This window comes from Canis lupus, chromosome 8 (assembly GCF_003254725.2).
Source record: "Canis lupus dingo isolate Sandy chromosome 8, ASM325472v2, whole genome shotgun sequence".
Lineage (NCBI taxonomy): Eukaryota > Metazoa > Chordata > Mammalia > Carnivora > Canidae > Canis > Canis lupus.
Genome location: NC_064250.1, coordinates 175,576 through 245,642, shown reverse-complemented (window position 1 = coordinate 245,642; position 70,067 = coordinate 175,576). Strand labels below are relative to the sequence as shown.

The 70,067-nt window shown below is 51.9% G+C and overlaps 1 protein-coding gene, 2 long non-coding RNA genes and 1 other non-coding gene across 17 annotated transcripts; 2 read left to right on the top strand and 2 right to left on the bottom strand.

Moving 5' to 3' along the window:
* Positions 1-20,920: 20,920 nt before the first annotated feature.
* LOC112672728 (U6 spliceosomal RNA) lies at positions 20,921-21,027 on the bottom strand. Its single transcript, XR_003144449.1, has one exon. It is a non-coding gene; the product is annotated as a U6 spliceosomal RNA (small nuclear RNA).
* A 9,250-nt stretch (positions 21,028-30,277) lies between these two features.
* Positions 30,278-40,009, bottom strand: LOC112672707 (uncharacterized). Of its 13 annotated transcripts, none has more exons than XR_007412243.1 (8): positions 38,312-39,268; positions 37,860-37,938; positions 34,567-36,479; positions 34,034-34,239; positions 33,649-33,730; positions 32,377-33,288; positions 31,691-31,916; positions 30,278-30,692 (listed from the first exon to the last, which is right to left on the bottom strand). It is a non-coding gene; the product is annotated as an uncharacterized LOC112672707 (long non-coding RNA). The 13 variants fall into 13 exon arrangements; XR_003144435.3 differs by adding an exon at positions 39,392-40,009 and having other exon boundaries at positions 30,279-30,692; positions 32,377-33,730; positions 38,312-38,421; XR_007412237.1 differs by adding an exon at positions 39,392-40,009 and having other exon boundaries at positions 30,279-30,692; positions 32,377-33,730; positions 38,312-38,407.
* On the top strand, positions 34,596-37,850 carry LOC125755532 (uncharacterized). Its single transcript, XR_007412244.1, has 2 exons — positions 34,596-34,884; positions 37,734-37,850. It is a non-coding gene; the product is annotated as an uncharacterized LOC125755532 (long non-coding RNA).
* A 454-nt stretch (positions 40,010-40,463) lies between the features above and the next one.
* Positions 40,464-68,305, top strand: ZNF496 (zinc finger protein 496). Of its 2 annotated transcripts, none has more exons than XM_025467833.3 (10): positions 40,464-40,666; positions 40,904-41,080; positions 41,997-42,113; positions 42,434-42,860; positions 43,193-43,376; positions 45,640-45,713; positions 60,228-60,360; positions 60,628-60,735; positions 61,524-61,637; positions 65,316-68,305. In XM_025467833.3, the coding sequence occupies exons 4-10, from the start codon at positions 42,471-42,473 to the stop codon at positions 66,074-66,076; spliced, it is 1,764 nt and encodes a 587-aa protein (XP_025323618.1). In that variant the 5' UTR covers positions 40,464-40,666; positions 40,904-41,080; positions 41,997-42,113; positions 42,434-42,470; the 3' UTR covers positions 66,077-68,305. The 2 variants fall into 2 exon arrangements, with proteins under 2 accessions (XP_025323618.1, XP_025323619.1); XM_025467834.3 differs by having other exon boundaries at positions 41,895-42,113.
* The last annotated feature ends 1,762 nt before the right edge of the window (positions 68,306-70,067 follow it).

Genomic DNA, 70,067 nt, shown 5'->3' with positions numbered 1-70,067 from the left:
AAAGGATCTGTACTCAGAAAACTACAGAACACTCATGAAAAAAATTGAGGAAGACACAAAGAGATAGAAAAATGTTCCATGCTCATGGATTGGAAGAATAAATATTGTGAAAATGTCTATGCTACCCAGAGCAAGTTATACGTTCAATGCAATCTCTACTAAGACAACATCAACTTTTTTCACAGAGTTGGGACATGTCATCCTAAGATGTCCAGGTATGGAACCAGTAAAGATCTCAAATAGCCAAAGGATTGTTGAAGAAGGAAACCAAAACTGGTGGCACCAGAATTCCAGACTTCAAGCTGTATTACAAAGCTGTAATCATCAAGACAGTGTGGTACCACTGAATCCAGAAATGGGCCCGTAACTCTATGGTCAACTAATCTTCAACAAAGCAGGAAAGAAAATCCAATGGAAAAAGGACAATCTCTTCAATAAATGGTGTTGAAGCCACATCAGAAGAATGACCTCAGCTGCAGCCACTTCTTGCAAGACGTGTCTCCAAAGGCAAATGAAACAAAGGCAAAAATGAACTATTGGGATTTCATCAAGATAAAAAGCTTTTGCACAGCAAAGGAAAGAGTTGACAAAACCAACAGAAACATAACAAAATGCTCCACATCACTTGCCATCAGGGAAATACAAATCAAAACCACAATAAGTTACAACCTCACACCTGTCAGAATGTCTGAAATTAATAAGTCAGGAAACAACAAATGTTGGCAAGGATGTTGGAGAAGGGGGAACCTTCTTACACTGTTGGTGGGAATGAAAACTGGAGCAGCCACTCTGGAGAACAGTGTAACTCAAGAAGTTGAAAATAGAGCTATCCTATGACCCAGCAATTGTACTGCTGGGTACTTACCCCAAAGATACAGATGCAGTGAAACGCCGAGACACCCCAATGTTCACAGCAGCAGTGTCCACAATAGACAAACTGTGGGAGGAGCCATGATGTCCTTGGACAGATGAATGGATAAAGAAATTGTGGTGTGTGTATATACATACAGTAGAATATTAGTCACCAAAAAAAATAAATAAATCTTGCCATTTGCAATGACATAGATGGAGCTAGAGGATATTATGCTAAGGAAATAAGTCATCAGAGAAAGAAAATAATATGATTTCACTCATAGGTGTAATTTAAGAAACAAAACAGAAGATCATAGGAAAGGGAGGAAAAAAAGATGAAATCAGAGAAGGAAACAAACCATAAGACTCTTAACTCTAGGAAACAAACTGAAGGTTGCTGGAGAGGAGGTGAATGAGATGATGGGGTAACTGGGGGATGGGCATCAAGGAGGGCACATGATGGGATGAGCACTGGGTGTTATAGAAGACTGATGAATTACTGACCTCTACCTCTGAAACCAAGAATACATTATATGTTAATTCATTGGATTTAAATAAAATAAAGAATTTTTAAAACAGATAAATAAGTAAATAAGCTGATATGAATGCTAAATTTAAACAAAAAGGAATTTTGATACTGTTTGGTCCTTTACCAATAGAGGAGCTCATGTCCGGGCATGCAATGTTGCCTGGAACTGCTGAGGTCATTTTGTGGCTATGAGGGGGCGCAAAACACAAGGATGGCAGAGTCAGGAATGGACAGAATATGTCCACTGAGGCCACCAGCCCAATAATAAAATGCCTCGATGTTTAAGCCAATTTCATACGGGTTTTTTGTTTCTTAGATGGACACAGTAGATACCATTTTTGAGAATCTGACTATTCTTCTGAGTTTCCACTCCTGGCGTTGATTCCGAGCTAAGATTCGCTAGTACAGGCACAATATTGCTGACAATGTGCCTGTGCTAATGGGCAGGTGTCTGCACCCCAGGACTATGAAATATTTCTCCAGAGCTCTCCTGTTGGCTGCCACTCCCCTTCCTTTACTATTTGCTCATCTCACTGGGTGTTATTCTATATGTTGGCAAATTGAACACCAATAAAAAATAAATTTATATACTATTTGCTCATCATAGTTTTCTCTGCAGCAACATGGCCACAAAATAAGGAGTGTTCAGCCAGTTCTGAATTCCAAGTTAGAATGATGACCCATTAAGCTACCCATTAGCCTAAGCGTTTATGAAATCAGAAAATAAGTTTTATCTCAGACTATCGCACAAGGAAGACTGTGAGGTAATGTAAGAACAACTTCAAATAATATGAAAATTTTAACACTAGCCTGAATTGGTGAAGTGGCAAGTCCCTACAATGGACAATTTAACATGTCAACTTGTCCAGGCCATGGTATCCTGATGTTGGGTCAATCACCAGCCTGGATACTGCTGTGAAGGTATATTTTAGATGAGATCAAGTCATGTAACCAGGTGAAGGTCTTAGGAGAGACAACTGGGATACCCCAAGGGAGAAGGAGTTCTGCCTGTAAGGTAGAAACAAAACTGCAATGTCATTTCTTCCATCCTGCCCCACAGATTTTGGATTTGCCAGCTTCCACAATCACATGAGCCAATTCCTTAAAATCCTCTCAGATAGATAGAGGATAGATAGATAAATATAGATCAATATGTAAATATGGCATATGTACAGTATATATGTAAATATTGCATCTGTCCAGGCTACTATAAAAAAATATCAGACCATAAAATGGGTGACTGAAAAAAAAAAAAAAGCATTTATTTTTCACAGTCCTGGAGGCCATGTAGTCCAAGATGAAGGAGTCAACAGATTTAACACCTGATGAGGGCCTGCTTTTTGGTTCATAGGAGGCCATCTTTCACTGTGCCTTCACATGGCAGGAGGAGGGAGGGCTCTCCCTGAGATCTTATACAAGGGCTCTAAGTACATTCTAGTCACTTAAGACCTCCCAAAGGCCCACCTCCAAATGCCATCTCATCAGGAATTAGGTTTCAACATGTGAGTTTCAGGGAGACACACATTCAGTTTACTGTATTTAGGCATATATAAATGTACACATCCTACCAATGCTGTTTCTCTGCAGAACCCTGATTAATATAGTCCCTGAGTAAGGATCCAGAGCCCAAGCATATACCTGTGGTGTGATACCCAAAGGGCACTAGTAGGTAGATGGGATGTGAACAGAGAAGAAAGCATGCCTCACTATCCCAAATGTAGCTCAAAAAGAGCACACACCTCTCAGAGAAATCTCTCTTCAAAAATAACCAAGTGGTACATGAGATGCCAGGTGAGCAGGCCATGACATATACACAAAACTCTACATGGCCCAGAGCCAAGGATGGAGTGTGCATTCTGGGACTACCAGAAATCCCAGAGGACCCAAGGTCAATGAGGACATGGTGCCAGATGCAGCAGGGAGGGAGACTGGTGGCCCAGCTAACACAGAGAGCTGCCCAGGAGCAGGACGTCCTCCCTCCACCAGGAAGAAGGGAAGGGACAGGAGACAGGGTCCCAAGTCATCCAGGCTTTCCTTGAAAAAGACCACACCATGACCTATAGCTGATGAAGAAGTCACATGGCAGGAAGATGACATGGCCGGCAGGGGCAGTGCTGCATGAAAACCGTGCAGGCTTAAGAAAAATGGTTCTGATTTTGCATCACAGAGCCTGTGAGCTCTTGCAGGGAGAAGCCCGGTGCCAGCACCTTATGCTGCTACTGCGCCCTTCCTCTGTTTCTCTGTGGCCTGTACCGCCAAGGCCACCACCTCCCCAGCTGAGATGGCTTTCCAGTTTTGAGACCTCTACAGTGGACATAAGGATTAAAGATGTGGCTGGTGATCACGAAAAAAATTCTCAATTCCTGCTTTGTAATAGGGAAGTTGGCCATGCGAACTGCCTGAGCCTCATATTTACATAATTGTTTTGTTCACATTTAGCCTTTGCCCCTGTCCATAAGCCTTTGTGTAGAATAGCTCTAAGCGTGAACATCAGAGACCCTTGTCATGGGTCTCCAACTGTGCTTATTGCCCCATGAGTGCCCCCCAACACTTCTGGGTGATGGGACCCAGGGGAGGGGATGCAGGAGCTGTCGAGTGGGTCCAGGGGTCCAGTTTGAGATGCATGGTGGTAATGGTTGCACAATAACGTGAACATATACAACACTGCTGAGCTATACACTTATAATGGTCTGTGTGATAAATTCACGTGTTACATCTTGTCCACAATTAAGAAAAGAGGAAAACCCTACATAAATTGCTGATGGGTTGAACACATGACATTTGAACATAAGCACAGAGAAAAGACTGGAAAGTAGACAGCAGGTATCTTTTCACCCCGTGGGTCACCCCTAAGGGAGGTAGCTGCATGGGGGAAGACACCCCTGCATCACGTGGCATGGCACACGGCTGAGTGCTGCCTCTTTGTTCTAAAGAACTTCAGCAACTTTAAAAAGAGAGTAATGCCTGGGCATTGGGTGTTATGTCACTGACCTCCACTCTGAAGCCCATACTACATCATATGTTAATTCATTGAATTTAAATAAAATTAAAAAATAAAAAGATAGTAATGCCAAAAGCTGAAAAGACTTCCTATTGAGGAGGGCAGAACTTCCTGTTGTGTCATCTCTGAAACCAACCCGAGGACAATGAGAAAGAAACTGAGAAAAGACTTCTGCTTTATGAGGTCACCATGTATGAGCAGGTCCCTGGACATGTGGAGCTTAGGGCTGGGGTGCACAGGGACACAGGGAAATCAAGCAGATCCAGGGGTCTCCAGGGTGGAAGCAGCCACTCCAGGCCCACCATCCTCGGAAGGAGAAGGCCCGCTGTCCACTTTCCACCAAACATGTTCTAAGCCCCGTGTGCCGCAGGACCAGCAGGCTTTGGGGACCAGCTACTGGTGTCTGTTTCCAGTGCCAGAGAGACCATAAAGAACACGAACCCAACCCACACTGATGCTGCTCAGCTGAGAAGTCCAAGTGAAATCACCCAAAATCTGGGGCATGAAAGTGTGATGTGAGTTAAGAACACTTCTTAATACTCAAGCCAGCAGAGCGAGGCTGCAGCTTCTCTGAGTGCCAAATGCTGGCAACCTGTGGACGCTACTGGGCTGTGTGGCCTGCATTGGTTACAGAAAAGTGAGATTAAACTTTCTGACATCCAAATTCACAGAGCCAAAAATAAACAAACAAACAAATAAATAAATAAATCAGCAAACAAACAAATAAACAAATTCACAGAGCCACAGGATCATCAGGGATGTGTGCTAGCTAGGCCAGGAAAAATCCTGTCTTTAAAAAAAAAATTTTTGGGATCCCTAGGTGGCGCAGCGGTTTGGCGCCTGCCTTCGGCCTAGGGCGCGATCCTGGAGACCCGGGATCGAATCCCACATCGGGCTCCCAGTGCATGGAGCCTGCTTCTCCCTCTGCCTGTGTCTCTGCCTCTCTCTCTCTCTCTCTCTCTGTGACTATCATAAATAAAAAAAAAAAAAAAAAAAATTTTAAAAAAAAATTTTTTTTTAATTTTATTTTTAGGAAACCATCATGAAAACTGTGCAAACATTATTCAGGAGGAGGAAACAGAGCGAGGAAAGGCATCTGGCCAATGGAAGATAACGGAGAGCAACCCAATGCAATAGCGTAGAACAAAGCATGTGGAGAGAGGTGGCAGGCAAATGATGCCCCTCCCCATATTCACACGCCAATCCTCAGGGACCAGGAGTGTCACAGGTAAGGGCCATCAAGGCAGCAGATGGCATGACTTGTGTTTGTCAGTTGGCAGCCAGTTAGAGAGAGGACCCAAGACGGTTCAGGTGTGGAGGGAGGAGTTCAGATCCCATGTGAGGAGGACTCTGGAAGCTGAAACACACAGGGAAAGAACTCCCCGCTAGAGCCTCCAGGAAGGGGCACAGCCATTAAAAAGCTTTAGCGCAAAAATATGAAAGGCAACTTACAGAATGGGGAAGATATTTCCAAACCGTGCATCTAACAAGGGGTTAATATCTAAGCATATAAAGAGGTCGTAATTCAACATCAAAAGTAAAGAAAATAAAAAGAATCTGATCAAAAAGGGGGCACGGGACCTGAATGAACATTTTTCTTCAAGACACATGAAGAGATGCTCCACGTCCCTCATCATCAGAGGGACACAAATGAAAACCACAGGAAGATACCACCTCACACGGGTCAGAATCAACCACGCAAGATGCAAGTGCTGGTGAGGATGCGGAGAAAAAGGAGATCCAACATGTACATCAATCTTGTCCCCGAAGACAAGGGCAGATGCAATAGGAAAGAGGGAAAATAAAAGCAAAGACTTAAAGAAAACTTTCCTAAAATAAAGGAACGTTTGAATCTACGAAATGAAATGGCTCAGTGTGTCTCAAGGACGCACAACTTTTGCATGTATCTTTCAAAGACTGAGAATAATCCTCTGGGCAAAAGTAAACAGATGGAGGCATCTGTAGAGCATTGCAACCAAGCTGCCCACAGACATGACTGACATGTTGGCATCATTTAATCAGAATCTTAAAGTTTGGCTTAAGAATTGTCAATACAGTACCTTCATTGAGCAAATAGTCAAGGAAAACATTTTTACATAGATAAAAACCTGAAAAACACCGTCGCAGCACCTGCTTTTTGGAAAAAAAGGAAAGCAAACGAACAACCCTGCTAGAGTGCAAACTTCAGCCAATCCGTAACAGAAGGAGAAAACACTGCAAAACGACGTGCTAAGGACCTGAGCGTGTTTTCCTATTTTTTTCTGTTTTTATTTTTATTTTTTAATTTTTTTCTGAGCCTGTTTTCCTATTTTGAAATTAACTTCTGTAATGATTCACACACATGCTTTTAAAGTGGAAGCCTCCTATGGCTGGCAAACTCGCTAAGCCATTCTCTCCCCTCCACATGTGGGTATGCACATCCCTGGGGAGGCTGCTTGTGCTCAGCCTCCCTAAGGGACTGGACCAGCCGTGTGTCACGGCCTTGGCCCAATGACATCTTAGGAGACATGACCAAGTGGTCCTTTTTAGAAAGCTCTTAGCAAGTGCCACTTCCAGAGAAGTTCCTGCACTCAGGGCGTCGCTGGGCCTCACTGCGAGGGCCTCCTCATCTGGATGCTAACCTGTGACCTTTACAAGAAGCTAATTGATGACACTGGAGTTGGAAGAGCACTGGGAGTGTGCTCCCCGAGGAGCTGAGATGCTGCAGAAGGGCTGGCCTGTGAGGACGCCAGGCTCCTAGCCCCCATGCTGTTCGGCCTCCTGCACCACCCCCCAAGGAGGAGAGTGGCTGAGACTCCTGGTGCATTTCACGGTGACTCCTTCTGGCCAGGGTCTCAGCCCCGTGGGCTCACCTGCCCTGGCCACCTACCCTCACACAGCTGCATGTCTCCAGGTCAAGCTTGCACACTCACTTCTGCTGCATGGCTTTGTGTGATACTTGCTGGTAATCGAAGCCAGAAGCAGACATTCTTGCTTTACACTGAGACTTGATGTTTCAGTTTTGAGACTATGATTTAAAAATAAACGGCCTAATAAAGTATCATGAGTGCTACAAGGCAGGGAAGGTGTTCCATCTCTGGAATGGTAGCATGAGGGGCCCCACAGACCTATTCCCAAGCAAAACCACCACCAGGGGTGAAATGTGGAAAAATAACAACCATTTGAAAGTTTCTGGAGGGACGCCTGGCTGGCTCAGTCAGACCAGTGTGTGACTCCTGATCTCAGGGTCGTGGGCCCAAGCCCCCAGTGGGTGCAGAAATCAGTTTCTGGAAATTGTCCTAAAGTTAGACAGCAAATGAAGATGCGTTTACCCGAGAAAATCTACTACGCCTTCCAGAAACGGTGAAGAGCTGTGGCCCAGAGCAGGAGTGGCTGCTTCCTTCCCCTCCTATCTGCCCTGCCCCCTTCCTGGCAGGATGGAAGCTCCAGTCTGGGTGAATGAGGCCAAGAAAATACAGCCTCGTCTGCCTGCATGTCTCCATAGTGAGACGCATTGTCTCAGCAAGCCGGTACTTCTCACCCCCTCAAGTCCAAGTGGCAAAGGACAAGGTCCTGCCTCTGCCCTGGCCTGGCAAGCTGCGCCCGTGAGTCCCGCGCATCTGCGCCCAGCTCACCCAGGGCAGGACTTCCATGCTGGCAATTTCTACACGGATGTTCGCGGTATTCCTAACAGCCTAATGTGGAAGCAGCCCAACGTCCGTCGATGGCTGCATGGCTGAACACAACAAGTGGAATATTATTCAGTAATGAAAAGTAACCACTCAATGACAGGCATGATTCTTCAGCACAGAGGAAGAGAAAGAAGCTCCTCACAGCTGACCACAGTGATTCCAATTACACACACTGTCCCCAGGGGCCAAGTCGACAGAAATAGAAAGCGTGCTCATGGTTTCCCAGGATGAAGGATTCGGGAGGAAACGGGGACTGATTGTGAGTGCGGACAGGACGTTCCCCACAAGAACATCTATGGTGATGACAGTGTTCCGAAATTAGTTGTGGTGATGTTTGCACAACTGCACAAATATATTAAAAACTTCTGAACTGTGTCCTACAACTAGCTGAGTGGCATAGTATGTAGGTAACAGGATAGCGATAAAACTATTATTTTGCTTTAAATTCTTATTTTAACAAAAAGGAAGACAACTGGAGTGGGCCTCTTGGATTTTGTCCTTCCTCTTGTACCTGCCAGGAGTGCAGCTGAAGAATCCAAGGCCACGAGCGATGTCTTGAATCTATGAAACCAAAACCGGCAAGCTAAGGAACACTGCACACGAGTAGTTGAAAGACTCTAGGGCCTCAGCGACATCCTGACCTGATCACCTTCCTCTGAACAGAATGCAAACAACAACGACAATGAAGCCAGTGCGATTCAGACTTTTCATCATGTGCACCTGGGTGAAAACCCCATCCCATCCCACTCTCAGGGGCACCTTCTATTATTGATGTGGGCACTCCTTTCCCTTCATATCTTTGCTTTTAAATTTGCTTATACTGTGATATCTTGATCCTTCAATTTCAGATATTGTCCACTTCTCTTTATGACAGATGTACATGTCAATTTTTCACACCTATTTTTCCCTTCCCTCCTGTCTGCTCTCCCAAAATATTCCACCGTAGAGTAAGGCAAGCCACTCAATGTCTACAAACCCATGGCTTTGCTCACACTCTTCACTGCAAAGCCAGGGACTGGGCCAAGCTCATCTGCTTATACTTCTTATTTTTCATGATTGATAAGCACCTTCATTTTTTCATGATTTTGTTTTGTTTTGTTTGAAGTATCTGGACATTCTATTATATGTGCTATCAAACCATGAATCCTATGAGTGCTTCTCTCTCTTTCTCTCTCTGTCTGATTTTCCTAAAAACTGTCATCCAGGTCCTCGTTTCTTCTCATATAGCTTGGACAGGTTTCTCTCTAGGCCTACGACTCTTCCTTGAGTGACCGGACGCAGTGCCCTCATTCTCAGGGTCCCATAGCTTTCTCTTTCTTGATTCACTTCCTTGCAGAAGCTCCTGGAGAAAATGATCATCAGGTAAATATCCTGAGTCCTTCATGCTGGACAGTGTTTATGTTGATACTTTATCCAGGTTGAAAAATTTAAGTTGATAATCCTTACAGCATCCAATGTTGCTTTTGAGAAACACAATGATGTCTGAATCCTTGTCAGTTTAAATGTGACTTCTTTCTCTTTGCTCATTTCCTCCTCTTCTCTGCATGCTTATGGGATCATTTCTTTGCTGGTCCTGAAATTTCAAAACAATGTGCATTGCATCTTTTATGCATTGATACTCAATGAGCCCTCTTAAAGTGAAAATGAATGCCAGTCAGTATTGGAAACGCTCCTACGTAATTTCTTTTTTTTTTTAATTTTTTTTATTTATTTATGTATGTATGATAGTCACAGAGAGAGAGAGAGGCAGAGACACAGGCAGAGGGAGACGCAGGCTCCATGCACTGGGAGCCTGACGTTGGATTTGATCCTGGATCTCCAGGGTCGCGTCCTCGGCCAAAGGCAGGAACCAAACCGCTGCGCCACCAGGGATCCCCTCCTACGTAATTTCTTTGATGGTGCCGCCCTCCCCCAATCTCCTCTGCTTTGTTTTCCTAAAAATCTCAATGATTGACTCTGTAGTTGGCAAATTGAACACCAATAAAAAATAAATTTATAAAAAAAAAAAAAAGATTGACACTGTAGGCCTTTCTGGGTTGATCCACCCAGGCTCTTTCATCTGTTCATCATTTATATCTACCTTCTAATAGATTCTACTTACTTTAGCTTTTATCCCTTCCATTTTCTTATTAATTCTATGAGCATTTCAACTTGTAAAAGTTTTAGTTATCCAGTGATTCTTACTTCATAATATCCTGTTTCTTTTTAGCTATCTCTACACATGTATTGTTCACTGTTTTCCCTTAGTGTGATTTTGTCTCTCACTTTTTTCTTCTGTCATCTTGCAGGTTTTCTTCAAATGTCTCTAGATCCTTGATTGTCATTATATCCAACAGTGAGGCACTGAAATAATAGATTACAGCTCTGAGGGTATGGGTGAGCCTTATAAACTAGGGATGAGGAGCTTCTCTTGTGGAGCTGGGTGTGGAACTATGCATTTTATTGAAAATACTCCAAATTTAAGGATAAGTTATTTCACAGGGTGCCTGGGGGACTCAGTCAGTCAAGCAGCTGACACTTGGCTTCAGGGTCAAGAGTTCAAGCCCCACACTGGGGCTTAATTTAAATTTTTTTTAATAAGGGTAAGTTATTTCCTTTACTGGATGTATCCAGTTTCTCCAGAAAGCTATGGACAGATCTTCTTCAGGGCTGCTGACCTTAGGCAGCTGATGTTCTGTGGAGAAGTAAGGTTGACATCTAACCTCTTTTGTCCTGCTGTGCTCTTATTCCATCTCATTTTGTGCACACTAGGGGTAGTAGTTTCTTTCTTTTTCTTCTTATTATTTTTTTGACAGTGAAAGATTTTATTTTATTTTTTATACTATTATGCAAACACATTCTTTTTTTGGAAAAACATAAAAGCAGACACATTGATGGCATTCTAATAAAGAAAACCTAAGTAATAACTAAGTTGTAAATTGATAATAATAACACAAACAAAGGCTTAAATGATATGATGTGAAAAGATTTACAGGTAGATCCAGGGCTCTTAATTTTTTTTTTATTTTTTTTTATTTTTATTTTTTATTTATGTATGATAGTCACACAGAGAAAGAGAGAGGCAGAGACATAGGCAGAGGGAGAAGCAGGCTCCATGCACCGGGAGCTCGATGTGGGATTTGATCCCGGGTCTCCAGGATCACGCCCTGGGCCAAAGGCAGGCACCAAACCACTGCGCCACCCAGGGATCCCTTAATTTTTGAAAATAATAACTCAAGTCATATCAACACACGTTTAAAAGAAGCTTCTAATTTTCCAAGTATTTTGATAAAAAAAATTTTAAACAAATACTTCATAGAACTTTTGTGAAAATATACATATCATAAGAAACATGATGTTCAAAGTGATCTTTTGTAGTTCACTGAGATTTCTTAAAATCGGCTGTGATCGATATAATTCCAATGGTATTTCTTCTTAAAACTTAAAGTTAGAGCATATCCATGATATTCAATGTAAGTTACATAACTTACGCTCATGCTAATCTAATTAGAAAAGGTTCTAACTTTAGGATCGTTTAAAAAAAAAAAAAAAAAAGCATTAATAGGGGTGCCCGGCTGACTCAGTTGGAAGAGTGTGTGACTCTTGATCTCAGGGTATTAGGGTCAGAGATGACTTAAAAAAATAAGAAAGTTGTAAAAAAAAATTAATACAGACTATTAATACAGATTGATTTGAATTTCACTTTATAAGAAAGAGAAATTTACAATTTGAAACAAGAACACTTTCTAAAGTTTTATGTACACCCCTGTTCATAGTCGACCACTGGTATCCTGGGGAAGTGTGTGTACACAGTTGTGTGTACAGGTGCACACACTGATGTATGCAAACCAGTTCATAATACCCAGCTCGCATAGCTGCTGTCGGACATGGCCCACTGGGTCTGGGGAATCCGCCAAACCACATTTCCTTTATTTATTACTTTTATTTTGTTCCTCATGATTCAGTTTGTGAGTTGCATCTGGGGGCACTGATACTATTTTACAACAAAAATATTATCTTACGGTCACCTGTCTGGCTCCATTGGTGAAGCATCTGCCTTGGGCTCAGATAGTGATCTCAGGGTCCTGGAATCAACCCTAAGTTGGGCTCCCTGCTCAGCAAGGAGTCTACTTCTCCCTCTGCCTCACCTCTCCCTGCTTGTATTCTCTCACTCTCACTCTCTCTAATAAATAATAAATAATCTTTTAAAAATAAAAAGATAAAATAAAATTAGACATTTTTTCATAGCCATAAAAAAGACAAAATTAGAATATACTATCAGCAACAAAGAGTGACTTTTTACTTTTTTTTCTTTTTAAGTAGGCTTTACCCTCAATGTGGGGCTCGAACTCACAACCCTGAGATCCAGAGTTGACCACTCTACCAACTAAGCCAGCAGGTGCCCCAAGAGTCACTTTTTAAATACATAAAACGTTCTTTCAGTTCAACCCAATAAAGATTAACATTTCAATAGGAAATAAAGAATTTAAACATGCAGTGCATGTTTGAAAAGACAAATATATAAATGCCTTATAAAATTATTTTTAAATATGCAGATGTCTGTGTGGCTCAGTGGTTGAGCACCTGCCCTCTGCCCAGGGTGTGATCCTGTAGTCCCAGGATCGAGTCCCACATCGGGCTCCCTGTCTGGAGCCTGTTTCTCCCTCCGCCTGTCTCTGCCTCTCTATGTGTCTCACATGAATAAATAAATAAAATTTTTTAAGTATTTTTAAATATGCTTAAACAATTACAAATTGAAAAAAGAAATTGCCTTTTTACATTTCAGAAAAAATTATGACATTTTGTAAAACACGGTGTTGACAAGAATATGGACAAACAGCCTCCACGACCCTTTGGGAGTGTTAATGGTCATGAGTGTTGTCACACTTGGACCAATTGTTGTATCACTGAACCAGTATATCTATTTCTATGACTACCCTACAGCTCTATTTGTAATGTATACAAAAGGTGTGCCATGGGGATCCCTGGGTAGCTCAGCGGTTTAACCCCTGCCTTTGGCCCAGGGTGTGATCCTAGAGTCCCGGGATCAAGTCCCACATCAGGCTCCCTGCATGGAGCCTGCTTCTCCCTCTGCCTGTGTCTCTGCCTCTCTCACTCTATGTCTGTCATGAATAAATAAATAAAATCCTTAAAAAAAAAAAAGTGTGCCACGTATGCAAAAATGTTTGTTGAAATATTGCCTGTGCTTTTTTAAGGCTTGAGGCAACCTGAGATGAGGGTAGAGGTAGCACAGGTGAGGTTTGGGAATGATTCTGGGATGAGACGAGATGCTCTTGCCAGTATCCGTGTTAACCGCATGACTCTGCATACTGCAAGGCTGCCCCTGAGAAGAGGTAAGACGCTACTTGACATTTTGAAGAGCCTCCTTATTTCATGGGCTGGCTCAAGTCAGCCTTTGTATGACCAAAAAATACTCAGTCTTGAAAAAGAATGAGAAATTCTATTGAATTATTTTTACATTTACGAAAGAAATGTGACCCTGCGTGTGTCCAAGATTAATGGTTTTAGGTGTATTTGTGTAAAAACAAGGGAAGGTATATTTAATCACATCCACTTCTGGAAAGAGCTATAAGGACTGGGCAACAGTGTTTGTCTCTGGGGAAAAAGACCAGGGAAATTAGGGAACGAGAAATCCGAATGCTTCCCACTGTATTCCATTTATAGCATTTTAATTATTTGACCACGTGCATGCACACATAAGAGCAGAATATCTTAACACTTACATGTAGTAAACATTAGAAACACCAAAAAGAAAAAAGTTAGCCATTCTACCTCTAGAGGAAAATGGATGATATAAGTTTGGAGGTAATAGAAGACTTGTGGAAAATAATGAACTGGCTAAAAATAAATTACACATTTTAAATGTCTACATAATCCAGGACAAGAACATGGTGTGTCTGTGGATGTGGATACAGGCTCAGTCCTGCAGGAGGGAGTGCGCTTTCCTCCGCAGGCAGCAACCCAGCCACACTTCAAACTCCTGGTTTCCTCCAGTGCACCTTTAGCTCATTTACCGCTTCTCTCCCTAAAACAGCCTGACTTTCCTTTGTTCTCAGAAATGCCCAGTCCAGCAGCTTGTTTGGGCCACGTTGCAATTCTCTTTTATTCCCAAATAAACCCACCTTTTGCTGATAATAAATAAATAAATAAATAAATAAATAAATAAATAAATAAATCTGCAAAAAATATACATATAAGGCAAATGAAATTTTTCAGTTATATGAATCAGAAGCCTTTTTAATAATGTTAACCCCCCCAAAAAAATAATAATGTTAACCCCAAAACTGATAATGGAAACTTGAAAATTCATCAGTGCACATCTGCCGGGGTTTTTTGTTTTGTTTCATTTCTTTTGTTTGTTTGTTTTGGGGTTTTGTTGTTGTTGCTGTTGTTAACATATAGTGTAATAGTAGTTTCAGGAGTAGAATTCAGTGGTTTATCACTTAGAGCAACACGCAGTGCTCATCACAAGTGCCCTCTTTGATACCCATCCCCCATCTAGCCCATCTCCCACTCACCTGCCTGCATCAATCCTGTTTGTTCTCTATTATTAAGAGTCTCTTATGGTCTGTTTCCCTCTCTTATTCTCTTTTCTATGTTCATCTGTTTTGTTTCTTAAGTTCCACACGAGTGAAATCATGTGGTATTTGTTTTTCTCTCACTGACATACTTTGCTTAGCATAATACACTCTAGCTCCATCCACATCATTGGAATGACAAGATTTCACCCTTTCTGATGGCTGATGAATATTCCATTGTATATACACCACATCTTCTTTATCCATTCATCTGTCAAAGGATATCTGGGTTCTCTCCATAGTTTGGCTGTTGTTGATAATGTTGCTATGAACATCGGGGTGCATGTGCCCTTTAGATTCTGTATTAAGGATAAATACCTACTAGTGCAATTGCTGTGTCATAGGATAGCTCTATTTTTAACTCTTTGAGGAACCTCCACACAGTTTTCCAGAGTGGCTGTACCAGTTCACATTCCCTCCAACAGTGCAGGAGGGTTCCCCTTTCTCCGCATCCTGTCCAACATTTGTTGTTTCCTGCCTTGTTAATGTTCACCATTCTCACTGGTGTGAGGTGGTACCTCTTTGTGGTTTTGATTTGTATTTCCCTGATGGCAAGTGATGCAGAGTATTTTCTCATGTGCTTGTTGTCGGTGTATATGTCTTCTTTGCAGAAATGTCTGTTCATGTCTTCTGCCCATTTCTTAACTGGATTATTTGGTTTTCGGGTGTTGAGTTTCATAAATTCTTTATAGATCTTGGATACTAGCCCTTTATCTGATATGTAATTTGCAAATATCTTCTCCCATTCTGTAGGTTGTCTTTTAATTTTGTTGACTGCTTCCTTTGCTCTTCAGAAGCTTTTTATCTTAAGTCCTAATAGTTCATTTTTGCTTTTGTTTCCCTTGCCTTCATAGATGTATCTTGCAAGAAGTTGCTACAACCAAGATCAAAGAAGTTACTACCTGTGTTCTCTTCTAGGATTTGATGGATTCCTGTCCCACATTTAAGTCTGTCATCCATTTTTAACTTATTTTTGTAGATGGTGTAAGAGAATGGTCCAGTTTCATTCTTCTGCATGTGGCTGTCCAATTTTCTCAACACCATTTATTGAAGAGTCTTTTCTCCAGCAGATATTCTTTCCTGCTTTGTTGAAGATGAGTTGACCATTTCTGGGTTCTCTATTCTGTTCAATGTGTCTGATTTTGTGCCAGGACCATACTGTCTTGATGATCACAGCTTTGTAGTACAACTTGAAGTACAGAACTGTGAAGGCCAGTTTTTCTTTTCTTTTTTCTTTTTTAAAAGATTTTATTTATTTATTCATAAGAGATGCAAAGAGAGACAGAGACACAGGTAGAAGGAGACACAGGCTCCGCACCGGGACCCCAATGTGGGACTCGATCCCCAGGGTGGGGATCATGCTCTGAGTTGAAGACACTCAACTGCTGAGCCACCAGGCACCTCGCTTTTCTTTTTCAAGATTGCTTTGGCTATTCAGGGTCTTTTCTGGTTCCATACAAATTTTAGGATTATTTAGCTCTGTAAAAAATGGTGGTATTTTGGTAGGGATTACAGTGAATGTATAGATTGCTTTGGGACCTGTTGGTGTTCCTAAAGGAAAGTGAGTGATAGAAGTCCCACTGGAAGTTACAGAGTTTATTTTCAATAAAAAGCTATTCTACAATTTAAATAAAATCTGATACATACTATGGAATGCTGCACAGCTGCTAAAAAGAATGAAGTGGCTTATACTGTAATAAACAGGTTATTTTAAAACCTGAGGTGGGTCCTGTGGTTCAACCAAGATGAAGTAACTCCATCCCAAGTCTTCCTTTATACAATAAAGAATCCTAATTTAAAAAAAGCATAGGAAGTCTCTGGAAGTTCTACAGAAGGTGGACCCCCCTGAGATATCATGAGTACAGGACAGTGAGGGCCCTGGGTTTCTTCACTGCCTCCCTTCCATCCTGGATAGAGCATTAAAGAATCCTCTGTTGGAGTTCAGGACACCCTGCATCAAAATGTGGCATCTTAGCATAAATGTATATGTCAGCTGATGGAATTAAGAAACAGCAGGTGCACAAAGGACTTTCTGACCTTCCCCCAAAGCAAGTTATAAAACCCTCATGGGACAGGTGCATTCACTGTCCCCAGAGAAGAGGAGCATTCTCATCTTGGAGGAGAAAAGGCACATAGGGAAGAATTGATGAACTGGCCCTTGTGGAGTTTTACCCAATGTCTTGCTCTCGGCTGTGAACATTAATAAAGGGAAACATGAGAAAAACAGAGTCACAAGGTTCAGTGGGGTGGATACTCCTGTGCGGCCCAACAGGAGGAACAATCACTTCCCTCCCCCAACAGTGGCCCAACCAACCAGAGACTGTCTCAGCTCAGCCAAAAACAAGCCACTGTGCTTCAAAGTGCCAGTTAATCCAAAGCACAACCTCCCCTTTCTCCTGTGAATGAGGGCTTCTCTGCTCTGGCAGACGTCGCTGTGCTTTTGCTGTAGCTCATTTGTACCAGGTGCAATTCTCTGCTACTCCTGAACGAACCTATTTTTGCTAGAGAAATAACTGTCAGTCTCATCTTTAACGTTACCCAAGCTTATACCCTTTTGTTATCCTCTCACATCTTTCCATGACTTCCCACTCTGCATCAAACCTCTTATAAAAATGTTCAGATGTAACTTCTTCCTCAGACCTCAATTTCCTCGTGAAGGTTTCCAGGCCATGTAAAACTCATATTAAATAAATCTGTAATATTTTCTCTTGTTAATCCGTCTTTTGTTACAGGGGCCCCCAACTGAGAACTTTAAAAGGTAGAGGAAAAAGATTTCCCCACATCTGCAACTCAGAACCACCAACAGCAGACCAAAAAAAAAAAAAAAAAAGTTGCAAGAAAAGTCTCTTGCCCTTCCTCAAAGCACCAGGAAGAGAGTGACCGAAAAATGGAAATTTGGGAAGGCAATATCCATTCAAATAGCACTACAAGACACAGACACCCCTAGGTTCCAGTGGGGGCCACCCCACCTACCATCCTGTCGTACTCCAATTCCACGGCTGTCTACAACAAAGTAGTTCCAAATACACTGAGAGGTAGATTGAAAAACTAAAATAGGAAAAAAAAGATAGAGCATACAAAAATTAATACTTAAAAAAAAACCCTCCAAACAAGAAAATGCAAAAACTGATAGAACTGAAAGAAGAAAAAAAAGAAATATGTAGATGTACAATTGCAATTGGGACTTTGACTCTCAGGAGTCAATAGAATAGACAGCAATTCAGCAAGGTCATAAAAGAACTGAACACCAAAATTAACCATTAGATTGAATTGATAAATATAAAACACTCCACCCGAAAATAGCACATTTTTTTCAAGGATTCTTGGAACATTGGGATATTTATCAAAGTAGACCTTGCTCTGGACAATTAAAAAAAAAAAAACTCAGTAAATGTAAAAGAATTTAAATCACACGGATTTAAATTCAATAATGCACTGACACTAGAAAACAGTAACAGAAAGACAGCAGGAAAATCTGAGCCCTTTCCAGGATCTGAACCCAGGTGTAAACAAGCACTAGTTGAAAAAGAATGTGGCCTCCTGCAGGCAAGCCCTAGGCAGTCCTACAATTCATCCTAATAGGTAAACCCAAACACTGATTAATGCCCATTTAAGAAGAGCAAAACGTTTAATGCAATCCCTATCAAAATACCATGGACTTTCTTCAGAGAGTTACAACAAATTATTTTAAGATTTGTGTGGAATCAGAAAAGACCCCGAATAGCCAGGGGAATTTAAAAAAGAAAACCGTATCTGGGGGCATCACAATGCCAGATTTCAGGTTGTACTACAAAGCTGTGGTCATCAAGACAGTGTGGTACTGGCACAAAACCAGACACATAGATCAATGGAACAGAATAGAGAACCCAGAAGTGGACCCTGAACTTTATGGTCAACTAATATTCGATAAAGGAGGAAAGACTATCCACTGGAAGAAAGACAGTCTCTTCAATAAATGGTGCTTGGAAAATTGGACATCCACATGCAGAAGAATGAAACTAGACCACTCTCTTTCACCATACACAAAAATAAACTCAAAATGGAGGAAAGATCTAAATGTGAGACAAGATTCCATCAAAATCCTAGAGAAGAACACAGGCAACACCCTTTTTGAACTCGGCCACAGTAACTTCTTGCAAGATACATCCACGAAGGCAAAAGAAACAAAAGCAAAAATGAACTATTGGGACTTCATCAAGATAAGAAGCTTTTGCACAGCAAAGGATACAGTCAACAAAACTCAAAGACAACCTACAGAATGGGAGAAGATATTTGCAAAAGACGTATCAGATAAAGGGCTAGTTTCCAAGATCTATAAAGAACTTATTAAACTCAACACCAAAGAAACAAACAATCCAATCATGAAATGGGCAAAAGACATGAAGAGAAATCTCACAGAGGAAGACACAGACATGGCCAACATGCATATGAGAAAATGCTCTGCATCACTTGCCATCAGGGAAATACAAATCAAAACCACAATGAGATACCACCTCACACCAGTGAGAATGGGGCAAATTAACAAGGTAGGAAACCACAAATGTTGGAGAGGATGTGGAGAAAAGGGAACCCTCTTACACTGTTGGTGGGAATGTGAACTGGTGCAGCCACTCTGGAAAACTGTGTGGAGGTTTCTCAAAGAGTTAAAAATAGACCTGCCCTACGACCCAGCAATTGCACTGCTGGGGATTTACCCCAAAGATACAGATGCAATGAAATGCCGGGACACCTGCACCCCGATGTTTCTAGCAGCAATGGCCACGATAGCCAAACTGTGGAAGGAGCCTCGGTGTCCAACGAAAGATGAATGGATAAAGAAGATGTGGTTTATGTATACAATGGAGTATTACTCAGCTATTAGAAATGACAAATACCCACCATTTGCTTCAACGTGGATGGAACTGGAGGGTATTATGCTGAGTGGAGTAAGTCAGTCGGAGAAGGACAAACATTATATGTTCTCATTCATTTGGGGAATATAAATAATAGTGAAAGGGAATATAAGGGAAGGGAGAAGAAATGTGTGGGAAATATCAGAAAGGGAGACAGAACGTAAAGACTGCTAACTCTGGGAAACGAACTAGGGGTGGTAGAAGGGGAGGAGGGCAGGGGGTGGGAGTGAATGGGTGACGGGCACTGGGGGTTATTCTGTATGTTAGTAAATTGAACACCAATAAAAAATAAATTAAAAAAAAGAATAAAATAAATAAATAAATAAAAAATAAAAATGGGAAAAAAAAAAAAAGAAGAGCAAAACCCCAAGGAGAAGGGTCAAATAGGAACATATAGTGAGCCACATATTAAGTATTGAAAGGTGTGTTTCTTTATTAGTAACCTGAGAATAAAGCAGGTAATGTATTGAATATGTTTTTTTTTAATGATAAATTGCAGACAAATAGGAAATGCCATCGATTAGAAAAAATCACAAAAAGTGCTGAAACTATCCTAAAATCTGTGAAAGCTAAGTCTGAGTTATTCAATTTCAGGGCAAATGTGACCAAGCATTGGGCAAACTGGTGTCAGGTAAACGAACTCTGGGGCAAGTGGCCTGCTTCGGACAGCAGGGGAATTAGGGAGGGACTTTTGCCCTAAACTAGACTTCCCCAGCTTGCCAGTTAGTCTAGGATTGTCTTTTCAGACGAAAAATCCTTCTGTCCCATGTGAAGAACGCAAAGGCTCAAATCCACAGAACATAAACAGGTCCCACCTCTGAGGACAGGTGCTGGTAAGAAGCAGCACAGTTTGTATTTGGAAAAAGGATCAGGATGGATGGAGGGATGATAGAAGTGTGTGGTAGGAGGACCCCCATGACCCCATCATCATGTCACCCATGATTACCCTTCATGAAAGGGCTGGGAGTCCTCAGGGCTAGGGAGGATGTACAGGGATAATCCCAGGACAGATGGGGATGCCTGTCTATTCCCAGGGCAGCATGGAGTGTCCTCACCTCTGTGATGCTGGAGATTAGAAGCCTCACACCAGATCAAAGGTCACTCATTCTCCATTGGTGGACACTTGAGTTGTTTCCATATCTTGGCTAATGTGAAATGCTCCATGGAGGTGAAGATATTGCTTCGATAACATGTTTTCATGGATATATACCCAGAAGTGAGATAGCGAGATGATATGGTCATTTTATTTTACTTTTTTCATGCTTAAAAGATAGCCCTGATGTTTGATGTGGTGCTGGGACATGAGGCCACATGGACCAACGGAGTTTGACTTATCCCAACCCTGAAACATGTAAATGTCAAGTAATATATGAATTAACTGGAGTGAGAATTTCTCTAAAATTATGCACTACTTCACAAATTCGTGTGTCGTCTTTGCACAGGGACCATGCTAATCTTCTCTACATTATTCCAGTTTTAGTGTATGCACTGCTGAAGTGAGTGCGTGGTCATACTATTTTTAATTCTTTGAGAAACCTCCATTCTTTTTTCCAAGGTCATGAACAATTTATGTTTCCACCAACAGCACACAAGGATTATAGTCAGTAATACCATATTACATATTTGAAAGCTGCAAAAACAGTAGATCTTAACTATTCTCACCAGGAAAAGAAATGGTAATGCTGTGCTGTGACGGAGGTGTTAGCAAAGGCTGTGGTGGTGACCATTTTGTGACATGTAAATGTATCCAGGCAACAATTTGTACTCCTTAAATTTACATGACGTTACATTGTCATATGTGTTCTACACCTCAAGAAAGCTGGAAAAAATAATAGACATAAAAGTAAAATTAAAAGTGCACTTTTAATGCTCAGCAGTTGGCTGAGCAGTTGGCTCAGCGGTTAAGTGTCTGCCTTCAGCTCAGGGCATGATCCCAGGGTCCTGGGATCAAGTCCCCCATCGGACTCACCACAAGGAGCCTGCTTCTCCCTCTGCCTGTGTCTCAGCCTCTCTCTGTGTCTCTCATGAATAAATAAATAAAATCTTTAAAAAAAAATAAAAATAAAAGTGTGGATAGACATATATATATTTCACACCCATAAACACACATAATTTTAAGCACAGGCCTATTTCCAGGCCATATTACCTACAATACAGCATTCTATTTTTTTTTTTCATATTTCTGCAAATCTTTTGCTCAAAACACAATATATCATTGCAAGGTATTTCTAAGTATGGTAGGAGATTTTTTTAAAAGCAAAAACAAAAACACCAGCTTTTCAGGTAATGTTGACCAGTGACAAAGTGTCTCACCTTGACTAGACTTCACTTGGGTTCCTTTGAGCCCTGAAACCCTGAAATCTGGCTGCCTAGCCAGCAAGAATCCTAAGTCATCCTGGCTGGCTCTGTGGTCACCCTGGATCTGAATAGGTTTCTCAGCACCTCCTGGAAGGCTAAGCCCCTGGGGGTCTTCAGCTGGAATCCTGTTAGGTGGGTTTGGGGAGCTCACTCAGCCCAGCTGGGCCACCCTCCCTGCTCTCAGGGCTGGCCCCCAGCCCTCTCTGCTGTATCCAGAGTTGAGCAGGAGCTCTGCCTCCTACTGCCAGGCCCCGTGATGACAGTCCTGCCAATGCTTCCTTACCACTACAACAGGTATCAGAAGATTTTGCCTCATTAACACGGTGCCCAGTTCATCTGGACTCCAAAGTGAGATTACTGTGCTGGGAAACAGAACTGTACATTCTGCCCGGAGCAGAGAGCCCCATGGCTGTCTTCTTTTTGTGCATATAGAGATAAAATATTCCTGCCAAGGACCTTGAATAAACGTAAATTCGGGCCTATTCCAGGTAACCCGTTAAAACACCCCAGTTTTGTAACCCTGCTTTGTCATTTCTTCTCCTTTTTTTTAATGCACTGGGATTCTCAAATTACAAAAAAAAGTGGGGCGGGGGAGGACAAAAAAATAGAAGTGGCCTGACGCCGCTGTTGCAATACTTTTCCTGCCCACATTGCGGGCATTTCTCCTTTCCAGAACCTGAGTGCAGCCCCATCTCGCACGGGGGTCAAAGGCAGCAGGCTGAGCCGGTCCCTCGCGTCTGTCTCTGTCTCTGTCCCTGTCTCTGTCTCTGTAGGCCTCCCTCCCTCCCAGGACTCTAAGCAAAGCCAGCCGCGGCTGCCTGAGTCAGGTGCCCTCTGCGCCCCTGGTCCAGCAGGGGTGGACCAGATGCTCCCCACTGCCGCCTGTAGGGTTCCGGGCTGTCCGGCTGTCTGGGGCGTGCACCTCCCAGCCTCACCCCGAGGGAGAGACGGAGACAAAGAGAGAAACGGGAGATGGGGGGGTGAGGGGTGTTGGAGGAGGGAGGAGGGGCTGGCAGAGGCCTTACCGAGGAAAGAGCCCTCGTGGCCTGGAAGCCGCGGGGACGCAGGGCAGGAGCGAGATGCCCCAGGAAGGTGCTGGGTCTCGGGGGAGCTGCCCGCAGGGGGGGGTACAGGACTGCGGGGGCAGCACCAAGCGCGTCCTGCGCTGGGACCTCCGTGCGCCCCGACGAGCACCTGCGGGGCTCCTGACTTCTCCACACCGTCTCCAGGCTGCGACCTACCCCCGGCGGTGCCTTCCTGGGCTCCCCGTCCTCCTAGATCTGGATGGAGGTCGGCTGTGGGACACGCTGGCCCCCGCCCGGTTCCTCCTAACCGAGCGCAACAACAACCACAACAAACCATAACGCGCACGGGGAAGCCACAGCCTGCGGAGCGCGCACAGGGCTGGGGGCCTCCCTCCCGCAACCCACCTCCTCGTCGTGCCCACCGACACCCAGACACCGGGAGGCCACTGCAAGCCCGCAGGCCTAGGGAAGTCGCCTTCAAGCGCCCAGAAATACAGGGACGTTGGGAACCATCCAATCTAAGCCTCTCCCTGTAACCGCGACGCGGGAAGGATGGAGAGGTTGGCTCGCTTGGGGCAGCAGTTCTCAGCAGACTGGGACACAAGGCCCCTTTACACGCTCAGAAATGCGCACCCCGGGGGCTTTCGTGTGAGGATCTTGTCGATCAGGATTTCTGGTGCCATAAATTAGGAAGGAGAAAAATGTCACATAATCATTAATGTGTTCTAAAACAATAATACACATGTGAACCTAAGTAATGCAGTTTTCTTAAAAAGAAGTTTCCCAAAACAAACCAATGTCTCATAAGGGGAGTAACACTGTTTTGCATTTTGCATATCTGCTGAAGGTCTGACGGATGGGAAAACAGCTGAAGTTTCACAGCTCTCTCTGTATCCAGTGTCGCAACATCCTACATCATACAGCGACCCAAAATTCCCTGGCACCCTTCTGAGAGTGAAAAATACTATTATGAAAATAGGGTTTTTTAAAGTATTTTTTAAAGATTTTGTGTATCTATTTAAGAGAGAACAAGAGTGAGAAGGATGGAGAGAAAGAATCTGAAGCAGAGTCTGCACTGAACACAGACCCAAGCCTTAGGGCTCCATCCCACCACCCTAAGGTGAGCTCAAACCGAGAGTCAGGCGCTTCACCCACTAAGCCACACAGGCACCCGTACCATAAAAGAAGTTTTAACTATGCAGATCCCCCTACAGGCTGCCAGGACTCCCCAGGCTCTGGGCCACATTTAGGAACCAAAGATATACATCTGTAGTGCATGTCTCCCAAGTCATCGCCTGCTGCCTTCACCTCCTAACCACACTGTTACGCGTTACCCTGTTATCCCTGACCTATCTAAAAAAAAATCAAAATTTTTGTTGGAACTTTATAGAAAACTCTGGAGAATATATTAGGGAGGACCAGACGAAAAGGAGAAGTTGCCTGAGTCATCCCACAAAGATGGTCCATTTTCTGTTCAGATAAATGGACCTGGAATTCGGGAAAATGGGTTCAGATGTTGCTGTGGGTGTGAGAATAGTGGTCCCAGGGCATGGCACACACCAGCTATCTTTCACATGGAAACTCTACGGATGCACTCTAGGGATGAAAAATACGCCTGCTGGGTTTGTTTGGGTTGTCTTAATTCAATGGTGGTTAGGGGTTTAGGTCATGCAGTTCCGGTCAACCAGCAAGCAGAGGAGGTTTTGTCTCCAACCCATTATCAAGGAGGTTATTGCAGGGGCACAGCTGCAGCCCTGGGACCCACAGGACAAAGTGGGGTTTCTGCAAATCTGCATGCTTTGTGCCTCTGCATCTCCCTGCCTCTCCACTGTGTCAGTGCTGCTTAGCCCTGTGGCCTCCTGCTGAGCCCCGTGTCCTCTTCTCTCTGCTCCAGGACTCAAGGTCTTTTTGTTTGTTTTATTTTATTTTATTTTACATTTGTTTTTATTTCAATTCTATTTGCCAACATATAAACCCAGTGCTCATCCTGTCAAGTGCCCTCCCCAGAGCCCGTCACCCAGTTACCCCACCCCCGCCAACCTCCCCTTCCTCACCCTTTGTTTGTTTTCCAGAGTTAGGAGTCTCTCTTGGTTTGTCTCCCTTTCTAATTTTTCCCACTCAGTTCCCCTCGTTTCCCTTATAATCCCTTTCACTATTTTTTATTCTCCACATATGAGTGAAACCATATGATCGTCCTTCTCTGATTGACTCACTTCACTCAGCATAATACTCTCCAGTTCCATCCACGTTGATGCAAATGGTGGGTATTTGTCCTTTCTGAGGGCTGAGTACTATCCCATTGTATATACAGACCACATCTTCTTTATCCATTCATCTGTCGATGAACATTGAGGCTCTTTCCACAGTGTGGCTGTTGTGGACATTGCTACTGTGAACATTGTGGTATCACCGGGACTCAAGTTCTAAGGCAGATGAGAGGAATATTGATGCAAACGTCTTAAGTACCCACAAACCCACTAATCAGAAGACCACTAATAAGGGCACATGGCTGGCTGGCTCCATCGGTGATGCAACTGCCTGCAGCTCAGGTAGTGATCTCGGGGTCCTGGGATCAAGCCCTCCCCCCCAACTCCCTCACTCCCTTACCCCTGATTCTGGGGGAGTCGGCTTCCCTCTCTCCCTCTGTCCACCTCTCCCCATTCTCTCTTGTGCTCTGTCTCTCTCTCAAATAAAGAAATAAAATCTTTAACAGACTTTCCATTAAAAAAAAAAAGAAAGAAAGACTAAAAAAGGCAGAGGGAGTGGAGATTTTATGGTGTTAAGAAATTTGTAAAAAAAAAAAAAAAAAAAGAAATTTGTTGCCCTTGCACAGTGTGGTGGAAGTGGACATCAGTACATCCAGGAGGGAACACAGCAGGGAAGTTCCTCAGAAACTAAAAATAGAACTGGCATGTGACCTTGCAATTCCACTTTTGGATATATATCAAAAGGAAATGAAATTGATGGTGAACAGATGTCTGCACTCCCAGGTTCACTGCAGCCATGATGTGGCTACAAGCTGAGTGCCCATCCACAGGTAATGGATGGAGAAGATACGACATATATATCACTGCCTATACATCAAGATGTTTTTTAAGAAGGAAATCCTGGGATGCCTGGGTGGCTCAGCGGTTGAGCGTCTGCCTTCGGCTCAGGGTGTGATCCTGGGGTCCTGGGATCAAGTTCCACATCAGGCTCCCTGGAGGGAGCCTGCTTCTCCCTCTTCCCATGTCTCTGCTCTTTCTGTGTGTCTCTCATGAATAAGTAAATAAAATCCTTGAAAAAGAAAAAAAGGAAAGAATAAAGCAGAGACATTTGTCCGTCTGGATACTGAAGTGTTTTAGAAAGCAGAGCTAGCACACAGGCGGGATGAGAAAGCCTTCGTCCCCGGCAAACTGCATTTTGTGCACGCTTCTGCTGGGGGTGCCCCAGCTTGCATTTGTTCAGGTCCAGCTGTCCTGCTAGATGCTGATGTCACTGGCTCCAGGGCGTACTGGTCTGTGCCTGTCTGGTGCCCAGAGGTGCCCAGGGGAGCTTCATCTGCAGAGAGAACCCCAGGAGAGACTCGTCCTCTGCACACATAGCCTACTGCCCGGGCACCAGGGCCACAAGGGCGAGGGGAAGGCAGCCTCTGACACTGCTGTGCCTTTGCAGGAAGAGCCTTCCTGTGCCCCAACGTACCAGCGTCTCCTTCATGACCCTCTCAAACATTAAAGCACAGGGATCAGTTAGGTCGTCCACCGTCCACTCACACTGCAGGGACCTTGTGGCTCTTGGGAACATCACCACCCTCCTCTGCCAGCTCCCCTGCAGTCTTACCCAAGCCTAGCTGACCAACGGCACCCCCCAGCCACCTGATGGCCCTCGGAGTGCTGGGCGCCTGCCCCACACCCTTAGAACATACAGCACCCCCCACCCCTGCCTCCGAATCCTGAAAACCCCTGCCACCCACATACCTGCTGTGATGCCTACGAGGCTGTACACGGCCCTGGGTGCTGCTGAAAAATGCTCAGGCCTCTGGAAGGCCAGGAGGTCACTGACCATTAACAACTCATTCTGCTCCACCGCAGCAGTTCCTGAAATCAGTGGGGGGACCGCAACAGGCTAAGGCAGCACAGCCTACAGGGTGTGCTTGGGTTCAAAGTAGCTCATACACCGCAGTGCAGTGTCACATAGCCGGGAGGCACCCTGCTCCCTGCGATTTCTTTTCCTCCTGCGTGGAATGGAAAACAGACTAGAGAGGCTTCATCACCACCCCACCTCAGCTGTTTGAGCAGGCAACACTTCAGTACCATGTCCTCTGTGTTCTGGACCCAGTGCTGTCCCAAATTCCTGGGTTGAAGTCCTAATCCCCAGGACCTGGGCTGTGACCCTTTTTGGAGGTAGGGTCTTCGGAGAAGTAACTACAGTTAAATTAGGTCATTTGAACTGGCCCTGATCCGATAGGACTGATGACCTTATAAGAAGAGATTAGGACACACACACACACACACACACACCGCCATACACACACACAGAGGGATGGCCATCAACAAGCCGAGGACAGAGGCCCCAGGAGAAGCTAACCCTGCCCACACCGTGAGCTCGACCTCCAGCCTCCAGAACTGTGAAAACATGAGTTCCCATGGTTTAAGCCCCCCAGTCTACCGTATTCTGTTACGGCAGCCCTATTAAGTCATCACACGCTGCCACCCCCTGCCTTTTAGTGCATTGTGCCATGTCCAAAGTGAGGGCAGGGGTGTGGCTGGGAGGGGACAGTAGTGGCATTTTGAGAGGAATGGTATGTTTGGAGGCAGAGCCTGGACCTAGGGAGACTCCTCCGTCCTTGAGAACAGCTGGAAACACACACACACAGCCCAGCACTCACTTCGGGGTGCCCCCCTGGACATGTGCACATGGGACAGGCCAGGCTGGACTGACTAGGCTGGGAAAGACGCAGGAGCCATGCTGAGGTTCCCGTATCTGACCACCAATGTAGGACAAATAGAGCATCTGGCAGTGTGCACCCTACAGCTCTCATCCCACACCCTGCGAAGACAGACTCCCCAGAGGAGACCAGGGGTGGGTATAGCAGATGCATGCTCTGTGCCCACTCCCAGCAAAGCCAAAGCTTCCACCAGCCCAGGAAGTCCTGAGAAACTGCCATATGCTCAGGGAGGCAGAGTGGGGATGGCCTCACCCACAGGTCTTCAGGGGCTGCCTGTGGCCTCGTGGGAGATCAAGACCTGGATGAGCCGAGCCTCATGCCCATGACAGGAATGCTCGTGCCCGCCCCCCATGAACATGTGGATGCTCTCGGCATTGGTGGGAGCTGGGGTCTCTGGGGCACAGTGTTGGACAAGCCCCCGCATGGGGATGAGCGCCCCTGATGCACCCTGCTTGTGAGGTCCCAGGACATGAAGGACTCAACCACCAATCTCTGGTGCTGGAGGTCCATGTCCCCACTCTGGAGGCCTGGTCATGTGATCTGTTCTTCCACCCACCAGCCCCCAACCCAGGCCCCACCTAGAGTCACCTCATGAGCTTTAAACTCACCTATGGTTTTAAAGATTTTATTTATTTATTCACAAGAGACACAGAGAGAAGCAGAGACACAGGCAGAGGGAGAAGCAGGCTCTCTGCAGGGAACCCAATGTGGGACTTGATCTCAGGACCCTGGGGTCACACTCTGAGCCAAAGGCAGACAGACACTCAACCGCTGAGCCACCCAAGCATCCCTAAACTCACCTATGTTTAAAAGGTGCTCCTCTGACCATGTCACACTGTAAATTCCAAGCGTTTTAGAAATTCTGTGTGTGTGTGGTGGGGAGGGAGCCAGAGACAACGACCAACTGTGTATTTATCTCCACACTCGCACAGCTATCCTTTGTGGCATGTGCCATGAAGGCCCAACATGTCCATTCTGCCAGTGGGGACACCCAGGCCCAGGCCAAACATCCCAGCATGCACCACAATGCCTGCTGTGCGTAAGCAGGGGCCCTGGGCCTACGGGAGACCACATTCTGTTTTCTGGGGTGCCTGGGAGGCTCAGTGGTGCAGGTCTGCCTTCAGTCAGGTCATGATCCCAGGTCCTGGGACTGAATCCCTCATCAGGCTCCCTGCTCTATACCAACTCTACTGGAGTACACACACAGTCATACACACTGTACCAGGCACCATGCTGAGGTCTCCAAGATTGTGTGTTGTGTCATGCAGCACGCTTATTAACTGTGTCATTCCTACAATAGCTCTATTGGGTCAGAAGCACTAGTACTGTCACTTAACAAAGAAGCAGATGCTACTGCAGAGAAGGTCAACAGCACCTTCAAGATCACACCACAAGGTAGCGGCCCAGGTGCTAATCTCCCCCAAACCATCCCTCTCTAAGCCCCATGCTGCAGTAGGAGTTTGTCTCAGAGCTCATAGTCACTATACCTGCCAGCCCTTCAAAGGATCTTCAGTTATGTAATATGGTCTCCCTTTTTTGTCAAGGGGCCTGTATTTGAGGGCCCACAGCTAGGTGATCCCATGCACCCTAGGGGTGTGGGGTGGAGGGCTTGAGCACCCGGCCCAGACTCTGGAACTGGGGACACTGGAGCTTGGAGACCCTGGAGCTCATGGAACCTGGAGCTCAGGGACACTGGAGCTTGGAGACACTGGAGCTCAGGGACCCTGGAGCTCAGGGACACTGAAGCTCGGGGACTTCGGAGCTTGGGGACCCTGGGGCACCTGGCCTCTCAGATCTGAGGAATCATATGGGCACTGTGAAGGCAGCAGCCCCGGGTCCGCAGTGTGACATCTCCACATCATTCTCTAGCTGGTGGGCTGGGAAACAGCCTGTTTTGAAACCAAACACCCAGCTCCTCAGGTACTATCTCCACTCCCTGCTGGTCACAATGAAGTCATACACGGTGGACAGTGTTACCTCCACTAAACTCGGGCACAAGGGATGGACTTTTGTTTGAGTCCAGAGGTGTCACTAGGGAGATGCTTGACTCCACCATTTGTATGAGAAATACAATAAAACCTTCCCCAGCTCGTCACTCCATGCAGGTCCCATTCCACCACCACCACCACCACCCCCCAGCCCCGCTTGCCCCATCTGCACGGCCCGGAGACCACACACCTGACCCATGGGGCACAGTGGGTTGCGCCTGGGTCGGCCCGCAGCATCCTGGTGCCCTGACCTCTTCGGGGTACCCTCTGCCCAACACTCAGAGTACTCAGGCCCTGTCCATGACCCATGGACACAGGGGGTTGCGCCAGCTCCTCGGGGTCCCCTCTGCCCCCAACACTGCAGGGCAGTCAGACCTTGGTGACAGGCCAAGGTAGGCCCAGAGAGGCTCCAGAGGATCTCCCCTGGGGGGTGGTGCGCACAGAAAACTATTTTCTTCTCCTAAGTTTTTCAGTTGTCCAGCAAGCCAACTTTATTTTATTTTATTTTATTATTATAATTTTTTTTTGCCAACTTAATTTTAGAAGAGCACGTGGTGGAGGAGGAGCAGTAAGAGCTGCACCTCCTATGGAGCTGCTGAATTAACGCACTCCACCCCCCCGCCCCCCCGCAGGCACTGGGTAGGGCACAGACGTCGGCCTAGGCCTGGGAGCACATGAACCTGCATTTTGAGGCTTGCCTGGTGGTGGGTGGTAGAACGGAGACAGCCTCTCCCAGCACTGCCCGTCAGGAGGGTCTGAGGAGGGTCAGCAGTCCACTTCTTCAGGACACAGGATTGGGGGACACTCCGCGTAGACTGCTGGGGAGGAGCTCAGGGTTTCCTGTGGCTTCTGTCTTCCACACTTGCTTAAACTGAAAGCAATCGGAGAAGGACAAACATTATATGGTCTCATTCATTTGGGGAATATAAATAATAGCGAAAGGGAATATAAGGGAAGGGAGAAGAAATGGGTAGGAAATATCAGAAAGGGAGACAGAACATAAAGACTCCTAACTCTGGTCTGGGAAACGAACTAGGGGTGGTGGAAGGGGAGGAGGGCGGGGGGTGGGGGTGACTGGGTGGCGGGCACTGAGGGGGGCACTTGACGGGATGAGCACTGGGTGTTATTCTGTATGTTGGCAAATTGAACACCATAAAAAATAAATTTGTTATTAAAAACAAAAACAAAACAAAACAAAAAACATGGTGTTTGTCTGCAAGAGCATGCACACACAGCAGGAGAACGAATTCCAGGGACACCACCCCCCCACCCCCCCCCCACCCCCCGCACAGCAATGAGAGAAAGCAGTCCCTCCATCATCACGGCTATGTCCCTTGTTCCAGAAGCTGAAGGACACAACAAAATCCTTGACATAGTCCTCCCTCCAAGGCCCTGCTTGGGACCTGAACAAATCCCGGACTCCTCTAGCTCCCATATGAGGTATTTGGGTGGCTTTTTGGGTGTGGCGACGTTTCTGGAAGAGGGGCAGAGGGAAAGCCTCAGTGCCCCCACGTGAGCAGAACCAGGGAGCAATTGCAGTTAAAGCAGCCGGAAGTTCACACCTGTGGGCAATGGTCCCTGCGGCGATGGTTCTCTGCCTTGGACACCTGGGCGCCTTTGCCAACTAGGGGAACCTCCTGGGCGCAGCCACCAGGGCGCAGGATGACTGCGCACCTCTGTGCCTTTTGCTCTCCAGACTAATTGCCACCAATGGTGTGCGTCCAAACCATGGAGAGCCAGGGACATTCTAGCTGCCTCCTCCAAGGACAGTCCCTAGGAAAATTATTTGCGCAGAAAATCCTTCGAAACAGCTTTCCTCCCCAGCCATGGGGAGGGCAGGAAATTCGGTTTGATTGGTATCTCACACACCTGCCTGACGTTGTGGACATGAAGGTGCATCCCCGAAGCCTCTCCCACTCCTGTCTGGGGAGGGCCGGAGCTGCCTGGGACTCCTGAGGCCACCACTCTGAGGGTGCTGCTGGAGCCTGAGCCAGCCCTTCTCACTGCCAGGTGCCCAGACTAGACTCGGAGACTGGTGGTGACAGTGGGAGGTGCAGCAGTGCACAGCCATGTGCCTGAGTCCCCCTAGAACAGCCTGTGGGAGACCAGAAACAAGAGTGGCACCGGCTCCCCCGGCCCAGTGGGATGAGGCCTCCTTCCCAGGGTGACATGGAGGGGGGGTGGGGGGGTGGGGGGTAGCAGGCCCTCCCACCCCACCTCCCTGCCCAGCTGCCCTCTGAGGCCCTCCCACCCCACCTCCCTGCCCAGCTGCCCTCTGAGGTCAGAGAGGCACATGGCCTTGCGCACATGGCAGGGCCGCCCCCTGAAACTCCCAGAGCCCAGGCAGGGCCCAGCTGAAAGGGGGTGCAGGGAAGAGAAAGTGCATGAAGCCAGGCCTCCCGTGCAGAGGGGGGTGGGGAAGAAGGTCATGGGGGGTCCAGCTGCCCACACAGGGAAGGTTCTGGAATTCCAGAGACCAGCTGGCTGCAGTCCTGGAGAAATCAAGTCCATGGCGTGTCCCCAGAAATTCCTCGAATGCCCTGGGGCTCCTTAACTTTTCTGGGCCTTGGTTTCCACAATTCAGGATGTTGATACTTGGATAATCTGTGAGGATTTATCATGGCGTTCACTCTGTGTCAGTAGAAGCGGCAAATTAAAAAATACAACTTTTTAAGGAAATTAAAGCGTCATAGGTGTACGAAACTGACCCTGGGACATGCAGGGTGTGTGTGTGTGTGTGTGTGTGTGTGTGTGTGTGTGTGTGATGTGAAGGATACAAGTAAATCCTAACCTCCCGCAAGGAAAACAATAAGAATGCAAAGGAGCACTGCACCCCAGGGAACCATGGAAAAAGGCTGTGCCCCAAGCCAGTCCCTGACACTTGCTGCTGCTGTCCCTCCTGCTACAGCCTGGGAGTCCCCTTAGGGCCAGTGGTGTGGCCAGCGCAGGGACCTGGCCACCTTACAGGAGCAGAATTCTAGCTCTTAGTATTTTGGGTGAGCTGAGCCTGCAGTGCAGGCTTCACAGGAAGTTGCTACGACAGGCCTGCGAGGTCTTGCTTCCCTACACATTGCCCAGCGGTGAGTTTTCACCTGACGTGGCCTTTGCACAACCTGTTGGTGGCTGAGAAGTACGGGGACCCCCATGGGTGACTACTGGATTCGACGACAGTGGAGTGGCAGTTGTCTCCACAACCTGTTTCCTTGTCATGCCAGCAACGCCCCCCCTTCTTCTTCCTGGCTTTCCCGAAGTGCTAACTGAAGGATACTTGTCAGGATCCTCTCAGCCTTGCAAGAAGCCTTCATTGACACCCCACCTGGTTAAAAGATGCATGGCTGCTAAACTGAAGGAACTGAAGGCCGGAGGGAAGTTGTTAAAGTTGCTAAGCGCCCACCACCCATCGATGGGTCCTTGAACCAGGTGGAGGGAACCTCCTTCAGAGACCCAGCTGCCTCCATGTGGACACTCTGCTGAGGGCAACAGGCAATCTGAGCCCGACCCCAGGACCCTGTGAGTCTGCTCTAACATATAAACATTCCCTTGAAAACTTCCTTTATGTCTCAACCCCAACATCCATGTCATGATCGTCCCCCAAGCACATGGCCCACCAATACACAGCTGAAGGGACTCATGACTCGGGTTTTATTAGTGACCTTTCCCAACAGCAGCTGGCCCCTCAGGGTCCTGGAGACTGTGCTTCCAAATTCCTTAGAGACCCACACTCTCCCTGACCCCTCCTGACCTGAGAGTCTATAACCAGCCACTCCTCCTGACCCCAGTGCAGCTCTCTGCCCACAGGTCCTGTCCCCGGGCTTTAATAAAACCACCTTTTTGCAGCAAAGACGCCTCAAGAATTCATTCTTGGCTCTCGGCTCCAAACCCTGATGTCTTTTCCTACATCACATGCCACTATTAAAGAAAAAATTGAGGACACTTGTTAATACAAGTCTACTCATGGGACTATTAGGACAGGTGTAGGGACGAGGCAATGGGGTCTTGCAGTGGGGGTGAGGAGGGAGATTGGCCCGAGTCTGAATACAACAGAAAGCAGGAATTTATAGCCAAGGAGCCAGGTGAGAGGCAGTGCGTAGAAAGTCAGGCTGGCGGGGGATTCTTGCAGAAGGCAGAGGGGCATACCGTGACATCACCAAGGGGCAGCTCATTGGGTGCCTGGGGGCTGACCAGGCATGTCCAGTGGATTCCACACAGTACCTGCCAAAGTGGGACAGTGCGAAGATGACCCTGGATGCCCACCAGACCAGGTGTGCTTGAGAAGCTGCTCCCGGAGGCCTGAGAGGCGGTGCTGGTGGAGAGAATCCTGGCCTGCAGCAGGCTACCTTCTTCCCGCAGAGGAAGGGGAGGCGGGGGAGGCGCGGGGCTTGTCCAGGGGCAGGCAACAAGGCCCAGGAAACGCTGACCTGCACAGACAAGTCCATGCTCTTTACCCGCGTCCAAACAGCACGCGTGTTTGGGAGACCTCAGCTCTGTGTAAGCCTGCAAGTAGCCCCTCCCACCCCGTGAGCTCTTGAGCACCCCCATAAGGCGACTAATGCCGCGGGGTGGCCGGGGTGGGGGGGTGCGTGGGAGGAACCATTACTGCAGGCAGGTCGCAGAGGGACGCCTGAAGCTGGCCGAGGATGGCCTGAAGCTGCCGTGGGCCGGGGCACGAGCCATGGACTGCCCGGGAGGTCCCTTCAGGGTGCTCGGGGACCCTGCAGCAAATAGATCAGCCCCGGTCCGTTTACCTGCACGCTGTCCCTCATTGTCCCTCCGTCGACGGCCTTGTGGTTTGCATCGGAGGGTTTCAGGTCCCCGCCCCCCCGCGAGCTGACCCGCCCAACGGCTCGGAATCCCTGCACACGCGAGGGAGCAGCTCCGCGGCCGTGCCCTCAGCGGGCCAAGGATGGCTCTCCACGCAGGCGGACAGAGCGCAGGGTGGGGAGCCTGAGTCAGGTGCGGCCCTGGGAAGGAAGGCAGACAGCGGGAGAGAGCCCGCGGTGACCTCGGACAGGACTCTTCCGAGGGCCTTGTTTATGGAGAGCCTTGTTTACAGACAAGATGCGGTGAGCAGGGGCGCTGTGGGGGCTGCGCAGCCCCGCAGGGGACTTCTTGACCCCCACCGGGGCGGGGCGGGGCGGGGCTGTTAGGACTCTCCCTCTCCCTCTCCCTCTCCCTCTCCCTCTCCCCGTGCTCATCTCAAACTTTCTCAAATTTTCAGTGTCATTAAAAAATAAGACTGTGAATAGGACTCTGCATATAATCTTATCACACCGCAAGAGAATAGTGTGTGTATGGGGGGGTGGTCCTTCCAGGCTGGGTCAGTGTCCTGGGTGCTGTGGGCAGGGAGGTTCCTTCCAGGCTGGGTCAGTGTCCTGGGGGCTGGACTCTGTGGGTTACCTGCCAGCACAGAAGTCCCAGGCTCCAGAGTCAGAAACAGAGGCCACAGCAGGACTGGCCTCACATGGAGGCCGCAGGGACAGGTCCTTCCTCTTCATTTCCTAACCCCTGAGGATGACCAGCCATGCAGGGTTCCTCCCACCTCCACCTGTGTGTCTGTCTACACAGACTACTGACTTGTTTTCTAAGATGTTAGCTTGTAGGCGCCTGTGTGGCTGAGTTGGAAGAGCACCTATTCACATTGGGTAGTGAGTTGAAGCCTACACTGGGTGTAGAGATTAATAAAGAGATAAATGAACGTAAAATATTTTAGTTTAATATCTCTATTTCCAACGTGGGGCTGGAACCGTGACTCCAAGATGGAGGGGGAGGTCCCACCACCGAGCCCGCTGGGTGCCCCAAGTAACCGACCTGTACGGCATCATTAGATTCAGGGCTCACTCATTCAGCATAACTCTCCTCTTAACCTGGGCACACCTGAAAGATCCTACTTCCAAATGAGGTCACATTGATAGCACTGAACATTATGACCATAGGAACAGACCCTATGTGCCCAGGAACCACACCACACTCCAGGATGGCCTTCCCTGAGGTGGCAAAGTTGGAAGTGCCAGAAGCCATCATATAAGTAAATCTCTGAGGCAGGTGCACTGTGTGTACAAGGGAAAGGAAAGCACTTGAGGAACTCAGGACTCACGTCTGGAGCAAAATCCAGGTGTTTCAGCAGCAGGAGAATGAACTGATGGAAACATAAGGACGTGTGGCAGAAACTGAGGAGTGTAAAAGTTCACAAGGCACTTACGGAAGAGAGTGGATAAAGATCCACTCAGAATGGGGGCCATGGTGCTATGGATATTACTACATGTTCTATCCTCTAATGCATGTGATACAGAGGACGGGTCACCAGATCTGCAAAGAGAAACATCCCTTCATCTCAGCATTTCAGTACCGTACAGAGCAAGGGGAGACGCCAGATTTTTCTGCCCTAGGAAGACAAAAAATACCTTGTTGCCTGCCCCTGGACGTCCACAGGCCCATTTCGTGGAACTGACCTGCTCCTCAGGGAAGACTGTGTGGTGTGCAGACTCCGGGTTTGGGGGAACCCAAGCCTCACGGTGTGCAGTTCCCATCCCACGGCTGGCAGCATCTGTCACGTCCTCTGCTATACCCCACTCACCTTCCCAGTCAGAAAATGATCATGTCACCCCACCTCCTCCACACTCTCAGGCGTCCTCACCTCCTGCTCCTCCCTGGGAGGGCCCTGTAAGTCAGACGTCACACAGGGTTCCCCAGGGAAAGGGGGATCACACGTGTTTGTGTGTGTGTGTGTCTGGGCACGTGGGAAGGGATAAAGAGAGAGAATAATTGATTTGGGATATGCACGCAGAGAGAGAGATATAGGGCACAGATGTAGACATGTTTAGGGTACGCATGTAGAGATGGTGTAGGGTATGTATGTAGAAATGTCCAGGGTATGTACATAGAGGTGTTTATGGTATGTACGTAGAGATGTGTACAGCTGTCTCCTCTCCCTCACCTTCCTACTCACTCTGCTCCAGCCCACAAGACTCTAGCGCTGCCCATCTGCTGAGGAGTCTGGAGCCACCCCCAAACCAGTGTGCTGGGCTCCTCTAGCCTGCCCTGGTGGCACCCGCACCCCATGTATTATCCCTGTTCTGGGAAACATGCTCGCCCATGTGGAGCTGCAAGGCTGGCAGTGCCCAGGTTCCCTCCACCTGGGGCAGCTCCTCTTCCCCCAGTCCCCTCCCTCTTCCCAGCCTGAGAGCTGCCCTGGCCCGGTTCTGCCTGCCGTCCTGCACCCATGCTTGTCCCTTCCAGGGTCTCAACTCCTGCTATGTGCTGTGACCCCAGCTTTCTACCCTCTACCTCCGCTGTCTCCTCCAACAGTTAGCTGCTTGCTAACCACCTACTTTGATTGACCCAGCAAGTCCAGAAATCTAGCCTTGGCTCCCCAGCCCTGCCCAGAAGCCTGCTCACAGCTTCCTAGAGGCACCCCTGAGTCACCAATTAGGACCCAAACCACAGCCATTCCTCTAATGTCCTGCTGCCCGCAAGGTGCGTCTCGCCAGGTGCGTCTCCTGCAGCCCGGGGCCCAGCATCGCCCATGGTATGCAGCTCCCCAGCATCTCCTGCGCCTCCCTGGCCCAGCTTTCTCACAACGACCACGGGAAGATTAATGTCCCCTCTGCCATGGCCCTGCTGGAAACCCTGAGAACGACATCCAGTCACCCACCGTGTCCTCTCCCCACTCCAGCAGAGGAAGGCCTTCACACACAGCTCCCAGTGCTGGAATGCTCATCCCCACCCACCCTCCTTCCAACACCTGCTGGACCCTTGCCTCCTCCCTGTCCCAATGTCACTTTCTAATGTCACTACCTTGGCAGGCTTCTCCTGATTACCCCATTTCATTTTATTCATTTTATTGGTGTGGCATCTGTCACCAATGTGTTATATACCACAGGGGCATTGATTTATTATCACATTTCCTTTCAAGCTTCCAGAAGCCGGGATCTTACGTCCACCGTAGTCTCTCCAAGGATGGAAGAATTGGTGGCAGATCGGAAGTATTTCATAAAAATAAACCCAATGAGCAACAGTCACAGAAACCAAATGAACATACCTGTGAGCATGAGATGTGTGACGGCCGTTGGGCAGGGTCTACATCAGGGCTCAGCCTATGGTGCCTGACACAACGCCATCTGGTGCAGGGAAAGGGGCATTTCCACGGCTTCTGTGCACTGCCCCCAGCCTCCAACTTACCCCTCCCTAGCTCACTGGCCACGCAAGCCCTGGAGCTGCCCCCCTGGGCCCTTGCTGTGGTGGGGCCTCCACCTGGGACGCTGAACTACCTCCCTCGTCTCAGGTATCACTGTCACAGGGGATCCAGCCCTGACCCTGGCACACCGTGACCACTGCCACCCTGCCTCTAGCACCAGCTACTTGGCATTGCTCCAGCTCTGCCACACAGATCCAACAGAGCAGATCCTCTTGATTCTGCTGCTTCCCAGCACCCTGGTGACTAGCTGCCTGGGCTCACGGAGGAGCCCTAAGTGCCCAGAAGCCTGGACGTACCTGGCAGATGGTCAGTATGTTTCCTGAAGGCCTGAGCTATCCTCAACATGCACCCAGTGAGACAGACAGCTTCATATCCATCTTCTGGTGAAGAAACTAGACACAGAAACCTGTGAGACCACCTGGTTAGAGCATGATGGAGCAGGACTTAACCCAGGAGCTGCCTCTCACCCCTGTGCTGAGTGACATGCAAAGGAGGGGCACATTCTGAGCCCTGAAGCATGTCAGTTCCCACTAAGCAGCAGGGATGGATCTGATGCTGCATGCTAGCCATTCCTGGGCTCATTTACTCGCTTCAGAGCTGCCCTGGGCAGAGCTGTGAGCACGGACTGCCAGCACTCAGCAGCTGGTTCTGCAGGCAGCACAGGGCTCAGAGCTCCAGCAGGCGGTGTGGACATCCAGAGCTCTGCCACAGGCTGGGCTGCTTGCTAACCACCTCAGCCCAACCTGCCTGGGCTGACCCTAGCTCCCTCCCAGAGGGAATCTGCTCTCCAAGCCGGGGTGCCTGGCTGGTGCTCCTGAGGTTCATGGCTTGTATGCACGAATCCTGCTAACCCGGTGTCTGGAAAAGCTCATGGGTGGCTCCACATAACAACTCTAGGTGGCCCTGCCGGTGCCTGTCATCTGGGGGAACATTCCCTGTTCACAAAAAACTTCACTCCTTCACTTCGGTGCATCTCCTGTTAAAGCCAGAATCCAGGCATTTGGGAAATGGCAGCCCCAGGAATTCCGTTAGTTGGGACTGATTACTCTCCCATTGTGCAGGAAATAAGAGGCACCTGGGCTCTAGGACTGAGAAGGATCCAGACCCCTTGGTCCATTCACCTCTCTCTCCATTCAGCCAGGCCACTTTCTTTGGGAGAAGTGCTTTTCTTTTTTTTTAATAATAAATTTATTTTTTATTGGTGTTCAATTTGCCAACATACAGAATAACACCCAGTGCTCATCCTGTCAAGGCCCCCCTCAGTGCCCGTCACCCAGTGACCCCCACCCCCTGCCCTCCTCCCCTTCCACCACCCCTAGTTCGTTTCCCAGAGTTAGGAGTCTTCCTGTTCTGTCTCCCTTTCTGATATTTCCTACCCATTTCTGGGAGAAGTGGTTTTATTTCTGCTTGGCCTCCAAACAGGATCTGAAGCACACCAGTGACCTGCAGTCAGGTGCCCAAGAGGTGCAGGGAAACTTCCCTAGGCCTTCTCTTTGGTGGGAGAGGCCCACCTGGGTGTAGACCACCTAGATGGTGCAGATGTAGTGCTGAGACCTGGGACAGGCTTCTCTGACCCTCAGAAACCCGGAAGATTCAGGGTGACCCCGAAAGACCTTTTCTGGGCCACTGGGCCGTGGGCAGCATAGTGCAAAGTGTCAAGGAGCCCTTTGGGGGGCAGGCAATGGCACTGGACTCCAAAGGCTCAAAACCTCTCTGTGCGCCACCATGTGAACATCCAAGTGGCCGTCCCCCCTAAAGCGAGCTCGTAGCTTCCCGGCTGCCCACTGGGACCCGGGCTGACCATAGGGTTGTCCCGACGCGCACAAGGGCCACGCAGGGGCAGCCTTTCTTAACTGACATTCCGCAAACGCGCTCCGTCCCAGCAGGGCGCGGGCTCCACCCGCTTCACTCGGGGACTGCCGGGTGTCCCGCCGCGGATGGGGCGGGAGGAGGGCGCCGTCTCCCCCACCTCCCCCCAGCCCTGGCCTCAGCAACGGCCACGGCCGGGCGGGCCGGAGGGGCTCTGGCGGCAGCAGGACTGGGTCCCCCCGGCCGTGGGGTCGCCAGGGCCACAGGCGCGCGCGGAGACGGAGCAGCCCCCGGAGCGCCGATGCCGGGTGCCCCCCCCGCCCCGCCCCTTCCAGCACTCGGGCGCGGCTCAGGGGTCGCGCTCGGCCCTCGGCGGTGCCGCAGGCCCTGGGGCGGCCGGGCTGGGGGCGTGGCGGCGGGAGGGCCCCGCGCGCGCCCCGCCGCCCCCCCCCCCCGGCAGCCCGCCAACGCCCCCTCCCCCGCGCGCGCCCCGCGTCGTTGGTGCCGCCGGGCGCCGGCCCACAAAGCCCCCGGCCGGACGCCGAGGCCCGGGCGCGCGGAGCCGGGGCGGGCGGGGCGGGCGGGGCGCGCCGGCCGGACCACGCCGGGGGCGGGGGTGTCGGGTGTCACCCCCAGCGCACACCTCGGCCGGGGGCGGAGGGAGCGAACCACTGAGACGAGGAGACCTCCCGGGTCCTAGAGCGGAGCAGGAAGTGTCCCAGGGGAGGGAGCCGGAGCTCTCCGGCCCTTCCTTTCCTGCGCGTCCGGCGGACTCCGCGGCGGCCAGGCTCGGCGGCCCCCGCCACCGCCACCGCCACCGCCACCGGGGACGCGCCTGGGCGGTGAGTGCGGCCCGAGCGGCCCGGGCCCCCGCCCCCACCCTGCGCCCCCGCCCTGCGCCCCCGCCCCGGCCCCGGCCCCACGTCCCCGCGCGCTCCGCGTCCCGGCGTCCCCCGGCCCCGCGCCCCGCGCCCCGCGCCCGGCCGCCTGCCCGGAGCCCAGCGGCGGGGACGCGGGGACGCGGGGACGCGGGGACGGCGCGGGCGGGGCCGCACCGTGACACAGATGCCGCGTTTCAGGCGCCTCCGTGGCTCCCACCGCTCCACTCCCGGGCGCAGCCGCGGTGCTTGGATGAGCCAGGGACGGGGAGGGCCCCTGCGAGCGCGGGCTGGAAGGATGAGGAGCGGCTGCGGGACGCTTCCGCTGCAGCACGACAGATTCCAGTTAGACGCCGGGCGGGACTTCCAGGCGGTGAGGTGAGCAGCGCGGCGCTGGCGAGACTGCGGGAAGGGAGCGGGAGGGGACGAGGACAGCTGGCCCGGGCCTAGCCTAGCGTGGCCCCCGCTTCCTGGCCGTCCTGCCCCCGGAGCTGCTGGAAGCACTACTCCCCGCCCGCTGCCGGAACGCCCCCAGGAACGGCGTGAGTTGACCCCTTGGGCCTCTGCCCGGTGCCGGGTGACAAAGGCTAGCGGGTTGTCTGCTGGGCTGATGCCCGAGGGCGGGCGTCAGGCTTCGGAGGCCCTGCAGGTGTGCGGCGGGGGAGGCGCGCTGTGATCTGAGACAGCGTGGGGGGGGGGGGGGCGCGCCTGCCGAGCCCATATCCTGATTTGTGTTACCTGGTTGCCCACCTGGCCTCAGTGCTCACCTGTGAAATGGGGGTGTCGGAGTCTTGCACACACTGGTGTCCACAGCTCTTCGAGGCCTTTCCCCATTTGCTCTACTTTGCTGGAGTCCCTGGGGCCACAGTGGTGGCGTTTGGCCACTGAGGTCACCCTGGGTGTGTGCCTCGAGGAGGTGCAGATGGCAGCACCCCACCTTGGCCCCTAGAGGACTTTACCCCGGTCGGAGATGACAGGGGGCTGCAGGGTGGCGGCAGGGTTGCAGGCCAGGGCGACCGAAGTAGACCCCAGAGTGTGCTGCTCAGACTTTGTAGTGAGGGAGGGAGCTGTTTTTAAACATGAAGGTACTTTCTCTGGGTCCCCAGGGTGTGGCCGCAGCCTTGGCTTCTCCCCACTCTTTGTCTGTTTCATCCCATCCTGTCCACTATGCTGCCTGGGGTTCCTTCCCCAGGTCGGACGCCACTGCTCAGGCCTGGCCACCAGCACGGTTGACTTCTGCTCCTGGATCTGCTCAGAAGGCTCCTCCCAGGCATGCGCATCTTTGTCTTTCCAGCTCCTCTTGGAAAGGTCTCAAGGACCAGGACAGCGACTTTGGCTCCAAAGCCTCAAGATAGCAGCCCCCTGGGCTCCTGCGTCTCAGGTCCTGCCCAGGAGGCCCTGGCCCCCGAAGGTACCACAGAGCCTTCATTACACCTGTCTCCTGCACACGGCCCTGCCCGTGTCCTGTCCTGCGCTTTCCCCCCAGACTCCTCACCTTGTGTGTCACCCAGCTCCGGGACTTACGTGCTTGTACTGTGGAATGGTGTTGGGGGTGGTGGCATGCTTCCCTCTCTGTGTGTGCAAGGAGCAGGCATGCTGATGCCTCTCACATATCCCAAAGCTTCTCCCAGGGGCTGGTCTGGGGGCTTCACCACTCTCCCCATCAGCACCCCCAAAAACCTCCCACAGGAGACCAGAACGTTGAAGCCAGTGATTTTTGTTTGGAAATAGGGTCGTCTTCTGCTGCTGACCCCCATCAAACCCCATCATGCCCACAGCCCTGTGCCCCCGAGTCTTGGCTCCAAAGGAAAGCGAGGAGCCCAGGAAAATGAGGAGCCCACCCGGAGAGAACCCCAGCCCCCAGGGGGAGCTTCCCAGCCCTGAATCCTCCCGCCGCCTCTTCCGCCGCTTCCGCTACCAGGAGGCAGCGGGCCCCCGGGAGGCCCTGCACCGCCTCTGGGACTTGTGTCGGGGCTGGCTGAGGCCCGAGAGACACACCAAGGAGCAGATCCTGGAGTTGCTGGTGCTAGAGCAGTTCCTGGCCATCCTGCCCCGGGAGATCCAGGGCTGGGTGCGGGCCCAGGAGCCTGAGAGTGGCGATCAGGCCGTGGCTGCTGTGGAGGCACTTGAGCGGGAGCCAGGGAGACCCTGGCAGTGGGTGAGTGGAGGGTGCTGAGCGGGGCGGGCCAGGAGGCGGGAGGGGAGAGGCAGTGTCTGCGTGCCCTGGCCAGGCTAGGAAAGTTTGCTAGAGCTCCGGGCCTCAGTGAGGCCCATGCTGGGGCGTCCATCTCTTGAGAAGGTGGGTTTCCTCCTTGACGGGCCTGACCAAGGGTGTGGTCTTGTCAAGCTTCCTCACAGCCCTGCACGGGGTCTAGTTGCGCCTCCTGCGGGCAGCAGGCCCAGGGAGGGAGGGTGCTTGGCCAGTGTCCAGCATAGCCACCAGCCCCCACCTGGTCAGCTAGCCCTGAAAAGCTCTCTCTGGGGTTGCAGCTCAAGCACTGTGAAGACCCCGTGGTGATCGATGATGGGGATGGCCCTCCAGACCAGGAGCAGGAGCGGCTGCCTACAGAACCCCAGAGCGACCTTGCAAAGGGCCAGGACACCCAGCCCGTGGCGCTGGCACAGGGCCCTGGGCTCCCAAGCAGACTGCAAGGCCAGCTCAGCGGGGATCCAGGTACCAGCCCAGGGATGCCCCATGCTGGGTGCTTGGTGGGGGCCCTTGACTTCCGTGGGGGGAGCAGCCAGGCACCCTCACCCAGTGGGGTGTCTTGTTGCCCCCAACCACTTTCACCCCAGCTGAAAAAAACAGCTGCTCTCAGGATTTGTTACAAAGTTGCAGGGGAATCTAAAACTGCCTCGGAGGGAACAGGGTGGCATTTTCAGGGCACGGGGCCTGAACATCACCAAGACACATTTGGCTGTCTGTAGGAAGAGTGCCAGTGGCCAGGGGCCGTGGTTTGGCAGCTTGAACCTCTAGCTGTGACCCAGGGCACACCGCAAGCCCCAGTGCCCCATGTGCCCTCGGCTAGTGATCATCACCCTTACTGGGTTCTTGGAGGGTTAAAGGGTTATGCCCACTGAGTGCTGAAAGCAGGAACCCCAAGCTGCCCATGAGTTTGTCAGGTGACCATCGTGGGCGGTTGTGTTGCTCTTGGGGTGAAGGCCGTCTCCTCTAAGGTGTGAGGGTGGGTTGGGGTGGACTTGCCCCAGCGTCCTATCATTAGATCTCCGAAGAAGAGCCGGGAGTGCCTTGGTGTGACTCACACACGTGGGCCTTCAGAACACAGGCAGCGCTTCAGTTTGGGAAAAAAAAAAGCATATTAGTTTTCTGTGTATGTGAAGTTAGCATGAGTTCTGCATACATCATCTGCTTCCTGCTTGAGAGTCGGCGTGCTGGGCTGCTGTCCAAGCACAGACACTGTGCAGCCCAAACAGAAATGTGTGTTCTCCCTGTCCTGCAGGGTGTGGACAGGGCTACCCTCTCGCCAGGCTCCTCTGCAGGGCTTGTCACCGACTGCCTGCACCCTGGTCTTCACTGCCCGAGTGTCCGTCTGTGCCCTGATCCGCTTCTGCAAGGACCTGGGTCCCTGGAGCAGGGCCACTGTGTGGCCGCTCCGCGGGAGACTTTATCTCTATATGTGGTCCTACCACGAGGGTTGGAACCTCACCTTGTGGGTGTGGGAGGCACACCGTGAGGCCCATCACGCAGGCCTGCAGGAGGCAGCCATCCTCGCCGCCTGCACGTGGCCCAGGTCAGCCTGGGGAGGGTCCTCGGGAAGATGGAGAGGAGCGTCGGGCACTGCCACAGCCTAGACACACGCCTCCTGGTGAAGTTCTGGAGATGCCAGTGGCCGCGGCTGGGCTTTGGTTCGGAGGGCCAGCACTTGTATCTCCCTGAGCAGCAGCACATGGACAGGTTGTGAGTCAGATGTTGGGAGGATCTGGGACATGCGTCGAGGGTTTCTCATTGGGATGAGGCTGCAGTAAAAGCCAGAGTTCCCGCTCATGCTGAGCTTCCCGAAAAGCCAGCTTTTCCTGGAGCCTGGAAGGTTTCCGGAGGGTTGGCATGGCGTCCCTGTTCTTCTGTGTTGTGGGTCAGGTAGGCAGTGGCTTGGGGCACTGCCCAGAGGGCAGCAGGTGTGAGCGCGAGTACAGACCCCTGGCCTGCACCCCCTCACATTGGATGCGCACCTGTCGCTGCCGGCTGAGCTGGTTCCTGCCCAAGTCTTGCCCTACTGTGTGGGACACTGCTGTCCCAGGCCTGAAAGTGAGGGATGTGGGCCTCTCATGTCCGCTCTGGTGGGGATGTCACACGGGACCCTGGGTCAGCCTCCTGGATGTGCTCCCTGCGCACAGACGGTGGCGGAGCTTCCCAAGGCTTCCTGTGGATAACATTCCGGGCAGAGGAGGGATGCCCTCCTGGGCCGGAAGGGGGGGAAACCCTGCATGGAGGCGGGTCGAGCACAGCCGCTGCCCCTCCCAGAGCTCCCATAGTGACAGCCATCCCCCTCTGGGAGCTCGGCAATGCTGAACTCGCGCGGTCCACGTTGATGAGTCCGTGGTCATTGCCGACAGATGACCACCTTGACTTTGATGCCGTGGAGCTTGAGCCTGTATTTCCCCAACCTGGGGGGCGCTGCGGCCCCTGCTCCCGTGGCAGGTGGCGGAATGCTGCAGTGCCGACGTGCTCACAATGGCGCGCAGACTGGCCAGACCACTAGGTTGCGTGCCCTAAGTGGACGCAATGCTGGGGAGGTGACGTTAAAATGAAATATGAGCATCACACACGCACACAGCCCGACCCTGGGCACTGCCTGCAGAAGCTCCCTCCTCACAGGCACTGAAGGTGTCGGAGATCCATGAGGGCTGCAGGTAAGTGCACGTGTCCCCCACAGTCGGCCCACGGAGAAAGAGACACACACGGTTCTCTCTTTCAGTCCTGCAGGATCCTGGCCTCCTGGACGCGAACCTGAGGGACGCCCAGCAGGTGATGGCCCTGCAGCTGCCCTCGGTGAGTGATGTTGCCAGGGCCCCTGAACCTCGCCGCTGCCATCTGTGCCAGCGGTGATGGTGACAGTGCAGGAGGACACGTGGCCTCCACCCCTGCGCTGTCCTCTTGGTGTCCCCGGGCTCCCCGCTGTCAAGGGCACTGCACAGCGGATTTGCTTCTGTCCCCATGGTCATGGTGACTGTCCCAGAAGTGCCCAGGGGCGTGGGGAGAAGGCCCAGATCCCCTGTACCAGGCAGGGGCTCTCCTTGTGACGCTGCACAGGGACAAGCCCAGCTCCCTCTCAGATGTCCTCAAGTGGACGAATGGTCCCATCCACTCCTTGCCCGTCCCTGCCTCCCCGTTTCTCATCAGGCCCCCTTCATTGTTCCGATCCTTCCCGCTGGCTGGCGCACGATGTGGCAGTCCCCTGGGAAAGTGGGTGACATGAAGTGTGGGCCTCACGGGTGCAGGATGGTCAGAGGGACCCAGGTTTGCCCTCCGTACCATGTGTTCCATGTGACTGAGGCCTGGGAGCAGGGTCGGCATAGGGCAGGGAGGAAGTAGCCTGTTTGGGGCATCAGCACGCATGCTTGGCCCTGCGGTGTCCCATGAAACAGGTCAGCAGTGACCTGTGGGGGGTGGGTAAACCCACAGTAGAGATCAATACATTTCACCCGAACGACATGCCAGAAGGGGCCAGAAGGGGCCATGACCTGCCTGAGTTCCCGTAGGGCACACAGGATTCCCCCCAAACAGGGTTTCCGCTCAGGCTGCTGAAAGTCACCACCACCAAGGGCTTAGGGTGCCAGAATCGTTTTAATAGTTTTTAAATTTGGGGGCCTCTGGTGGCTCAGTCTGTTGACTATTGGGAGTCTTCATTTTGGCTCGGGTCATGATGTCGGTGTCCTGGGGTTGCTTAGCCCAGAGTCAGCATGTCCCCGTCCCTGTGCACCCTTGCTTCCACCTGTGCTCTCTTCCCCCCCCCCCCCCAGATACAAAAAGATAAAACCTTAAATAAAAAACTTTTAAGGTTTTTAATTGCAGTGAAATACACATTGCATTAAATTTATCGTCTTAACTATGCTTAACGTACAGCAGTGTCTGAGCATCCAGTGGTATTGTGTATGTTCACCCTGTCCTACAGCCCTGCTTCCAGAACTTTCTCACCCTCCCAGTGGAAACCCCTCACTTATTAGGTAACGGCCCTGTCCACCTGCCCCCAGCAACGCGGGCCGTCTTTTCTCTGAATGTGGCTGTTGCACCTGCATAGCGTCTGTGTCCTGGGCTGGCTGTGTCCAGGCGTGGTGGCCTGGAGCTCCAGCCACGTGTGTCAGCCCATGGGCTCTCCTTCCTGGGGCCGAGCGCTGCCACCTGCTGTGTGTCACGCACCCTGTGCACTCCCTTGTCGACGGGCCCTGGGTTTGCTTCGGCATCCTGGCCACTGTGAACATGGGTAGGCGTATGGCTCTTTCTGTGTACTTATGTTCACGTGGGGAAGGGACAGGGCTGGCTTGTCTCCATTCTGCTGAACAGCCCTGCCTCAGGAAACTCCCGCAGAAGGTCCCCTCCAGCTGCTGACGGGGATGCATGCGCCCTCGAGGAGCATCCCGCCGAGGAGCATCCCGCCGTGCCTTGTGTGGCGAGCCCACGTCTGCTCTATCCTTAGCTGCCCGACCAGGGGGTAGCTGCAGTCTCTCCAGTCAGGGAGCTGGGGCATCGATGCTTCGAGCCTCACCGGGTCTGGGTTCCACAGCTCATGCGGTGGAAGGACCTCTGGCTCGTGGCCCGTCAGGCCCGTTCTGCACAGAGCTGGTGTGGGTCATGGCATGTGGGCTGTGGCAGGAGTGAGGCTGCTGCTCTGGGATGAATGCTCAGGCTTGTGGTTGCTGGGCTATAGACTGAGGGGTTAGCATCATGAGAAGCAGCCATGTGTGTTTCCAGAGAGGCCATGGGACCCCCCTTGCCCTGTGCAGCGTGAGCAAGGTCTGCTCTGCGTCCTGGCCGCTGTTGGCACTGGGGGTGGCCTGCCGTCTCCACTTGGTGTGTGGGGTCCTTCCCTGCGCAGCAGCTCACATGCTTGCCTGGCATCCACCCGTCCATCCTCTTCCATGAGATTCTTCTTCGTGACTTGTGCCCGAGTCCTAATTGGATGGTTTGCTTTTCTATGGTTATTTGCAGGGCTCCTTCCACGTCCTAGATGTTTGTGCTTCACTGGGTGTGTTTTGTGACTGTTCACCCTTGTTCTGGAGCTTGGTGTCTCAGCCCCTTACAAAAAACCTCCCATTTTTTTTTTTTGTTTTCCTCCCAGGTTTCATCCATTTGATTTTACTTTATTTTTATTTTATTTTATTTATTTTTTATTACAGTTGAAGCATGAAAGTTTTTAATTTGGATTTGGTCCAGGCTCTCAGTGTTTCCTTTTAAGGATTGAGGTTTGTTGGTGTAATGGTTCTGTCCCAAGGACTCCCTGCTGTGCTTTTCCCTCCACATCACAGCCTTGCATTTGACCCCTGACCTGGGATGCGCTAGCCTTGTGCCTCAGGGCTGGGACTTTGGTGGAGGAGGAGGAGCAGGAGCAGAAGCTGGAGCATCTGGCCTGCCAGTGGCTGTCAGGTTGCTCCACCCGCTGTGTGGGCGTTTGGGGGGGTCACGCTCCTCCCTTCCTCCTTCAGGTGCATTTGCTCCTGGGTCAGAAGTCACTTGCATGCTGTCTGTGGATCTGTTCCTGGGCTTTTCACTCTGTCCCCACCTGCTTGTCTCTCCCTGAGTCTTGGATGTGGGCACTCGGATTCCTGTCATCCTATTTTTTTAAATTATTATATCAATTTAGTCCCGCCGCTTTTCTGTGTAAATTTTAGAATAAGCTTGATCCTTTCTACAAAAAGTCTTCCTGATATTTCAGTAGAAGTTCTGTTAAGCCCTTTTATCGGTTTGGGGAGCGCTGACATTTGGCCCCTGAATCATTCTGTCTGCAAATGTGCCTACCTCTCTCTGGGCCTCTCTCCTGTTCTTTCTTTTTGTTTTTTTTTAAAGATCTTTTACCTTTTTATTTAAGTAATTCTCTACGCCACACATGGGGCTCGAACCCACAACCTCAAGATCAAGAGTCACGCTCCCTAATGGAGCTGGCCAAAGGTACCCCGCATTTACGTATTTCTCCCTTGATTTTTTTCATCAGAACTGTGTACTTCTCAGCATACAGCTTCTGTACATGTTTTGTTATATTTATTTATTTATTTATTATTAATTTGTTTTTAAAGATTTTATTTATTTCAGAAAGAGCAAACATGAGTGGGGGGCGGCTCAGAGGGAGGAGCGGACTCCCCGCTGAGCAGGGATCTGGATGCAGGACTGGATCCTGGGACGCTGGGATCATGACCTGAGCCGTAGGCAGATGCTTCAGGGACAGAGGTGCCCCCTCGTTAAGGGTTTCTGTATTGTACTCCTGGGATAGATACTGATCTTCACAGTCTGTCACTAACTATCAGGGCGATTGATGCTGGGCTCCTGATGTCCCCTCCCATTTTCTGACAGAGATGGCTTATGATTGGTTTGATTCTTTGGCTGGGTGGTAGAATTGGTAGTGGAACGGGAAGACTGGAGATGTGGTGGGGTGGGGGGACGTGGTGTTGATTACAGAGCCGAGTCCTCCGTGGTGGCCCAGCTGGCGCTGCCTGCGGTTGGCTGCTGTTGGCGAGCGCTCCTCAGACTGTGGGCTCCTTCCAGGACATCATCGTTGTTCATCTCTATCCCCGCTGCGTATTGGCAGGGTGTGTGATACCCTGCTTCAGCTCTGACACTGGAAGTGGGCGCCTTCTCTGTCAGTCTTGGATGTTTTCAATGTTACTGGGCTTTTCAAAGAACTAATTCATTGTTTCATTGATTTTTTTTTTCTCTTTTGCTTTCAGTTTCATTGATTTCTGCCCTGTCTTTACTGTTTTCTTCTTCCTGCGTGCTCTGGGTGTATTTTGCTATTCCCTTTCTTGGCTCTTGAGGTAGGCGCTTCGATTATTGATTTGAGACTTCCCCGCACACGTAGGCATTTTAATATAAACATTTCCGAGCTATAAATGTGCCTCTGAGAACTGCTTTAGCTGTGTCCCACAGACTGCAATATGATGTAGCTTTACTTTCACTTATTTCACTGTATTTTTCCATTTCCCTTGAGCCTTCTTTGACCCAATCGTTATTTTAAAATGGGGTGTTGAATTTCCAAAGGCTTGGAGATTTTCCTGTTATTTCCTACCACTGATTTCCGGTTTGATTCCACTGTGGTCTGAGAACACGTGGTGTATGACTTCAGCTCTTCCTCCTTATGGGGAATGTCTCCCCTCCTTCCAGGATGGGGCAAGACAGCTGTGGTCTGTCTCAGTGTGGGTATGTGTGCATTGGAAACCGCATCCACACTGCTGCTGGCAGTTGGGAGGCCCAGAGATGTTGATGGGAACCTGCAGGCTGTGCTGCTGTCCAGTCGTTCTGTTCCTGCTTATTTTGTGTCACTTGTTGAGAGTCAGGTGTCGAGGTCTCCAGCTGCAGGAGTTCCTGCTTCCTGTTTCCAGCTTCTGGTTTGGCTAGTACACACAGAGGATTGCAGGGCCTCTTATTATATAATGTCCATCTCTAATAATTTTCTTTGCTTTAAAGTCAAGTATATCTGGTCTTAACATATCTGCTCCTCTTCCCTTTGATCAGTGGTTGTATAATGTGTATTTCCCATCTTTTTTCCTTTAGCTTGCCTGTACCATTATGTTTGAACTGAGTTGCTTTTCCTTTTTTTTTTTTTTTTTTTTTAAGATTTATTTATGTATTTGAAAGAGTGTGAGCTGGGGGCAGGGTCGGGGGTGGACAGAGGGAGAGGGAGAAAACCCCAAGTAGACTCTGCCTGTGTTCTCTCCCTCTCTCTCTTTCTCTCTCTCTCTCTCTCTCTCTCTGTCATAAATAAGTAAATCTTTAAAAAGAAATGATAAGGGCAGCCCGGGTGGTTCGGTGGTTTAGCGCCGCCTTCAGCCCAGGGTGTGATCCTGGAGTCCCGGGATCGAGTCCTATGTTGGGCTCCCTGCATGGAGCCCACTTCTGTCTCTGCCTATGTCTCTGCCTCTCTCTCTGTGTCTCTCATGAATAAATAAATAAAATCTTAAAAAAAAAGTGATCACATTAAAATATAAATGATTTAAAGGCATCACTTAATTTTTTTTTTTCAAGTAAACTCTACATCACACACAGAGCTTGAACTCAGGACCCTGAGATCAGGAGTTGCATGCCCTTAGGACTGAGCCAGCCAGGCGCCCCACATTCATCAGTTAAAACACTGCAATCGGCAGAGTGGATTAAGAAACCTGACCCCCCCCCCCCCAAAAAAAAAAAAAAGAAAGAAACCTGACCTAGCTATGTGCTATCTCAAACTCACTCCTGGGGCACCTGCATGGTTCAGGGGATTAAGCCTCTGCCTTCAGCTCAGGTCATGATCTCAGGGTCCTGGGATCGAGTCCCATGTCAGGCTCCCTGATCAGCAGGGACTTTGCTTCTCCCTTACCCTCGCTCAAATAAATAAAATCGTGAAAAAAAAACAAACCCTCACTTCTGTGGTACCTCAGTGTCACAGTTGGTGAAGCATCCAGCTCTTGGTTTCGGCTCCGGTTGTGATCTAGGGTTGATGGGATAGAGCCCCGAGTCTGGCTCCATGCTCAGTGCCCCTCCCCACACTCTTGGCAGAAGGAGAGACTCTCCAGCAGACTCCCTGCTGAGTACAGAGCCAACCCTGGACCTGAGATCATGACCTGAGCAAAATTCAAAAGTCAGATGCTTAACTGGCTGAGCCACCCAGGTGCCCCCATTTTCATGTAATTATTGATGTGTCTTTTTCCCTGTTCTGTTCCTTGTTTCTGATTTTTTTCTTGCTTTCCTGTGGGCCACTGAAGCATTCTGTAGAATTCCATCTTAATTTACTGTAACTTTATGAAAGTATTCAGAAACACTTGCTGATGCTGTTAAGGCAGACTGTATTCAGGGCTGTTGCCGGGGATTTGGGTAGCACCTCAGAAACTTTGCAGGGGAGGAGAGAGATGGAGCTCCACTGCATAGCCGAGGGACAGGGGTCAGCAGACAGAACACGAGTATGAGAAAACATCAGGGATGGGACTGGGCTCTGGCTAAATCACCTCAGGGGGTTCTCCCTAAAGACAGGCCAAGGGACCAGGGAAATAACTTCACCTCAGGGAGCACATCGGTGAGGAACCGGTGGGACACCAGGGCTTCGCAGGTGCAGTTGGACGGACAGGTCAGTGTTCTGGGTAAACCTAGGTTTATTCAGAGATGCACAGATGGCACCAGGAGATTCAGGAGGCTGAGCAAAGAATGAGAGACCTTGTCAGAGGTGCCATGGAGGTGATGCCCCGGGTACCACGTCCTGTATCCCTCAGGGCAGCTGCGGAGGCAATGCCCTGGGTGTCCCATTAGGTATAGACCTGACCACGGCCCTCTGCTCCCTCCTGTTCGCACACTGATTGGAGCAGTTCCTGCAAACACACAACAGCTCCTGCGGGTGTTAAGGTGCGGGTGCGGCTCAACAGTCACCGTCACCTTGTAGGTGGCCAGCATGAGCACCCCCCACATGTCCTGCTTGCCCTCCCAGGCTCCCACGGCCTTCCCATCAGGTGCACTGACGATGTGCCTGAGCTGGCCTTGTCCCCTTCATTCCCGAGGTGTCTCCTGCATTGGGGGCCCAAGTGGCTGCTGTGGTCAGCACCTGGGGTCTGTGGGCTGGGCCTCCGTGTGGCTCCGTGCGTCCTCGTCTTCGGCTAAGCCGACCTCGCCCCCATGGGGATGGAGTCCATGTTTCCTGGGGACTGGCAGGGTACTCGGTGCTCACAGGCTCTGTCCAGGGCATGGCACGGATTTTTCCAGGTGAGCTGTGTGGGCCCCCCATGCTCTCGGCTCCAGGGCCTGCGTGCATTTGCAGGCTTGGGAAGCCCGAGGTTGCATGTCACCCATCCCCTCTGAGCTGCCTGTGTGCACGGTAGGGCTCTGCACATGCCACTGTGGAGTGTCCGCTGCTGCTAGGTGCACTCCTCACATCTCCGTCTGCTTTTGTCAGCTCATGTCTGCTCATGTCTCCGTCTGCTCTCTCTCCCCCACTCGTATTGCTTGCGGCGGTTGCTCTGTCCTCATGGTTGGCAGGGTCTATCCTGCGTCCCCTCCGCTCTGCTGCGGAGCACGTCACCGAGTGCTCAGGATTCCAGGTACTTCTTATGATGTGTTTCCCATTTTCATTCACTTTCAGATCTTTCCAGTTCTTTGTGTAGCATGTGGTTTTCTACCAAAATACGGAATTTTCACTTGATGTCATGAGACCCGAGTCCCCGTGAAGCCTGTCCAGCAGGGTTTTCTCCTCTTGACCGTGGTCCAGCAGCAGCCAGCTGGGTCAGCATATCGTGACCCTGCAAATGAGGGTAGGGGCCAGGCCTGCACGGGGTCCCCTTGCGCTTCCGTGGGAGGCTGCTCCCTGGGCAGGGCTGAAGGGATGGAAGCCCTGGCTGCCCGCCCAACCGACCCCAAACCACCCGGCGTGGGCTGGTGAGGGTGGATGGCTAAACTCGCACTAGCTCCTGCGGACTATAGCGAAATTAGGACTTGGTAATGCTGGTCCCCCTCCCAGGTCACGTGGGTGTTTCCTGAATCCACGGCCCGGGATCTCCGTTGTTCTTACATGAGTTAGCAGAACATATGTGTGCTGTGTGTTTGAGAAGGATGCAGGAGTCTCTGAAAACCCATAAGGAGAGGCACACAGTCCCAGTTTCCTGAGCGGGTCTCTGGGTGTCCGTCAAGTGGCTTCCAGACTTTTCTGCACCCCTTGTTTGTCCACTGCTGGGATCACGCGCAGGGTCCATGGGGAGCAGGGTCCGTGGGGAGCGCAGCTGCCCAGCAGGAAGCGTGATCCCTGTGACTCGGAATCCCCTGGCATCTCACTCTGTGGCCGTGTCACACTGTGCATGGCGGGTGGAGCAGGACCCCCGCAGCCGGCCCCGGGGCTCGTGTGTGCATCCCAGACGTTGCGAGCCCCCTCTTCCAGGTTTGGGCCCTCACCTGTCCAGGGGTGGAGGGGAAGAAACCCAGACATCTCTCTGTAATCCGGTCCATCTTTCTGTCCAGAACCTGCAATCCACGGCCGTCTGGAGGCTCTGAGTCCTTTGCCGTTTCAGCTGCGCTGGCACTTAGAGTCTTTTCACGTGACTAGACTGGGGAGAAAGCATCTTCCCCCACTCTGCTGGGTCTCCGCCTGGGGCGCAGCCCGGTGACCCGACCGCAGGCCAGTGCGCATGAATAAACAACGTGCTTCGTGCTCTTGTGGGGGCCCCATGGAAACGGCCTGCAACCCCCACGCAACAGTCAGACCTGTGGGTGGACGTACCCTGTCCCCATGGGCAGCGCGTTCATGGAGAAGCATGATGACAGGAGAGGGGCGGAAGCTTCTGGGGTTGGCAGCTGTGTGACAGCAGACACGTCTGGAGGGCGGTGGGGCGCTGGGCTGCTCAGTCAACTACGTTGTCTCGGGGCCAAGAGGAGCGGTGGCCTCTGGGGCTGAGGGCTGCTCTCCTGTCTGGCCAGGGGAGGCGTGGGGGCGCAACTCCAGGAGGACACAGGTGCACAGACGAGAGGGAGGGTTGACAGCCTTCTCGGTGACCTTGTGTTCTGGCCACACTGTCCTTGTGCCACGCAGCATGTGTGGGGATGGTGTGCCAACCCCCGTAGGGACACACAGGAAGCCATCCTGCAAGCCCAGGGCCTCTCTGTGCTGAGAGGACAGGCGGCCCCACACAGCCTCTTCCTGGGAGTCCCCTACGGAGGTGGTGGGCATCTGTGCTGCAGCTCGGTGGCTCCCGTGTGCATGTGAGAGACCAGGAGCTCCCCCCTGTCCAAACTCCCAGCTCGACTGCAGATGTTTCTGACGTCTGTTTTGCAGCAAGCATCTTACGTGGGATAGATTGCAGGATCGGGATGCACATGCTGCAGGGTCACCCTGGCCCCGTTGTTCCCCCCGAACCTCTGCAGCCTACACACCCCTTCACCTCCATTCACACCTCAGGCAGCTGCTTATGGAAGCAGGGTGCATGTGTTACGTGCTGGGGGTTTCCTCCAGAGGCGATGTGCATCCAGGCTCATCCCTCGTGTCCGCGTGTCCCCGTGGGCCTTCCCGGGCCTCACTGGGCCTTGCTTGGGGTTGATGTCCCTGTGACAAGCAGGACACCTGCTGTGTGGTGTCCACCTGACTGCTGGGGTTGGTGTCCACGTGATGGTTCCACGCTCTTGGTTCTTGTGTGTCTGCACTATTCATCCTCACCAGGGTGGTGCTTGAGGATGCTGTCGGTGTTTGTACTTTTTGAAATCCGATTTTGGGGGCGCCTGGGCAGCTCAGTCGGGTAAGCGTCCAACTCGATCTCAGCTCAGGTCTTGAAATTAGGGTCGTGAGTTCAAGCCCCATGTTGAGCCCTACACGGGCCATGGCACCTACTTTAAAAAAAATCTAATTCTGAGCTGTAATTTGTATACAGTACACCTATTTAAGAGTCAGGCTAAAACTGTGGAAGGAGCCTCGGTGTCCATCGAAAGATGAATGGATAAAGAAGATGTGGTTTATGTATACAATGGAATATTCCTCAGCTATTAGAAACGACAAATACCCACCATTTGATTCAATGTGGATGGAACTGGAGGGTATTATGCTGAGTGAAGTAAGTCAGTCGGAGAAGGACAAACATTATATGGTCTCATTCATTTGGGGAATATAAATAATAGTGAAAGGGAATATAAGGGAAGGGAGAAGAAATGTGTGGGAAATATCAGAAAGGGAGACAGAACATGAGAGACTCCTAACTCTGGGAAACGAACTAGGGATGGTGGGAGGGGAGGAGGGCGGGGGGTGGGGGTGACTGGGTGGCGGGCACTGAGGTAGGCCCTTGACGGGATGAGCACTGGGTGTTATTCTATATGTTGACAAATTGAACACCAATAAAAAACAAAAGATTTTTTTTAAAAGTATGGTTGAATTAACAAAAAAACAAAAAAAAGAGTCAGGCTAGGAGAGTGACACGTGTGTGCACACATGTAATGATGGCCCCGGGCAGGGGCATCTGCATCCCCTGGAGCTCCCTCACCCGGCCCTCCCTCTGTGGGCCTGAATGTGAGCTTCTCTCCTGGGATTTCACTTAAATGGATGTTACAGTGACGGCTCTTCTCACCCGCAGCCCACAACCCAGGCACCACCCTGGTGCCCGCATCAGCAGGTGTCCCTCTTCATTGCCCACAGCAAGTACAGCCAGGTCACCGTCCAAGGGCATTTGGGTCCCTGCTGTTTTGGCTGTTCTGAAGGAAATTTGTGGCACTTATGCGCATTTGTGTGCATCTGTGTTTCTGTTTGTCTTGGGTAATGACCTAGGAGTGAAATTGGGCGTAAGCGTGGGATCTGTCCCAGGAGAGACAGCAGATCCCTGCCTAGTACCACTCAGGCTCCTCCCCAGGGCGGGAGAGCCATCGCCACACCTCCCCCATTTCCTGGGATTCTCATTTTCTTTGAAAAAGTAAAAGTTTGGCCATTGAAGTAAGTACCTCATTAACAGTTTAGTTTGCATTCCCTCCTGGCAGGGGAAGGGTGTGTGGGGGTCGTTTCCTGTCCTCTGCGGCCCAGATGTCCCCCATCTGCAGGATTGTGCGACACCCAGTGCGGGACTGGAACTCGTGGCTGTGACCTCAGGAGCCACCCGCTCTGCCTGAGCCAGCCAGGCGCCCGTCCAACTGTACTTTAGGAACTGCTCACCGTCCCCCATTCGTCCAATACGCTCCTGAAGTGCGCTCTGCCATTGAGCACTCCCGGCTTGCTGCTTTAATGAGGTCTTTGGAAGGTCGATCATCTTTCATTTTCATGACGTCCAGTTTATCTTAATATTTTTTCCTTTTGACATTTATGCTTTTTATGTCCTAACAAACTTTTGTCTGCTCCAGCGTCGCAAAGAATGTTCTGGAATGTGGATTTTTGCATTTAGTTCTTTGATTCGTTCCTACTTGTCTTTTTCGGTTTGGCATCAGGCGCAGGGTTATATTTTCCTGTGTTGATATTTCCTTGTTAGTCACAACTCAGCGAAAAGATTCTGCTTTTCCGACTTGGTGCCTTTGTCGAAAACCACCCCTGTGTGTGTGAGTGTCAGGCTAAACCTTGGCTGATTTGCCCTGTCGGCTCCGATACAGCACTGCTCCAAGTGTAGCGAGGTGTGCGGGGCTCAGTGTGGCCGTTTCATTCTTTGTTTTCACAATCCCTTCAGATGCTCTTAAGTGCTTTTCTTGCCTGTACAGCTTCCAGAATTAGTGCCTTGCGGTCTTGTGCACAGGGATTGTGTGGGGCTGACATAGGTCTCTGTCTTGGGATGTGCAGACATCTAAGTGGCACGCAGCCCACAAACCTGGTGAGTCCTTCGTGTGTGCAGGTGACACGCGTAGTTTGTATGCGCGTTCCTCAAATCTGGAGGGTGGTGATGTTGTCATAAGTGCTCTGATCCTCTTTTAAATTTCTTCATCCAGTTACTTGTATAGAGCAGAATAGGAATGCAGTTGATTTCTGTGTCAGGCTGGCCAGCAGCCTTGTTAAGGTCACTCGTCGGTATAAGACCTTCCCAGAAGATTCCAGCGGATTCCCCATTTTGGGGTTCTGGGAATTTTGCCCTCTACACTGAGGTGACAGTGAAAGCGTCATAAAGGGGATGCAAGGGGGCTGTGGGCTGGACCGTGGAGCGGACATGGTGCGCCGGGAGGTGGGGGGGGGGCAGCTGCCACTCGGGGAAGGTGAGGCCACGTGGGAACTTCGTGAACCTCCCTGTGTAGTACCTGTGTGTGATGGCATGTCGCCGCGACTGGGGTGGGCCACCTCAGGGCCTCAGCACCCAGCCTGTGGCCATGGAGGCCCTCCAACCTTACTCAGGCTTCCAGGGCTACAGAGGGCTGCCTGCAAGCAGCCTCTGCGTTTCCCTGACAGGTGCACAGCAACAGGACTATGGCATCTGGGTAGGGGTGTTGGCCCCACCCCCTGCTGGATGGGTGGGTTGCGCCATCCCTGCGCAAGCCTGAGCCTGGGGGTGTTCCCTGGTGGCCAGGCCCCTGGGATCGGGGGCAGCAACTGCCTGATGGCCTGGGCTGGACCCCCAGTAGCACCATCATCCGTTTGTGGACTTGTTAGATCCTAGATGAGACCCGTGCACGAACCCCTAAGAGAGAGAGGAGCAGTGATAGGGGAACTGGGATGGAAGGCAGGGACCCCAGGAAAGGAAAGGGTCCCAAGAGCCAGAAGCAGGTTTGTTTCCAGGAAAGTGTCCTGCACTGCACACGTCAGAGGAGGAATATGATTGCGGGTGGGTGGCTGTAGGACCTACGGAACAGACAGGAGTGTGGGGGAGCTGGCTCCCAGGCCTCCACAGGCTCACCCTGGCCCTGCTGCTGCTCAGTCTGGGAACTGAGTCCTTGGGGGGTAAGCAGAAGGCCAGGGACAAGGGGTCCTGACCCCTTAGGTGCCTGCAGCCTACCTGCTCGCCCGCAGACCCCAGACCACCCTGGGGAGAACTGGGGCCGCGGGGAGGAGGAGGAGAGGGAAGGGCAGGCAGGGATACCCCTCAACCTTGTGGGCAGGACTCCCCTGCATGCCAGGTCATCAGGCCCCAGGGCTTGGAAAGTCCCCAGAAGTCCCCAGACAATCAGAGGACAGTCCTGGGGCCAGGGTCCTCTGAAAGTGGGGTGACCCGGTCTGATATGAGACAATGAGATCGGGGGGTGGGGGTGACCCCGGACTGCGGGCTCGTAGACAGGGGTGAAAGGACGGCATCCAGTGCCCAGGAGCGGCCTCTGGCCCATAGTGATGATGCTCACAGAGTCATAATGAGATCTCACTCGTCTTTCCCAAGCATCATCAAACTGAGGACACTGATACAGTTTGTTAGACATTTTTTCATAGTCAAGATGGACTTTCTGTCATATATTTTCTTTTTTGGCTCTGTGGCTTTTTGTTGATGGTCTAGAAGGTTCCAAGGGTCACGGGCCTTCCTTCCATGGACGGCCTAGTTCGTTCCCATTTGTCCAACTTTCATCCACACTCTTTCGTTACATACTCAGTGTTTCCCTGAGCCCGTTATTTTTTTTACATGTTCTTTATTTTTATTTTCTGAAAGCCATTGTTTCCCCCTTTCAGTTAAGGGTTTTTTTGGTTTTGTTTTGTTCTGATTTTTTTTAAGCAAAAATTAAAAAAAAAAAAAAAGACCCATGAGAAAATAGAAAAATAGACAAAGAAAATAAGCATTTCGAAGTAGACAAAAGCAGGTTGGCCAGTAAACCCCAAGAAGGTTCATGGAGAGCAGGGTCACCCCAGGTTGGAGGCAACCACACGGCCCTGACAAGGAATCTTCCAGAAATGGAGGCAATGAGGCAGATGCAAGGACGTTTGTTTAAAATACCATGAACTCTTTTTCTAAAACCGATGTATATTATACAAATGTCTTACTATTTGGTTAACTCAAGATGGAATTTTACTTTAAATCCTTTGTAATGGGAACACTTTGTGGAGAAATACAACCATTATCAGCTGACATCCAGTGAAAGCTGTACATGGACAATTTGTGCAAATGTCTGTGTCCATCGTGACACTCCTGATACACGTCCTCACTCACATGCCCAGACAAGTATCAGCTGCACCGGCAGCTCTTCCACACTTTAGTTCTCCCAAATTTTGTCTGAGTTACAAGGTTCCAGGTTATTACAAACAAAAGGAATAATTTTTTTAAGATTTTATTTATTTATTCATGAGAGACCCAGAGAGAGAAGCAGAGACATAGGCAGAGGGAGAAGCAGGTTCTGTGCAGGGTGCCTGATGTGGGACTTGATCCCAGGATCCCGGGATCACGACCTGAGCTGAAAGCAGACACTCAACCACTGAGCCACCCAGGTGCCCAAAAGGAATAATTTTTAAATGACATTTATTGTTACCATGAATCCTTCTGTCATGTTACTGTCCATTTGCGGATGACTTCTTTATTTTTGTGGGATCCTGTAATTATATGCAAATACCATCATGTTTCAAGTTAAAATGAACTTCAACACATTCCCATGGCCCATGACTCCCAAGTGTGAGAAAAGAGTCCCCTTCAGCCCTCATGCGGGGGGTGCTCCCAGTGCAGGAGGTGTTTGCCTTCCCTCACCGCAGTGGGGCGCTTGACAGCCTGGCTGCCGGTAGGCGTGGACAACACGTATAGGCTCCCTGTTGGCCCCCCAGGACATGTGGGTGCCCACCACCTGAGCAGCAGTAGGAGGGCCCATGCCTGCGTGTCCCTGGCCGCCCCATGGGGCACCCTGCAGTGTGTGAGGCGGATCTCATGCTAGAACCGGGGAGCCTCCCCGCTCTGTCCTGTGGCTAGTGTCCCCTCTGCACCACAACCCTCCTCCCTACCCCCTCCACCCCAGCCCTGGCTGGCTCTGCCCTGAGGCGTCCCCACTGTGCTGTGCTTTCAGAGCCGCCTGTCGCCCTTCGAGGACATGATCTTCTGCTTCTCACAAGAGGACTGGTCCCTTCTAGATCCTGCTCAGACGGGCTTCTATGGAGAGTTCATCATTGGGGAGGACTGTGGTGTCTCACTGCCTCCAAGTAAGACTTCCATCCTCTGTCCTGAGACCAGGGAGCCAGTGTCACATTGATGTTCACCCCCACCCCAGGGGCACCTCACAGATCAACCACATGTGGTTCAGGCTGGCCTGGCTGGCGAGTGCCTGGTTCCTGGGGAGTCCTGCGGGAGGTACCCCGGCCCCACCTGCTGGCCCCAGCCCCTGCCGACCTGTGTGAGTTCCTGGCCCCCAGCCCTGGTTCCTGGAGCAGCACGTGGCTGATGGACGTGTGTCCCCCATCTGCAAACAGGTGACTCGGCCACCCAGCTGGCACTTTCCCAGGGGGAGGACAGTGAGCCCCAGGTCCCTGAGTTTCAGGACCCCCAGGGGAAGGATGTGGCCCAGGCTTCTTACTTGGGTAAGTACGCTCTCCACGCCCTGCCCTGTCTGCAGCCCCATGTCGCCCCTGCATTCTCGGGCTCCGACATCTCTTGCCAGACAGAAAACGGGATTGCAGTTTTCCCTGGGGATGCGGTTGTGGGTGGGGGGTGGTGATGGTGGTGGTGCACAGCACTGCCCTCACCAGAGACTAGGATGCGACAGGATCCGCCCTCTGTGCTGTAAGCAGCACTGGGCTCAGGCTGACCAGGCGGCCCTGCCTGATTGAGGCCACGTACTCCCCAGAAGGCAGGTGGGGGTTTGTGAGGACACTGAGGCATGGAGAGGAGCAGGGCCTCGTGGGGCTCAGGGCAGGCATCCTCCCCGCTGCTCCCTGCCCCAGGCTCCGTGTCAGCCGAGCTCACTTCTGCAGACCCCGGGCCCCAACGCCTTGCAAGCTCCGCTCCTTCAGGAAGTGAGGTGTGCGCTATCAGCCACACCCCACAGCCCCTGCCCCCTGAGCCTGTGAAGCTGGCAGGGAGCACACCAGTGCCCCCCACCCCAGAACAGGCCTGCAGGTCCTGTGCCCCACAGGCTCTGTGGCTGCGTGTGGGGTGCAGGACTCAGACACAGGAGGCTGGAGCGGCCACAGGGGTTGGGACCCAATGGGCGGGATCCACAGTCACCACCTTCCGCACCATGTCACGGGGTTGGCCTCGTTCATGGAGTTATGGCCTCCACCTGGAACATGAGCCCAGGGCTATTCAGACTGCAGCCTGGCAGGGCAGAGCAAGGCAAATCGATTTTTCCATTTTCTTTTCTGGAAAGACTTTCCGAGTCTTCAGCCATTCCAGGTAGAAGAAAGACGGAAACGAGACGAGCTCCAGGTGCCAGAGTTCCAGACCTGCCAGCAGATGGCCCTGGGTCAGAGCACCTGCCCAGGTACCGGAGGGCATGGGTGTGTGTGTGTGTGTGTGTGTGTGCGCGCGCGTGTGTGCGCGCGCGCGGGGTTATCCCGGCGCCCATGAGGTCTTGCCTACTGCTCCCTTGGGTTATCAGCTGTGTGCCCTGATGGCTGTGCCAGGACCCCTCAGGCAAGGACACCCCCTCCGTGCCAACCTGAGCGTGTGGAAGGGGGGCTCCGGTGCTGCTGTGGGCAGGTAGGAGCTGGAAGGCCGGGTGTGTGGGTATCAGACATGAGGGGTGCTCCACCTGTCCACTGGGCAGCCGCAGTCCACACAGTCAAATAGCCATCCTGGTGGCTGCTGCTTCGCACGTGAACCACCATGCTCTGGGGGTAGGTTCCCTCGGCTGTGGGGACTGAATAACGCGTGGTCACTTTGGCCCATGAGGCCTGGTGGAGGCAAGGTGCGTGTGGTCTGGGGTATTTCCGTGGCCCCCTCCCTGCAGGCGTCCCTGTGACAGCCTGCACCTGCGTGCTCAGTGGGCACAGCCTGAGCAGTACCCACTACGGCACTGAGCATCCTCGTCGACTCCCGCCTGCACCCCTGTGTACGGCCCCTTCCGCACCATCAGAAGATGGACACGGCGGGGCGTCATCAGCCCTGCTCCCGGCACCAGGCCCTGCACATAATCTGGGAAGTGCAGGATGCTGGGGTTGTCAGAGAACAGGGGCAGATGCTGGGTTTCCAAGCACCTTGCTGGCCTTGGCCTCTGAGGTTACAGCAGGCACCACACCCACCATGTGCACATGGGGATGCTCCCGGTCCCGACCTGGTACTGCCGCCCCGGGGTGACTCGCTGTGTTGGTGCACGTTGCCTCGTCCATACATGGGACACTGTGCTGTGGACGGTCCATGTGAGCTCAGTACACAGCAAGCAGATGACCCACCCGACCTAGGTGCAGGCGGCGGCGGCTCTGCTGGTACAGGAAGGCGACATTTCTCTGCCAGGATTCTGGAGCTCGGGAATTGCCAACCCCAGAGCTCAGGGGGCAGTGGATGTGGGGCTATCCGTGTGTCATTCCACGGGGGCGTGCACATGCCTGTCCTTGCGCCTGCTGGCGCACCCCTGGGTCCCCATGCTCCTGCAGGGGCTCCTCCACGGCTGTGTGGAGACCCCGCGACCTCTTCAGGCCCCACCGCTCAATACCGTAACATCAGGATCAGGGCTCCCATGTCCCCAAGCCACAGCAGGTCCCTCTGGGAACCTCCCAGGAACTCAAGGTCCTGCGCCCCAGTCTCTTGCCTCTTATGTCTTTGCACGTAACTCCTCCCTCTTTTTAAAACCTTACGTGTCTCCCAGCGCATGTTCCCACACACACATGTTTTAAAAATATAAATATATTCATCATGTCCTTCTAGGGCTTATTATCTCGTAGGAAAGCCTCCCCATTCCAGCACCGTGAGGCTGCATTTCATACGATGCCTGGACTTGTATTTCTTGGCTCTTGTGCACCTCTGCTGCCCTCGCGGAGATTCGTTCCCACACACACGCGCTCTGGCGTCTCTGTTCTTCCCCTAGAGCACACGTCCGCGTCACGGCGGCCAAGTGCTCTGGGCATTGGGGATGAATTCACATTAATAGCACGTGGACCCACACTTGGGGGTCTAGTTTCCCTACAGAAATCCTAAGGCCCCGCATTCCCTGACTTGCTCCCCTGTCGCCCTCGCAACCCCATCTCATCTCTGAGGGTCTCTTCGCACCAGTGTGTTGATGACACACAACTCTGGGGTCACTTGTCCCTGCCTCCTAGAAGGTCCCGTCTGTTTCCGCCGACTTCCTGGGCATGATGGACATCACCCTGCGGCCACCCTAACAAAACAGCAGAGGCTGTGAGGCCTAGGCAACAGACAGATTTCCCAGGAACTTTGAGGCCACATGGCTTGGGGGGTGGGGGTGCGTGGCCTGGATGGCTGTGTCAGGTCATGTGTGCCTTGGTATCGTGTCACAAGGACACCTGCTGGAGGAGGGCCTGCTCAGGTGACCTCGCCCACACAGTCACTCACACAGGACCGGGCCTTGGACTCCTCTGAGCTTGCCGCATTCCGCCCTCAGCTCCCCACAGTTCACGTGCCCTTTGCAGGCCACACCCCCACTCTCCCCAGACATCCCTGCATCTCTTCCAGCATCTGCCCCACAACACATCCCACCCAGATGTCCTGTGGCTCAGGGTTTGGTGGGACCCCAGGCATGTCCCCCTATAGCTCCAAGCATGCACTGGTCTCTCCACCTCATCCCCAGAGGGAGAGACTGGGGAAAAGAAAGGCGGGTGGTTTCCAAGCAAGTGTGGCATCTCCAGGGCAAATCGTGACACCAAGAGGCCAGAGCATAACAGCGGGCCCAGGGTGCTATCACCATGGGCTTGTGAACACTGCGGCAGCCCCGTCCCTCCCCTGGCGGCCTCTGCACCCCGTCGCCCCCTCCAGCAGCCTCTATGCTCTGTCTTCTGTACATGAGGAAGGGCCCAGTGGCTCTGCTGGCCTGGCCGAGTGGGCTGACTGCCTCCCCCAGCTCCTCCCACTCTGGAGGATTCATGGCACCAGCAGCATCCCTGCGCCACACAATTTGGGCTCAGCACTGGCCCTCGGGTAGCTCTGGTCAGGACGTCCGACAGGCACACCCTCCACCAGTGCCCCTGGACGGCCTAGTGTGGTTCCCTGAGCAGATCACAGCCCTCACACCTGGTCCTTGACGCTCACCCGGACCCCCGGTGTTCTCTCCAGAACGCCCCTGCCCACTCCACTGTGGATGAAACGGGACTTTCCAGGGATCCTGGTGTCTTCCCACCCCCGCTGCATGCTGTGTGCGGCCCTGTCTGCCATCCTCTGGGGAACAAGGTTCCCCATGCTCCCCACGGCCCCTGGTCTGCCCGCCCTCGGCTCTGCTAACCTCACGACTTCTCCTCCCTCCGGGGATTGAATCCAGAACCAGGCCTCTGCCAGCGCCGCTGCCCATTCTGGACCTGCGTCTCGCATTTCACAACAGTTGGGACTGGGGGGAGCCCTGGGTGTGGGTGGTGGGCTGGAGCCTCTTGCCAGGCACTGCACAATCCCCCCACCTCTAGGAGCAGACGCGGGATTCATCAAGTCGGCTTCACACTGGGTCATAAAGTCCAGAGCTACTGGCCACCAGCCCTGTCAGCTGGAGGGTGGGTCTCAGAAGGACAGGTGGTCCAGAGGACAGGTGGCACTGGAGACCGGTGACCCTAAGGACAGATGGCCCTGGGGACAGGTGGCCTGGGTGGTGGGGACATTGGCACAGTGACGCTACCTCCCTGTACGGCCCTGAGCCTGGCATGTGTCACCCAGGTTTGCTCGTGTGGCAAGTAAGAGGTCACCCAGTTCTGTCCAGAGCAGATGGGGCTGTCGGTATCAGAAGGGTCATGAAGCCCCTGGAGCATTCACTTGCACGTCGCCTGGTCGCGGGCACCATCCTGCTGCTGCCTTCATGGGATACAGGGTCTCTAGGGTCTTTCTCTCTCCTGAAGTTCTTAACGCCCCCGATGCACATCCACGGCCAGAAGGTAACACTGATAAGTAATAGGGCTCTCAGCAGTGGAGAAGAATAAGGGGAGGGTCTTGGGGCTGAGTGGGAAGGAATCCCAGCCGGGCTGGAGCTGGCCCTGCACTGCTGACCTTGCCCATGGCTTTCCCGCAGCCGGAGGTGACGCACTGACCCCTGAGAACGGCCTGGATGAGGAGGTAACCATCGAGATCATCCTGTCCAGTTCTGGGGATGAGGACTCCCAGCTCGGCCCCTACTGCACGGACGGGTCACCAGGACCCACAGAGAAGCAGCACGGCCTCCCCACGTCCCGTCGGAGTGGCGCTGAGGCTGGCAGCGAGATGCCGACGTCCTCCTCCAAAAAGTCCTACATCTGTCCAAACTGCGGGAAGATCTTCCGCTGGAGGGTCAACTTCATCCGGCACCTGCGGAGCCGCAGGGAGCGGGAGAAGCCGCACGAGTGCTCGGTGTGCGGCGAGCTGTTCAGTGACAGCGAGGACCTGGATGGACACCTGGAGATCCACGAGGCGCAGAAGCCCTACCGCTGTGGTGCGTGTGGGAAGAGCTTCCGTCTCAACTCCCACCTGCTGTCGCACAGGCGCACACACCTGCGCAGGGACCGGGGGAAAGAGCTCGGAGGCTCCGGGGCGGCCATGGGCTCCGGGGGCGCGGGCCCAGGCGTCCTGCTGGCCCAGGGCGCAGCCGAGCTCAACGTCCAGTGCTGCGAGTGTGGCAAGGCCTTCCAGCGGCCAGACCACCTGGCGCGCCACCGCAGCAGTGCGCATGGCGAGGACAGGGCCCGGCCCTTTCAGTGCCGCTACTGCGTCAAGAGCTTCTCGCAGAACTGTGACCTCCTCCGCCACCAGCGTCTGCACATGAAACGCCGGTCCAAGCAGGCTCTGAACTCCTACTGAGGGGCCCGTTGGCGGGCGCGCGTTCCTCCAGCTGCTCGGTACTGACCTGTCCCGAGGCCCCGGACCCCTCCCGCCACCTCCACCCCCTCTGGACAGAATCGCCTCTCCTGCCCTTTGCTCTCAGGTAGAAACGAGATAGCGGCCTACTGAGCATTTGTTGTCTCTGCTGTGCCAAAAAGCAGGGAGGGCTTGTCACCACCGGCTGTGATCCTAACGCCGTCCGGGCTCTTCAAGGACCCCCTCCAGTGTTCTGAGAGGGAAGGACTGGGTCGTCCCTGCCGTGTGTCCGTGTGTCCCTTGCCAACACTCCATGAATCCCCGACCCACATCCTCCCCTCCCCACTGAGGTTTGGAAATTACTGCGCTTGTGTGACAGTGGGAAGGCCGGGGTCGCATGGGGGTGGAGCCTGCCCTGTCCTGGGAAGTCTGGGTGGCCGTGGGGACAGCCCAGCATTATCAGGAGCCACATGGGCTGCGCAGGGACCTCCTGCCCTCTTTTTCGCGGTGCTGTCAGCTTATGGGGAAACAGAAGCTCACGAAGCAGAGCCCATGTTTTAAGCTGTGTGGCACGCCCTCCCCAAAATGCGGTTTCTCCACACCCTGAAGGCCCTTGATAAGGCTCTTGGTAAAAGGTCGTGGGTTGGGAGTGTGGTCATCGTCGTGTGCAAGGCACTTGAGTGCCTGTCCCACCCACCGCGTCCAGAAATGGGGAGCTGGGCCCTCAGTGTCACCTGGGCGAGGCGGGCAGGGAACTTGGGCTCACCTGCCGATTGTTTTCCTTTACTGGGGCCCATGGCGTAGAACCATGGACAGGCATGGTCTCCGTTTTGGAGGCAAAGCCCCAGATCCGAGTGTCGCAGGACGGAGGACCTGTGTCCTGTTCCCTCCAGCTGGTGCTCGCTGGCATTGGTGACACCGCAAGACTTGTGGAAGTGTCACCCCGTCTGTGCTACCTTCACATGGTGTTGTGTACCTGTCTCCAAATTTCCTTTTTTTGTGAGGACACCAACCCTAAGGCCTCTGCTTCTGAGCCCAGAGTGTTCCCACGTCCACCAACGACAGCTGCCATGGTTTTGTTTGCACATAAGGTCACGCAGACATTCTGGGGTCCTGGGGTTAGGACCCTACGACTTGTGGTGGTTGCACCCACAGTTCACCCCCTGCCACTAGGTGGTCCTGCTGTGCTGTCCTTCCCAGTTCTCAGATTTCAGGCCCCAGCGCCTGGGCACAATAGCCTGGAAAGTCTGCAGCCCTGATGGTGACCTGGGAGTGACAGCTGGTAGGGGAGCCTCAGGCAGCAGGGACGGTCCTGATGTTCTGGATCGTGAGCAACTAAGACCAGCAACCAGGCAGGTGTTCTGTGTCATTTGTATGTCCGGTCCTGTCCCCCACCAGGTACTTCATCGTCACATGCAGATACCACGCCCCCAGACCCCGCGAAAGAGCTAAAAGGTCCTGTAGTTAAGCTCCGTGCCTGTGTAGATGCACCCCTTGCCTAGGAGCAAGAAGTGCGAGAACACCCTTCGGTCAGACCCTCAACGATAAATAAACCTTTGGGGCTTTTCATTTCTAAAAAGTTGGCCTTTTTACTGATCCGCCAGGAAAGGGGAGAAAACCCAAAAAGTCTTAAGGCTAAGAGCATGGAAATTACAAATAGAAGCCAGACACGTGCACCCATCTGCCTGTGCCCTCATCCGAGGTTCTGTCACTGGTGGTGAGCATAGCAACTCACCCACTTCACACACTTGCCTAAAAGCATCGCTCCACTTACTTATTTTATGTGTAAAATTGAGTCATAAGTAGGAAACAACTGGGGCGTAACAGAACTGACCCCTACCTACAAAGAGGCTGTGCATTTCCTAATGTCCCTCCGTATTGGGAGGCCACCTCCCACTTACTGACCGAAAGCCGTGCAGGGCGCCTAGGAATCAGGAGTTGTTGCCCCGGGACGCTGTCCTGGGTGGTGGAGTGAGAATCCCAGGTTCACCCTGTGCACTACAAGCCCGGGTTCCCTGCGCTGGGGGGTTGCAGACCCAGAGCTGGCCCACCTGCCTCCACCCTCACCCCTCCTGCCGTCCCTGGGGCCAGGCGGGCATCCGAGGTGGCAGCTGTGCCCCGAGGTTCAGAGACTGCGTCACTGAGAAGCATCTCCGCCCTCCCTGTGCCTCCCATCCTTCTGTATTGTTCCCACGAACTGAACAGGTGCATAATAAAATCTCACTGAATTCATATTTGTATTTTAATTTTAGCTGAAAACAACAAAAAATTAAAGTGCAGTGCAGCCTGAGAAAGGTGGTGGGTCGGCCGGAGAGCTGAAGGTGCAAGGGTATTGAGGCTGGTCCTTCTGGGCAGTGGACAGCACCTTGTGAGGCCTGTCTCCGTCTTGGTGGCCTGAACTGGGCCCTCTCCAGAGGAGGGAGGAAAGCGTTTGTCCCTGCCCCGGCAGGTTCACACTGTGGCCACATGACCTGACCCTGCTGGGGCCTGTCTCCTGAGCTCTTGCCATCCTGAGTCACGCCATAAGGCAGATGGAAGGAAGGTGCTGGTCCACACCCACCCCCAACTCAGATGGCAGTCCCTGCTGCTCACCCATGACAGTTTCCTCCTCCGCCAAGTGCAGATTCTGGACAAGGCACCTGCTCTAGTGCTTGTGGAGTAAGCAAGGGGTCGGACGGTCCCAACCCCATCACACAAGCCCGGGCACGTTTTCCACCAATAGAAGTTGGTAACCGTCGGGGTGCCTGGGAGGGAGGCTCAGTCTGTGTGAAGCAGCCAACTCTTGATTTCTTCTCAGGTCGTGATCTCTGGGTCCCGGGGTCAAGCACCCTTGGGCTCCGCACGCAGAGGGGAGTCGGCCTGAGGACTCTCTGTCTCCCTCTGCCCCCCGCCCTGGTCCTGCACTGTCTCTAAAACAAATAAAACCAGAGCTCCGGGTGGCTCAGCGGTTGAGCGCCTGCCTTCCGCCCAGGGCGTGATCCTGATCCCAGGATCGAGTCCCACATAGGGCTCCTGCATGGAGCCTGCTTCTCCCTCTGCTTGTGTCAGCCTCTCTCTGTGTGTCTCTCAAGAATAAATAAATAAAATCTTAAAAAAAAAAAAAATATATATATATATATATATATATATATATATATCAGAGCTCCACACATCAAGGCTGGAAGATAAGAAGGCCAGACAGGAAAGGAGCAGTAGGAGAAAGACTGGGTGGCCTGGACCCCCTGCAGCCCCCCACACCCCTGCAGGGCACCCAGCATCAAGAAGCCAGAAGCCAGTTCTTTGAGATGTGAGTTCACCAGGGCTGGAGCCCTGGGGGCCCCTCTGTACTGGCTTTGACCATCCAACCCCCACTGGAAACTTGATTCCCCCTGGAAACCGCGGCCTCCAGCCTGGGCACCGTGATTCACATGCTCATGATCCCCAGTGCCCCGAAGCACAGACACTCCACCTGTAAAATGCAGAAGACCTGGGGCGGCCAATTCCCCAGGAGCACTAGTGTGACGGCAGGGGCTTCCCTCCAACATCTCGGGACAGCCCAGGTCTCACGGTCAGGCTGCCAACCTCGTCACACAAAGGCTGGCCCGCCACACAAGCCACGGACAGTGGATGGCCTCCCCGCTTTTTAATCCACATAAAACCTAATTAGCTGTGTATAAGGGCTACACATCTTGTGGAAGTATAGAGGGGCTGGGATACATGTCGGCAAAACACCGTGGGCCGGAAAAGACACAGGCTGTGGCTGGGGGCAAACCCATGCCACCCACGTGAAGGTAGAGAAAGAGCCTCCACCTGCCTCCTGCCCCAGGTGTATGTGTGTGTGGAGGGTCTTCCATGACTGAAGATGTGTCCACCAGTCCTCACCCCAACCAGGGCACCTACCTCATCCCATGGGCTCCTTGGTCGGGTCTGAGTCCAAGCCCCCGGTGGAGGCTCCCCTGCAGCCCTATCAGGCCCCCTCAGTCCTGAGAGCACCCCGTCTCCTCACTCAATGACT

Excerpts from the sequence above, each read along its gene's own strand:
- ZNF496 (XM_025467833.3), top strand. The coding sequence starts at position 42,471 with ATGCCCACAGCCCTGTGCCCCCGAGTCTTGGCTCCAAAGGAAAGCGAG. Across the intron at positions 60,361-60,627 it reads TGGTGTCTCACTGCCTCCAA|GTGACTCGGCCACCCAGCTG; the intron begins GTAAGACTTCCA and ends ATCTGCAAACAG. Across the intron at positions 61,638-65,315 it reads GGGTCAGAGCACCTGCCCAG|CCGGAGGTGACGCACTGACC; the intron begins GTACCGGAGGGC and ends GCTTTCCCGCAG.